The sequence below is a fragment of the Halichoerus grypus genome, chromosome 9, assembly GCF_964656455.1.
Source record: "Halichoerus grypus chromosome 9, mHalGry1.hap1.1, whole genome shotgun sequence".
NCBI classification, from domain to species: Eukaryota; Metazoa; Chordata; class Mammalia; order Carnivora; family Phocidae; genus Halichoerus; species Halichoerus grypus.
Genome location: NC_135720.1, coordinates 56661060 through 56733148, shown reverse-complemented (window position 1 = coordinate 56733148; position 72089 = coordinate 56661060). Strand labels below are relative to the sequence as shown.

Here is a 72089-nt window from a genome sequence, read left to right as displayed (position 1 = left end):
CATACACTAGAGATTTAGAGTATATTTTGATCTGTTAGAAGAAACTATCTCAAGATTTTAAAGAGAGAACAACTTATATATATATGGCAAAAATACGGGTAACTACTATGAAGGGATAGAATATGACTTTAAAAATGAAAAATAAAAATGTTTTTTTTTAAAAAAGGGATTGATAAGATGTTGGTTGAAAAAGGGAAAAAGAAAAATTCAAAAAAAAAAGAAAAAAGGAAAAAAGAAAAAAAGACAGTTAAAAAAAATAATTAACTTTGAAAGACTAAAGAATCATGGTAAAAAAGCCATGAATTCTATGTGCAGTATTCCCCTAGCGCTGGCGTTCTGCCGTTCTCATTGATCGGTAAACTTGGTCTTGGCTGGCTGTTCTCGCTGATCTTCTGGGGGAGGGGCCTGTTGCCGTGGTTCCCAAATGTCTTTGCCGGAGGCAGAATTGCCCTGCCCTTGCCGGTCCGGGCTAAGTAATCTGCTCGGGTTTGCTCTGCGGAGCTTTTGTTCCCTGCAAGCTTTCCGTTCAGCTTTGGAGGCGGAGAGTGAAAATGGCGGCCTCCCAGTCTCCGCCCCGGCGGAGCCGAGAACTCGGGGTCCCGCTCCTCAGCGAGCCCCCAGAGAAAAGCAGTCAGTCACTCCCGTCTCCCCGGTCTCCGGCCACACTCCGTGCTCACCCCGCCTGTGACCGCACGTTTCTATCTCTGGCACACGACCCCGGGTGGAGTCTCCAAACCCAGCAGATCCCTGCGGTGCACTCCTGCGCCGCTCCTCCCGGGGGAAGAAGGTGAGTCTCCCCGGATCTGCCGCTTGTTTGGTCCCTGCTGGAGGAGCAGGGGCTCGACTGTGCCGCCGATCACGGTTTATGGCAACCCCGAGCTGAGAACCCGCGCCTGGGCTCCGTCTCTGCAGCCGGCTTCCCGGCTCCAATACCTGGGAGCTCTGCCACACTCAGGCACCCCTGGTCTTTCTGTGACCCCGAGGGTCCTGAGACCACACTGTCCCACGAGGGTTCCACCCCCCACTTCGCCACCAGAGTGACGTCCCTCAGCGGAGCAGACTTCTAAAAGTTCCGATTTTGTGCTCCGCGGCTCTATCACTTGCCAGAAGCGGCCGACGGAGGCCCCTCCCCCGCCGTCTATCCTCCCGAATATCGCCTCGGATTCACTTCTCCGCACGTCCTACCTTCCAGAAAGTGGTCGCTTTTCTGTTCAGAGAGTTGTTGCTATTCTTTTCTTCGATCTCCTGTTGAGTTTGTAGGTGTTCAGAATGGTTTGATCCCTATCCAGCTGAATTCCTGAGAGGAGACGAAATCCAGGTCTCCTACTCCTCCGCCATCTTGCTCCGCCCCCCTGTACTTGACTTTTTCATCCAACAATTCTGTTTCACTGGTTTTGCATTTCAAAAATCATTTGATCTCTCTAGCCATTATTTATCTTTTTTAGCTTAATGGAGTCAACACATCTTGCTTGGACATTCTTAAGATTGGGTTTATTGTAGATGGTGAGTAGAGAAAATGATTTCTGCTCCTATGATGGTCTGTGGTGTGGGGAAAAAAGGGGGGGGGGGTTGGGCTCCTGTAAATGCTTCTCTTGTGCATCAAGAGAAAAGTCAACCAAAACTATTAATTCAAGCTTTTTAAAAATGTTGTAAATGGAAAAAGTCAAGATGAGTGTTCTACAGGAAACAAGTTGCTTGAAGTATTATTGGGATAGATTGGAGAAAGTCAAAGTTGAATGTTGTTCTGAGAATTGTTCAGTTTATTAAAGGTATGAGAAAATTAAGATCGTGTTAATTGTGGTAAGGATGCATAAACAGTAAGACTTGCTAAGAGTCAATTTGGACTTAGTACGATGGGAGGGAAGACAGAGTTGAGGCTAAGGTCTTCTGTGCATCAGTAAAAATGTTTCATTTCCTGAGCATATTTCACACTTGTTTTCCTGCACAATTGCAGCATTAAGACAGGGAAGACTCAGGTCAAACATTCAGCACTATTGTGCCTTTTGGACTTAAAGATTAGAGATCCCTTATTACCAGCTATTCCAAAGACTCCTGTTTTTGCTGCTGGATTCGATGGCTTTCTTCAGTGAATGTCTTAGGAATATTCTTAAGCATGGAAGGGAGTCCCTATCAGTTCTCTCTACAGAGATCTCAGTGGAATCTTTATTCATATTAATTTTCCCGGATTAAAATTGGCAAATGTTTTAAAGATGGGCATATGAGGAAGGAAGGCGCACATTCTGTTCACCTGTTTTTAGATTTCACAGTTCTTTTGTTTTTTGTTACTTACCTGATAAGAAGTTTGACGATTTCTTGTAAATGTTTCCTTTTTGTTACTACTTACAATTTAAAAGACCTGGAAATGCATTAGCAAGTTGGTATCTCATATGCCAAAATGTTTGACTACATAAGTAATTTAGAAATTAATAGTGATAACACATTAGCTATTTGGAACTGAGGGGAAAATGTGGTCATGTCATAAATCAGATATTTCATTAAACAATCCTATGAGTTTCTTTGCCTTGTGAAAAATATGTATATTCATTTTAATGAAGTGCATTAAGATGGCAATTTTCACCATGGTGTCGAATGTCCCAAAGATAACAGTTAAATTTAAGCCATGGAGCAAGGAAGAGTGAAGACAAAATAAAATAAAGCAAAATAAAAATAAAATCTTTTTACTTAATTGTACTAAATATGGTTAGTATTTAGTTTGTGACTTTTTATTTTGTCACATTAGTGTAAAGTTTTTAACGAAATGCAGACTTCTAACACGATGGATTTATTCTTTCTGTAAATGGATGTCCAAAAGCTTTTAAAATTTAAATGACTTTCTTTATGAGAACACATACACTAATTTACCTATACAAAAGAAAGAGATAAATATTTTCCAGACTATAAATGGCTACAATGAATCACTTTAAAGAGTCACAGAATATTACAAGGTTTTGTCCTTGACTTGACAATTCATTGTTAATTTTATATTGCCAATAAATATATTGTTATTATGGAATAATGCAAGATTAGAGTGAAGATTTAAGACTTAGAGTAATTTTTTTTAAATAACTGAGTGTCAGCCTATTGTTTTAGTTATTTAAGTTTACAGATTTTAGTAGAGTTAAGACCATACAATTAGTATTGTTTAACTAGTTCAGTGATAAAATATTTTATCATTCTATACTAAGCCTGACATATTTCTGAGGAATACAATTGACCCTTGATCAATACGGGTTTGAAGTGCATGGATCTGCTTATATGTGGATTTCTTTGGTGAATACAGTACATGCTGTAAATGTATTTTCTCTTCCTTATGATTTTTTTCACATTTTCTTTTCTCTAGCTTACTTTAAGAATACAGTATATAACACATTTAACATAAAAATATGTGTTAATCTACTATGCTATCTGTAAGGGTTGTAGTCAATAGTAGTCTATTAGTAGTTAAGTTTTGGGGAGTCAAGTTTTACATATATTATCAACTACATGGAAGCTCCACACTTGTGTCTTCATGTAACCTTAATTATCTTGTTTTAGGGTCGGTATCCAAATGCAGTCATATGAGGGTTAGGGCTTTAACATATATATTTTGAGGAACACAATTCAATCCATGTCACACCTTAAAATATATGCCAGAGAAATTAAAGGCAAGCTGACCATAGGATTTGCAACATGAGAATAATTTATACATGGTTTAGGATTTTTTTTTAAGTAAGTTCTAAATAGTTTCATGTGTAGCTATGGGCACAAATATTGAATAAAGTTAAAAATCAGTCATTACAATGCATTAAGATGTGCTGTATTACTATGTGGCAGACTCCTGTGCAATAAAGATTGCTACATAGATTTAAGAGAGAAAATTGACATGCATTTTTGTTACATTTTAAGATAATTCACTTTAATTAAAATGTAAAAATATGATTTGGAGATTTTGCTATTTAATACACGTAGGTTATCTCATTAATTCAGAATTGCCAGAGGGGCACCTGGGTGGCTCAGTTGGTTAAGCATCCAACTCTTGATTTCAGCTCAGGTCATGATCTCAGGGTCATGAGATCAAGCTCTGTGTTGAGCTCTGCACTGGGCATGGAGCCTGCTTAAGATTCTTTCTCCCTTTCCTTCTACCCTTCCTGCTCCCCACTTGTGTGCACTCTCTTTCTCGCTCTCTTAAAAAAAATTTCAGAATTGCCAGAGATATTTTTGTATAAAACCAAATAGCTTCTGGAGGTGGGTAGGGGGATGGGTGAAATGGGTAGAGGGGTGGGTGGGGGATGGGTGAAATAGGTGAAGGGGTGGGTGGGGGATGGGTGAAATAAGTGAAAGGGTGGGTGGGGAATGGATGAAACAGGTGAGGGGGATTAGGAGTACACTTACCATGATGAGCATTGAGTAATGATGTGTAGATTAAGGCACACACACCTGTGATGAGCACCAGGTGATGTATGCAAGTGTTGAATCACTGTATGGTACACCTGAAACTAATATAACATTGTAGGTTAATATACTGGAATTAAAATTAAAAACTTAATTAAAAAATTTTTAAAAAACAATAATTTCTGTCTTAGTCTCAGATTCTACTTCAGTTTTACCTACCAGTGCCCATTTTTCAACAATCTCACCTCCCAAATTTTAGATTTTGCTTATTTACTGCTATTTATTTATTCACTCAAAAAACATACTTAATAGATATAATTTAGAATTTTTAACAGCCCCTGCTATTAAAGAGTCAGAGCTCAAAGTCTTATAGAAAAATGAGAATAAGGGAATCTATGAATCACGGCCATTTGATAAATGCTATGAAAGAGAATAAAGAATGCATAGTAAAAGTCCTTTAATATATTCAAGGATGACACTAATGAGACAGTAAGCTTGGGCTGAATCTTTAAGACCTATGATTTAAAAAGCAGATGAGTATCTACACATTGGCATGAAGGCTTGTGAAGGATAGCATGATTTGGGAGTACTGGGAGCATTATGAAGGAAGGACTAAAGGGTACAATAAAAGGAGGCAGAAGGAAATAGGAGATAGCTTCAGTGTTCTGGATAACATATCTCACTTGATTTTTCTATGCTACTCAAAATGACATTTTTCCACCTCAATTTTTTGTGGCCAGAATTATGAACTTAATTAGTCTCTACTTGGCTGGAAAAATATCTGGATCCTAGATCCTCTAGGCTATTTGTTCTTTAGCATAACCTGTCTTTAATGTTGAACCATCCTGCCCTGCTGCTCACCATGATAGTAAAGGCAGATATAGTCAGAAGTTCAATTCCTGTGAAGGAGAGTAATATGCCTAAGAAGAGGGTTGGAACATCAGTAGCCTAGAGTCAAAATCTTGGGAAATTCATTAGTCAAGACATAAATTCCAAGAAAATTTGATTTAAATGAATCAAGAAAGATAAGAAATAAGTTCTTATCTCCAGAAATGTGATTGACAAGAATTAGAACTTAAAGATATAGATAATAGAATATTATTCAGCCATTAAAAAAAAAAAAAACTTGCCATCTGTGATAACATAGATGAACCTGAAGGACATTATGCTAAGTGAAATGAGCCAGATACAGAAAGATACATTTTGTATGATCTCGCTTATTTGTGGAATATAAAAACAAAAACAAAACAAAAAAAGAAAGAAAGAAAAAATTTAACTTATAGAAACAGAAAGTATAATAGTGGTTGCTAGGGAGTGAGGGAGAGTGGAAGAAAAAGGGAGATGTTGGTCAAAGGTACAAACTTTGACTTAAAAATAAATCAGTTTTTATCTAATGTACAGCATGGTGACTCTAGTCAATAGTACTATATAGTATACTTGAAATTTGCTAAGAGAGTAGGTCTTAAGCATTTAATCACATACACACACAAAAACGTAACACAAAAAAAATGTATGCATGGTGACAGTGATGGATGTGTTAATTAACTTGATTGTGGGAACCACTTCACCATGTATACATATATCAAATCATCATGTTGTACAATTTAAATATATGTAATTTTATCTGTTTAATCAGTTCTACCTCAATAAAACTGGGGTGGGGTGGAAAGGACATAAATATAACCTATTCAGGTAAAGACTGACACACTTGACTCTAATGTTTGTACATACATATTTATATTCATATTTATGTATCTAATACACATATACTATAAAGTACACATATATAACTCTATAAGAATAGAATTATCACTAATAACAATTTTTATCTTAGCGACTGACTAAAAAATTTTGCCACTATGTGACAAAGTATTAATTGCCCTAATATGTTTTCAAAACTTATAACAATAGTTAAGAAAAAAGACAACAAAGAGTAAAAGACACAAGGGCACTTTTGGAGGTATTTGTTACCTTAATTATGGTGATGGTATCACAGGTGCATACATATATCCAACTTCATCTAATTGTATGCATTAAACATGTACAGCTTTTTGTATATCAATAATATCTCAATAAAGCTGTGAAAAATACATTACACGAAGATAGTTTCTTAGTTTGTTTTCTCTTAAAAGCAAAGACCAAGAACTTTGGTACAGGCACTGTATTTGGGAGATAATCTCACTAAACAGGAGTGGGGGAACATAATAAGGGATACAGGAAAGGAAGAGAGGCGAATGTAGAGGTCTGTAATGAAGCTTGATGCTATGGACAAAGACTCACTACTGCTGGGACCTCTGAGAAGCAAACAAAATGTCTACCAAGTTTTTCTATCAAAAAGATAGGAAGCTGGAGGATCCTAGTCCTAGCAGTGGTTCCTAAATTCCACTGTATGAAGATTGGCCCTGAGGATTAACTCTAGCATTTCAGGGCAGTGCTTAAGAACAGTCAGAGGAAACTCTGTCAGGCCTTGAGAAAGCCCTGAGGTAGAATACATAAAGTCTATTATTGCAACCTTGAGACTAGCTGCTGGGTGTGTGAGTTTGCACAGAAATATCCACTAAACTTGCCAGTGCTGAAATCAGAGATGAGTCAAGGGGATGTGACCTAAACAAGAGGCATCTTCTATAAATACGAATGAACAATTTTCAGAAGTGTAATCTCAAATAACTAATAAGAATTTCAAAATAATCTCAATATTTTTATAATTGGTAAAATAAAAATTTTAAATAAAAAGAAATAATATTCCACTTCTTTAGATATTAGCTAAAAATAAGATTTGAAACATCAGTTAATGGAATTGTGTAGAAATAATAACTCTCATGTGCAGATGGCAGAAGTATAAATTGGTATAAGCACTTCTATAAGAATTGAAATGGGAATCTAAATAGAATAACTTCTGATCAAGCAATTATCCTTTGGGTATTCCTGAAAATTAATCCAAACTACTATCTCCAGAAAAATGTTGTATATTCATATGAGAGAAATAAAAAGTAGCAACTAAAATGAAACAACTTGATTTATATTTAAAATCATAGATTTCAAAATTACAATATGTATAAAAGGAAGTTTTGTAGCACAGAAAATATATCAATGATATGGACTGAAATCCGTGTTAAACAGTGATGTATAATGTAGAATAACGTTGTAGAAATATGGCCTGGAAGGACTCTGAAAGGGCCACAAATTCATGATAGCAGAAAGAAGATAATAGTGGAGAAGTTAGAAAAAAATAGTGGATTTCAAGGTAGTATGTAAAATTTTACATCTTTAATAAAATATCAACTGAATTTTAAAACGAGGTATCATTAAAGAAAAATCAAAACTAGAAAACAGAGGTTCTAATAAATTAAAAAATGCTTTTATTTTTAGCTTATTACCTTGTCATTATTGTCCTTATTTAATATCACTGACTTCAAAATGAAAAAGATGTTATATTAATTATGGTTCTCCAGAGAAATAGAACCAAAACGATATCTATCTATCTATCTATCTATTATTTATTTACTTATTTAATAGAATGGCCTGAGCAATTATGGAGGCTGAGAAATCCCAAGATTTGCAGACGCTGAGCTGCAATCAGGCATCTGATGGCATGGTTCCATTCTGGATCTGAAGGACTGAGAATCAGTAGAGTCAGTAGTGTAATTCCAGTCCTAAAATGGGCAGGCTCAAGACCCAGAAAGAGCTGATGTTTCAATTGGAACCTGAAGGCAAGAAAAGAGCTACCTCCAGGCTCCAACAACAGGAGCACCGTCTTAGCCTTTTTTTTTTTAATTCAATCTTCATTTGCTTGCATAAAGCCCACCTACATTAGAGAGAGCAATCTGCTTCACTCAGCCTACAGATTCAAATGCTACTCTCATCTAGAAATGCCCTCACAGACTTACCCAAGAATAATATTTGACCACATATCTGGGCATCTTGTGGCCCAATCAAATCGACATATAAAATCAACCATAAGAGATCTATTCTCAGTTTTTAAAGATTTTATTTATTTATTTATTTATTTATTTATTTATTTATTTATTTATGTGTATGTATTTATTTATTTATTTGAAAGAGAGAGCATGAGTGGGAGGGGCAAAGGGAGAAGGAGAGAGGGAATCTCAAGCAGACTCTGCACTGAGCACAGAGCTGGAGGTGTGACTCAGTCTCATGACCCTGAGATCATGACCTGAGCCAAAATCAAGAGTCAGGTGCTTAATTGAATGAGTCACCCAGGTGCCTCCTATTCTCAAGTTTTAAAATGATGGATGCTTATTATAAAATAAAAAAGACAGAATGAGAGAGAAAAATTGAAATCTCCCAATCAATAACAAAGATTATTAACCTTTTAATTAAAAAAGTTATTTTGAGGGACACCTGGGTGGCTCAGTTGGTTAAGCATCTAACTTTGGCTCAGGTCATGATCTCGGGGTCCTGGAATCAAACCGCCCATCAGGCTCTGTGCTCAGCAGGGTGTCTGCTTCTCCCTCTCCCTCTGCCCTTCCCACTGCTTATGCTCTCTCTCTCTCAAATAAATAAATAAAATCTTTTTAAAAAAGTTATTTTGATAAATATATATAAATACATGCAAATATGGTTTTATTATTTATCTTCCTTTTGTTGTTTTTTTCTAACTTGATAATTTATCATCACAGTATATCTGTTCTACTTAAAAGATATTACTTCTTAAATACTCCATAATATTTTATTTTTATTTATTTATTTTTTTCTTAACATATAATGTATTATTTGTTTCAGGGGTACAGGTCTGTGATTCATCAGTCTTACACAATTCACAGCGCTCACCATAGCACATACCCTCCCCAATATCCCTCACCCAGCCACCCTATCCCTCCCACCCCCCTCCACTCCAGCAACCCTCAGTTTGTCTCCTGAGATTGAGTCTCTTATCATTTGTCTCCTCCTCTGTTTTCGTCTTGTTAATCCAATCAAGAAATGGACAGAAGACATGAACAGACATCTCTGCAAAGAAGACATCCAAATGGCCAACAGACACATGAAAAAGTGCCAATATCACTCGGCATCAGGGAAATCCAAATCAAAACCTCAATGAGATATCACCTCACACCAGTCAGAATGGCTAAAATTAACAAGTCACGAAACGACAGATGTTGGCGAGGATGTGGAGAAAGGGGAACCCTCCTACACTGTTGGTGGGAATGCAAGCTGGTGCAGCCACTCTGGAAAACAGTATGGAGGTTCCTCAAAAAGTTGAAAATAGAGCTGCCCTATGACCCAGCAATTGCACTACTGGGTATTTACCCCAAAGGTACAAATGTAGTGATCCGAAGAGGCACCTACACCCCAATGATCATAATATTTTAATTTATAGGTAATGATGGTAGTAGCATCATTGAATTACCTGATTGACCATCAACAGACATTTTTTTTAAATTTATATCATTCATGTGCAGCTGTTTAAATAATATCATGATGTATTAGTCCAGATTTTAACTGCAAATAATAAGAAGTATGGTAATATGGTAAGTGGTTTAATCAGAACGATAGATCTAGAATCTCTAGCAGAGCGAAAAAGTCAGGATAGGAGACTGTGCAGCAGAAACGATGTAAAATGGTAGATGCAACTACCATGGGAAGGAACCCAGTGCTGTGACCATGGGCACAAACCCAGCAGCTGACCCTGCGAATGCTGATGCTCAACTTCAGTCACTCAGCTAACTCTGCTAACCCTGAAAGCCAGATGTCTTTGCCAAGAGAGTTTGACAGAAGATTGCCTCTACATGGCACAGCTTTTTTCCATTTTTGTTAAAGTCCACGTCTATCATGGGGTAATCAGTCTAGCAATGCTTATTTAACATAACTGTGCCCCAGTGGTATGTGAGGATGGGAAAGCAAGTTTGTGGCTTCTGTCTGGCCAGACAGGATTCAGTGTGGAGAATTTCCTCCTAAATAGAAATGACATTAAAGAGTTGCTCATGTCCACACACATCACAAATAAGCATATGATCCAACCTGCTCACTGACCCATATCAACCCCCACATTCTTTAACTTCCAAACAACACAAAATGCCCCTGGCTTACATGATGTCACTGTTCCAGAAATCTTCAATTCTACTCTCCACTTCTCTCCATCCTGCTCTTTGATCCAAGTGGCTGACCTGCAGGGACCGCAACAGCTCCCTTGTCTGATTTCAGCTTTGGGTTAAGTGGGAGTCCTGTCAGGAGGCCAGAGGGAAGGACAGTGAGGTAGTGGGTGTGTTTTCTCCTGGCTCTCTCCCTGTCGGGTGGCCCCAGGCTGGCTCCATCTCTCATGTGAAAGTTGACTCTTTGCATTTTGAAACTCTAATTGAACTCAATCATTTCCTTCTGGGTTCCAGTAATTGCTGACTTTTTTTCTTCCTTTTGGGTCTAGTGGTGGCATAGTCCCAAAGTACTTACTGTACCATCCATCGTGGTTTCCCTACATTTTGTCACTTCTTTGACAAGTAATCCCTTTTTTGAAGCACTCCTGGAACAGAATGTGGATGCTGTTTCCTGCTAGCAGACCAATACAGTAATTATATGTTATTCCACAAAGATGCTTCCCTCTGACCAAAGGAAAATAACATAAAGTCTAATACGTTATTGTATCTAGCTTTGATACAGGATTTTTATTTTACTGTTTCTTCCTATTTTATTAAAGTCTCATGTCATTACATGATAATCTATCGAATAAATTATTAATTTACCAATATTAATAAACTCTCTGGAATGTAAAGAAATAAGAATTGTTTTTTAAAAAAGCTAGTTAAAATGTATAATTGAATGTGACCCCACAATCTAGACATATAGGTAGATATCATAGCTCTAGTTTCTGTAACCATTCATAAAGCCATAATTGACAGATAATGCTTCATCTTTCACTAACCATTCCACTTTCCCTTGGTCCTCAGTCAGCTCTGCCGTTTGGAGTTTCTCACCTGATGGATGTACTGAACTGTCTTTCCTGAGATAGATGACATCTATGTAGTTTTCCAAACATAAATTTTATGCAGTTTATTTGTTCACTTGATAGAGCATCTTAAGATGACCTATTCAGTCTAGAGAATATGTTGTGGATTGGAAAGGATGGGCAAGAATGAAACAGGGGTCTCAATTAGAACACTTATTACAATAGTCGAAAGAAAGAAAGAAAGAAAGGAAGAAAGAAAGAAAGATGAATTTGGAGGGAGGGAGGATGGCAGTGGAGGTGGAGAAAAGTGTACAGTATTGGAAAATATTTTGGAAAGGGGCAAAGCAGGAATTATTAATGAATTGGTTATAGAAAGAAGACAGAGAAAGTCAAAGATAACTCTTAGATATTTAGCTTGTGCATTTGGGTGAATGTTCAGAACATTTAAAGAGAGAGAAAAAGTAATGAAAAAAATATTTGAGTGATGCTATCAAGATGTCACCCTGGGACAAAATACGTTTGAGATGACTATTAGGGACACCAGGTAAGTACATAGATGTATCAATCTGGAATTTAGAGAAAGGTTCAAGACTGAATATAAAAATTCAGCTGTCATCCTCATGTAAATTTTATTTATGCCATGTGACTGGCCTGGGTCAGTAAGGGAGAAAATATAAGGGAGAAGGAAGAATGGTAAGGAATAAATCCCTGGGAACCCATACTTGGAGTTTAGATAGAGAAGTTCTCTAAAATGTCAGACAAAGACTAGTCATTGAGGTTGGAATAAAAAAATCACCCTAAAAGTGTGAGACCACAAAAGTGAGGTTAAAACAGTATTTAAATCAGGGAACAGAGATGAACTGTATTGCAAGAGTTTGAAGGGTAGAGCAGAGGCCAAAGATATTACCGATGTTTTTGGTAAGAGTCAATGGCTAGTCAGCTGGATGAAAGCTGTTCATTTCCGTGGGCTGATATAAAGAGAATTTGGGCGAGGAGTGAAGACAGCTAACAGCAGATTTCTTACTAATAAAGCCTAAATTTTAGGGCACCTCTCATGTATGGACCACACTTATAGTAGCTCTCTTTAGGTGTCTCCAAAGAAAAAAATCCATTTATTTTATCTTTTGCATGACTTTTAATACTAATCAAATCACTAACATTACAGAAACAGGTAAAATGCTAAAAGTTATGTTTTCTTCCTTAATACTTTCCCCAGTGAAGCTTTGAACATAAGGTTTTATGGAGATTGATGTTTGTTTAAATACATCTACTTGAGTAATGTAGCATTACCCTTATTTCTAACACCATGAGATGCACTACCACTGTATATTTTATGCCTTTTTTTCAATGATAATAACAGTTGGCCGTGAAAGCCTGTTTAATGACCTATAACTCCTTCAGAGAAAAATTGCGAATGTTGCACTCAAAACTGCTAAGCTGTTTTTCATTTCACATTTGACATTTTAAAATGTTACTGTGTTTTAGAAATAAACCTATTTAAGTAAATTAACCTCCAAATCCTATGTAAAATGTATCTGATGTGTAAAATATATTTAATTATAGTGCAGAAAACAAATTTAGCACAAGTTTGTCAGCTCATACATCTTTTTAAAAAGTGTCCTTGTGAAATAAAGTCAGTGTGTCACCTCTGCCCAGAACAACCTCAAACTATTGCAGTTGTGTTAGCAACAGCTCCAAATACTGTAAAACTAGTGATAGGTTATAGTATACATTGTTGTCACATATAAAATTTAATAAAATCGATCGAGGTTTTGAGCAAGTTCTGAGTTCTTGCAGAAACGAGTATGTAGGAAAAAGTAGGAGAAAATAAGAATACAGGTATGAAAAATTCATGTTTTGTTCAATGTAATCCAATCACTATTTAACCAGTATGACTGGATGCATAGTGTCACACAAGACGCGTTAGTTTAGTGTACTAAAACTCTCTGCCTAAAGGAAAGTCATAGTAGGGATGCGTGGGTGGCTCAGTTCGTTAAGTGGCTGCCTTCGGCTCACATCATGATCCCAGGTCCCTGGGATTGAATCCCCTCATTGGGCTCCTTGCTCGGCAGGGATCGTGCTTCTCCCTCTGCCTTCTGCTCCCCTGGCTTGTGATCACACACACTCTCTCTCCCTGAGAAGTAAATAAAATCTTTAAAAGAAAAAAAAGAAAGCAATAGTAGCAAGAGCTTATCTTTTCCCAATATCCTATAAAACTAAGTAGAACACAATTTTTTTGGTACCTCTATCTATGGACCTGTTCCACTTTTCAGGCCAGTGATGTAACTAAATGCAAAGAAAAATCTAAGGTTATAGAGTTATTTGGATAAATCACATTAATATGAATAAATATACACATACATATATAAATGCATAGATTCTTAGTTTAATATTTTCTTGTTCTTAAAAAAAGGGTATGTAAGGAAGACCAAATTTCAGGGAAGAAAACATGTTATTTCTAAAGCTAAGACAAGTTTATTGTACATACGAGATCCATTGTACATGGAGTTGGCAAATGCTTTTTAACTAAAGGTACATTATCTTGATAGTTCTTTTATCGTAAAACAAGTTTCTCAGATGTAAAGTAACATAATAGTAAAATTTCTGGATACTTGCAATATCCTTGTTGCTTAAAACAATGCTAAGAATCTTATTAAGACCTAGCTTTAAAAATCTAAAACAATTTCAAAACAGAAAGCCTAAGAGAATTGAAACAAAGTAGTGTATATTTTATATTTGGACATTGCACATTAATGCCCACATGATATCACCTATGCTTACCCATATGATGTTAAAGTAATATACACAGTCTAATCCATGATTAGACTAATATGCATGATTCTAATCATTGGCTTCTGACCATGTTTGTGGTTCAAGGAAGAGCCAATACCTTTAATGTTATATTGTAGAGATAATATGATATTGCACAGAAGGAAAAGCCGTATATACATTTAAAAGTCTGACAGTGTCTGTTTGAAGTATCTGACTGGCTAACTTACTTCCTTGAACTCAAGAGTGATATTCTCTTTTGGAAGAATTTTGCAATGCCTGGTACTTTTTTTGATAACCTCTATGCCTTCAATATTAGAGTCAGAGAATTCACACTTTTTTTTCCTAGTAACAGTTTTTACCTTGTGAACCAAAGCTCTCTTGGATCTACTTTTCTGTCTAGTTCCAAATGGCTATGGACTTCTAAGCATCCTCATTAACATTTATTTCATACTCATCCATTCTGAATAAGGCCGCCCCTAGAACGCATTAAAGAGTTTTCACACTCAGGCCATGCAAGAGTACCACTGAAAGCAATGCTCCACAAACTTAGGAACCATGCCAAATTCAATCAACTCTGGCTTCCATGTAATGTGATAGTTATGCTTTCTCTCCACTGCCATAGTATTCTATTTCCCACTTTCACCAGCTTTGTGGCAGCCCCAGCACCTTTGGCCTATCCAAAGAATTGATGGGAATCCAAATTTGAAGTTCTTTTTGTTTTACCTCTTGGTAAAGAATCTAAGTCTTACACAAACAATGAATCATGGAACACTACATCAAAAACTAATGATGTAATGTATGGTGATTAACATAACATAAAAAAAAAAAGAATCTAAGTCTTAAAAACACCAGATGCAAAGACATGATGTTTGATGCATCAACATGAACTACTTCTCAGTGTAGTTGAAGATGATTCTTTCTTTGGAACATCAATTAAGATACTCTAGTTGTTTTAATAAACCTTGCTGAATGCTTTCTTTACCTATATCCTATAACTGGTGAATGCTTGGTATACTGTTTCTTGTGTTCTTCCAGAACACAAGCTGTGATGTTTTACATTGTCACTGGCATATGGGTGCAGTTTGCAATTCCATATCTTCAGCATGTATGTAGCTAGACTCAAGGCAGTAATATCATAGATAGCCCAGAGGGACTGCAAGGCGTTTAGTTATTCTGTTCCAAAATGATTTTACTTTCTTCATTTGGTCTCAGCAGCATTTGTTTTTTCAAATTGTGTGTTATCGTGGGAAAATTTTAAAAAAATCACTTTCTTCTAAGGGAGATTTTTCTGTAACTATCTTGATGCATTGTCATATATATTACTTTTAAAAATCAAAACATCCTACCTAAAATCTCTATCCCCACTTTATTTTCTTATTTATTTTCTTATTTCTTATTTTCATCCACTTATCTAATCTGGTTGTTAATACCAATCAGTTCCTCAACTTCCTTTTGCTTGTATATTACCATCAATTCTCATAAACTGTTACTCAGGAATTGGAACACATTCTTAACTCACACCAACGCTTATTTGTTGAATACTTATGTATGTTCTTGTGGGGAGGAGGTGGTTTTGATTGAGATGACAAATTTACTGTTTCTGCTACTGATTTAGGCTCTTATGCCTTTTTATTTATATTTTTAGTCCGCTTCAGGTATCATAACAACAAAAACAAGGTAAATGTTTTCACCCCATCAGAAACATGTATATGGCACACAAATTTCTAAATCTGTACGGAAGTCACTACATTTAGGACACAGCTGGTTTCCAACTTTCCCAGAATTCTTGCAACCTAATTATTTTATGGTCTCCTTCACTTACTAATTTCTCATTTCCATCTCCATAATCATCTTTTCCTGGTCATTTTTTAAAAAGATTTTATTTACTCATTAGAGTGAGAGAATATGAGAGAGAGAGAGCGAGCACATGAGGGGGGGAGGGTCAGAGGGAGAAGCAGACTCCCTGCTGAACAGGGAGCCCGATGCGGGACTCGATCCTGGGACTCCAGGATCATGACCTGAGCCAAAGGCAGTCACTTAACCAACTTAGCCACCCAGGTGCCCCTTCTTAATCATTTTTTAAAGACAAGGTATAATGGTTTTTCTAAAGGGTTCTAAAGGATCTCTTTTAAAATCTAAGGTTTAAAGTCCCCAAGCCCTACTAAAACTGCTATGTAGTAGTACAACCAAAAGAATTCCTGTGCATGGAGGTGAACCAGGATATGATGAGATCCCATCATGCCACAGGTACCACCCATAGTAGAAACTACCAGGAAGTCTAGGGCAGGGTCTGGCCCCCACTAATATCCAGCTGCCTTGGAGAGGCTCATCTAAGGCCCATCACAGGCTGTAATAGAATGATTCTAAGTCTTCCCACTAGTCCCGGTTCAAAGTACTATTGTCACTTTTGTGGCTGTTCTTCACTGACCTGCCACCACCAGGTCAGCAGAAGAGATACTCTATCTGTCCTCCTTTCCATCCTAACATTTTACATGACTCACTTAGAGGATATTGGGTAGACTTAACATTAACTAGGGTAAGAGATTTAGTGTATTGAAGCCTTGTGGTCACAGTTTCCTGTCCTGGCATGCATATTGAGTATATGGGGAAGCCATATAATTATTTCTACAGAAACTATTCTCTTTACTAAAGTTGCTAATTTAGTAATTGTGTTTCTAAATCAATACCAGTATTTTACATATATATGTAAATATTTGACTATAACAAGTCTTTTAGTAGCAGAAATGCTAGGCAGAAATACTTGACGTATTTCTACCTCTACCTCTAAACACTGGCTCATTTTATTAATTCCATTAAATTAAAGCAACTTTTGGATCATCTTCCAAAGCAAATTAATAAAAGCTTGATCCTTTTCAGATTTAGGATATGTCTCATGCATATGTACTATCTAATTTCCTGCTGTGCATTGGACCAATATCAGCATGACACTGGCTGAAAACTTTAAAATAATCTGCTCACTTTCTCATAGCATGGATGCGTATTCATAACCTTCCTGGTTCCCCTATAAATCTTTATCACTTGAGGCTTCAAATTAAGCTTGAAGTTAGCCCCTCAGGCTCTGCTTTAAATCAAATAAATGCTACATTTTCCCCTCCCTTATTGAAATTGATTCTCCCTGAGGCTGTGGGAGGAGAAAGTCCTTTTTGTCTTTGCTTCCTAAGTATGTCTTTAGTGTCATTAAAAAGGAAACAGAAGAGTATAAAGAAAGTCATGTCTATTTTGCACTGTCTGTTGACCCTAAAGCAGCCAATGTGGGATAGCACACTATAACTTCCAGATCCTTCTCATTCATAACTATTCATCTTGCAGTTTAAGTCTTTTCTCCAATAGTCAATCACCTTTGTTATTCACTTAATTAGAAAAAAAATAAGTAGCTTTGCTTTTTCTTATGGTGTAGAAAGCCACATGAGAACCTTGTTCCCAATCAAACAACAGGTAAGAGCCTGATGATCTAAAAAAAAATCAAACTGTCTCTTGAGCCCATTACAACACTCAGGTTATGAAGCAACCATAATTTCTCAAAAATGACAAGCTCCTTCAAGGAGAGACAGGAAACACAAACTTTTACTTTGGGTATGGCATGAGAGGAAATGACAGCCACCATATAAACATGTAAGACTAAATAAGCTAAATTTTTAATGAATTCTTAAGGACGGACTATGGATAATTATGTCAGTTTTGAATAACTAGGGCCCCCCACACAAGAAGAATGTGCACTCAATTTCAAGCTTTTTCCAGTAGGTCTCCATCAGGTACTTTTTTTTTTTTTTTTTAAGTAAGTTCCACGCCCAGAGTGGAGCCCCACGTGGGACTTGAACGTATGCCCCGAGATCAAGACCTGAGCTGAGATCAAGAATTGGCTGCTTAACGGACCGACCACCCAGTCACCCCTCCATCAGGTACTTTTAAGAGAAAGATTAGGGTCAGGGTAGGAAAATTTTTTAAAAATCCTATTTGAATCAAAGAGTGAAGTATGAAACTCTCCTCTCCTCAGGATCCAGACAAAGATACACTGCAACTGGAGAAAGGAGTAGAAGCAATGGCCATTAGCCACTTTTGGAGACACATGAAATATTCTTGAGCCCGGTTTCTGCCCCAAAAGAAAGTCTGGCTCTGCTACCACTGGGGAGGGACAGAAAAATCTTTCAATACAGCGAGAAGATATAACCATTATAAACATTTATGTACCTAATGGCAAATGATCAAAATATATGAAGCAAAAACTGAGAGAATTGCAGGGAGAAATAGAAAGTTTTAAAATAATAGTTGGAGATTTCAGTATCCTTCTCAAAAATGGACAGAATAACCAGAGAGAAGATGAGGGAGTAGAGAACTTAAATAACACAGTAAATTATCTAGCAGACATATATAGAACACTTTACCCCCAAACAATAGCATACACATTCTTCTCAAATGCACATGGAATATTTTCCAGGAAAGGTCATATGTTAAGGCTGCAAATTAGTCTCAATAGATTAAAAAGGTAAATATCATACAAAGTATATTTTCTGACCACAACAGGATAAAGTTAGAAATCAGTGACAGAAGTAAAACTGAAAAATCCACAAATGCTGTAAATTAAACAACACACTCTTAAACATCCAGTGGATCAAAGAAATCACCTGGGAAATTAGAAAATATTGAGTAATAAATGAAAACAAGAAACTAGAACATACCAAAAATTTATGCAGTGCAACAAAAGTGGTGTTAAGGGGAACATTTATAGTCACAGATGCTGGGAGGGAATGGGAGTTACTGTAAATGGTTATAAAGTTTCAGTGTTATAAGATTAAAAAATTTATGGAGTTGGGTGGTGATGATGGTTGCACAACATTGTGAATGTATTTAATACCACTGAACTGTACATTTAAAATAGTCAATATGGTAAATTTCATATTACATGTATTTACCACAATTTTAAAAAATGGGAGAGAGAAAAAAAAAGCTATAGGACATTATCAAAGTGTCATACATGTATTAGAGTCCCAAAAGGAGAAGAATGAAAGAACAAAGCAGTGCTTTGGAGGAAATTTAAAGCATTCGAATCTTATATATTAGAAAATAAAATATATTTCAAATCAATTAAGATTCTACCTTTGAGACTAGAACAATCTAACTGGCACATCCTAAATGCATCCAGATTGTAGGGGCTGGTTCAGAATGTCTATTTCCTCTTACCAGTTATATTTTTAGCTTCTATGCACTTAGTCTCAGGAGGCATCCAGGAAATTACTGTTTCCTTTATCTCCCTGATCCCTTTCTTTTCCAGTATTCTAGGTGCTCTAACCAGGAATTTTCATTTATAGAGCCTTCCTGAGAAAGCAGTGGAGAGCTTTAAGGGTAGAGATAGCTCCTTACATTTATCATTGAATCAGAGTAGATATCCTGATTCTTCAGAGTGTAGTATCCATAGAAAACTATTTTTATTTGCTTCTGTTATTTTCATATTCTTATTTTTATGGGCTAATTTGAAATGTATTGATTTTTATTTGGTATAAAATGCACTCATATTATTAATGGACATGTTTATATTTTTTCTAGCAACTGTAAGTTATTCAGCATCTCAATCTTCTTCCCCAACAATAAAAAAGGGGTTTACCATATTATACCCAATAAATATCTGCTCCATTCTCCCAAAATACTTTGCATATTTTTTAGAAGTTTAATTTCAGAATATTTCTAAAGAAAATAATTTTTATTATCAACTTTGAATTGCACATACCTGTAGAGTTTGCCCCATCATTATGTGTCCTGATTTTTCCCTGCTCCTGCTAGGTTCACTTCTTTTTTTTTTTTTAATCCTGAATTTTATATTTTGGTAGTAGTTTCAGCAAACAATTAATAATATATTAGTGTATATTTCTGAAAAATGTATTTAATTTACCCTCACTACTGACTTATAGTGCAGGTAGGTATAGAAACCTAAGGTGACTATTATTTCTACATGATTTGTGGCTATTACCCCATTGTATCCTCAGGTCTATTATGTTGCTCAGAGTTACTATCAGCCAAATTTATTTCTTCATAGTAAACCATCAGTTTTTTCAACCTTGTAGCTTTTTTATTTTTCATCCAATGTTCTTCTTCAGTTGAGTTTTGGGTGAATTCCCAATTGTCTTTGGCCATGTCAAGTCTGCAGTTTATGCTTCTCAGAGCATTTTTATCCCAATGATTATAAATGTTTTATTATTTGTAGGGCTTCAAATAAGCTCTTTTTCAGTTCCCTTCTTATTCTATATCTGCTTGTTATTGTTTCATAATTTTCATTCATTTCAGAGTTCACATCCTCTACTTCTTTGAAAATTTCAAGTTAACTCTGTTATTATTGTTTTTCTGAATTCATTCCTGATATATATATATATATATATATATATATATATATATATACACACACACACACACACACACACACCATGTTTGCATCAGCTCTCCTCAGAGACTTTCAGGTATTGGCTAGTTGATTCATTTTCACTGTTTCCTGTTTTTTCTTCTCCACTCACCTCACCATCACTACTTATTTTACAGTAACATCCATCTGAACAGCCCAAGTTCCAAAAGCAGAATCAAGTCTTCCATTGGTGGGTTAGGAATGTACCATATTATGTGATTGGACACATTACAGTCACTCAGTCCAGGTCCTTCCTGCAACCCTGTGTTTGGGTCTATTTTTTTCCTCAGGTAGGAAGCTTCAAATAAGTTATATTTCCTCTAGTCTGAGTTGTTTGTTTCATGGATAAACAAACCCTAATAAATTATCTGGCTTTGGCTAGCAGGACTGACACATGCCTTCCATCTAAATAAAGACATTTGGTCTTCATTTCCCCACAGAATAAATATTCTAGTTGCCCTGCTTGCCTCTAATTTTTTTGTTAAGAATTTCATTAAGACACAGATACAGCATCAAAAATATTAGCTACCAAAAACTACCAGAATGTGACTAGGCAATTGTTTCATTATTGAACATTTCTACATAAATCAAAGCTGTTTCCTCCTTATCCTTCTCTACCAATTATCACTGTTACTATCTGCTTATAAAAAATTAACAACTACCAAAGACCATTCTCTACTAAGCAATATTTGAAATGTCTCTAAGTATTTGCAGATTGTGCTCCTGTTCAATATTGGTCCCTTTGCCCATTTGCTTAGTTTTCTGTATTTTGTATACATTTCTCTCTTTTCCTGGATTTATTATACACAACTATAATTGGAGATTTCCGTAAAATCATAGATATTGTATATAATGCTACTTATTATTATTAGGGTTTTAAAATATGTTCCCTTATGTTATTTATTTCCAACAGGGGAATTCTTCCAGAATAAGGTATCACTTAATTTTCTATTTTTACATAGCCTTCCGACTAATTACATAGTGCGTCCTTTTCTTTTAGTTTGCAATTTTCTCTTCAAAATGACTTCAATTTTTCAGAGCCACAGCAAGGACCTTCAGTTAAGACTGTCTTTACTGGTATGTTCTGTAGAATATTACTATCTCTTTATCTCTGCTCCTAAACCAGTCTTGCCTTTTGAACCACTTCTTACTTAGGTCTTACTTTTTCTATCACATAACCTGATCTTGAGCTCTCTGTTCTGTATTCCTGGAAGGGATTCCCATCCAAACTGATATTGTTGGTTTATATGAGTCTGCACAAACAGATAGTTCGGTTTATGTATAAATAAATAAACATTAAAAGTGCAGTGAAGATACATAAAATGAGCTCACATATTCCCTGCCACAAAACGTCTGAAGAGCATTAACAATAGGATATATTTTGTAGAAGAGACAATGTTTTCACCAAACCACTCCTTTTTCCATGTGCATAAAAGAACATTACATTTCCTAGCCCCCTTGTATTTAAGTGTGATCATGATATCCATCCTCTGAAGACCTAACCTTAGATTCTGCTCATTCTTCCACACTTGTGGTTGGAAGCCAAAGATTCCTACATGCTGGAGTAACATGATGGGAAGAACCAGAGCCCTGAAACCCCTATTAGAAGAGAATCATCTAGGAGTGCTTCTTGGACTGCAAGAGTCTGTGATGTGAACAAGAATTTTGTTTGTTTGTTTCTGAGACTTCCTTGTTACATCAGCTACCATTAATTTCCACAAATATTATATTGTTCAGTATTCATATATTATCAGACAAAAGACAGTGATGTGTCATTAACTAGACTATTATTGTTATTATCAATTTTTAATGGTAACAGTTATTATCCAACACTATAATTTAAGGGTGCCCAATTTATTTAAGAAAGTTTTTTTGGTGACTTAAAGAACATAAAAAGAAGCAAAAGTTCAATAATTGAAATCTGTTCCTGGCTTTCAATCAGAAAAATCACAAAGAACAAAAAATCTAAATTTGAGTACTGATTTACTAGTCCTCTGACTTAGCATGTAATATGAAAGACGTTTGAATTAGACTTTCTATTAATCTCTACTGTCTTTGTGTACTGAAAATCTTCTTAAGCATTCCATTTGGTGGTGTGATGGCATTCTTTTAAAATGCTGTTTTTTAAGATTATTATCAATATAATAATATTAATATTTTGAAAGGTACAACTTATATAAATTGTAAAGTTTCTAAAATACACTAGAAAAAAAAGACGCAATTCATCAGTTTTAATATATATTTGTTTAGGAATTTAGTCTCAATGTCATGTCTCAGTTGTCAAATATCTCCAAATATACTTTTGTTCTTATCAATATATATATTTCTCTAAAATACATACAAATTTATAGTTGATTAATCACTGTATATTAATGACCTAGTGTATTGTTCTATATGTTGTCTTTGCTTACCTGAATCATTCCTTTGTAAGAGAGAATTAGTTTAAAAAGTCACTTTGCCTGAAGAAATACAATTTGTAGGGCAGTGGGAGTTCAAGATTGACACTACTAAAAGAGCAGCAAGCAAAACATTGAAGAATACTTCTTGTCAAATGATCCTTGAAAATAAACTCTATAGGATACATGAGAATGTAGTTAAACAAAGAGATGCTAAGGGTAATTTAGCAGATTCTTTGAAGGAATGAGAAGTAGGCACCACACTTGCTTTGTCAATTGTGTGGAAGAACATTTAACTTGAGCCCCTGCTGAAAATAAAACTATTTAATTACATTTGAGATGAAGAGAGAAAAAGTTCTTCCACTGAAGTTTCAGATTTACTATTTTATTTGGAAGACTAAAATTGAGGACTGCAGCAAGATAAATAGGCAAAACATTTCTAAAACATAAACAATTGAAATATATATATATATATAATTAGATAATTTGTAAAAAAAATCAATAAATAGTATGAAAACAGGAAAAAGGAAAATACACTATGGAAAAATATTTCTGAATTAAAAATAATAATATATGGCCGATTCTAACTCATACTCGATATCTGCTAAATTTTGAAAGCATTGTAAACTTTTTAAAACATCCTTCTATGTTCCAACCTTATGATAACAATTGATTATAACATAAAATTCACATTTCTTATCTTGGCCTTTAGGATTCTGACAGGTCCAAATTGTAGCAGCTATATTACTTTATATTCATCATTATATTACAGGACTTCTGTGCTATAGCTATGTTAGTTACTAAGTTACTAAGGCCAAATAAGGCTTGCATTTTACCGCCTATATACATTTTGGCTCAAGCTTTTAGCTTTCCATGAATATCTATGCACTTAATACTTATACATACTTGGCATGAAGCACACTTACTCCTCAACTACTTTAATTTGTTCCCGAAAACCTTAATGCCAAATGAAAGGTTGTTAATGAAAAAATGGCTTTATATTTTTTCACTAATTTTAATGAAAAAATTATTCTCCAACTCATAACAAAACAATATAGGCAAGCAATTTTTACATATAGAAAATTATGTCTATTGAATAATGTAAAGAACAATTTGAAAGTAAATATATCCAGTTTTTTTCAGAAAACTTAACATAGGAAAACCTTGTTGTACTTGCCAAAATTGGAAGAGGAGACTTGGTAGTGGTTGGAGATTGAGATGGGCTACAAGTGACTTATTCATTGCAATATACATTCTTCTTTAAGCATTATATTCTTCACTAATTTTATAATTTGTGGGGACTCATGGCTTTCTTGTACTCAAATTGGAATAAAAAATAGAAAAGCCCAAGGTCTGCTCTGCGAGGCACTCTAATATTATGAGGAAAATGAGAGAATATCAATCCAAAGAGTTATGAATAAATCACAAGTAAGATAGGAATAAAACCAGGAGAGCAGAACAGATGCATAAGTTTATATCTAAAGAAGCCCTTTAGGAAATCCCAGGTGCTGGATTTTCCGGGTGAGGTTGGTTTTGTTTCCACATGACTTATTTTACAGAGATTGAAAGAAAAAGAAGAGGGATAAGAGAAATTTTAAATATTTCTTTAGAAAAATGTTTGATGGAAAAATCTTGTCTCCTTAAAAATGTAATGTCAAATTAATACTTTTTATGGTGTATATTTTAGTGTGTGTTTGATCATTTAAAAATGAATTGTTAATTTTCCAGTTTTGAGTTATTGATTTCTAGTTTCATTCCAGTATAGTTGGAAAGATACTCGGTATGGTTTTAGTTTTCTTAAATATGTTAAAACTTGTTTTGTGACATAACATGTGATCTATCCTGGATGATGTTCTGTGTATGCTTGAGAAAAATGTGTAGTCTGCTGATGTGGGTGGAGCATCTTATGTGTGACTGAATATCCTCATGCAAAAGAATGAAGTTGGACTCTTACTTTACACCATACACAAAAGTTAAGTTAAAATGGATTAAAGATTAAAACATAAGATCTGGGGGCACCTAGGTGGCTCAGTCGGTTAAGTGTCTGCCTTTGGCTCAGGTCATGATCCTAGGATCCTGGGATTGAGTCCCACATTGGGCTCCTCCCCACTGCTCATACTCTCTCATTCACTTGCTCCTTCTCTCTGTCAAATAAGTAAATAAAATCTTAAAAAAAAAAAAATAAATAAGATCTGAAACTGTAAAACTCCTTAGAAGACAATCTAAGGGAAAAGCTTCATAACATTGGTCTAGAAAGTGATTTCTTTGCTATAATATCAAAAGCACAAACAACAGAAGCAAAAGTAAGTAAGTGGAACTACTTCAAACTAAAAAGGTTCTTCACAGCAAAGGATACAGAGTGAAAAGCAATCTACTGAATGGGTGAAAATAAGGGTTTAATATCCAAAATATATAAGGAACTAAAACATAATAGCAAAAAAGGAATAGCCCAATTAAAAAGTGGGCAAAGGACTTGGGTAGACATTTTTCCAGAGAAGATCTATAGATGTTCCACAAGTATATAAAAAGATGTTCAATATCACTAATCATCAAAAAAATGGATATCAAAACTACAGTGAGATATCATCTCACATCTGCTAGGATAGCTATCATCAAAAAAAAATAGATGTTGGCAAGGGTGTGGAAAAATGGGCATACTTCTACATTGGTGGTGGGAATGCAAAATGGTACAATTGCTATGAAAAATAGTATGGAGGATTCTTAACAATTAAAAATAAAATTACCTTATGAACCAGCAATCCCATTTCTGGGGATATATCCAAAAGAATTGAAATCTGGATCTCAAAGAGAGATGTACATGCTCATGTTCATTTCAACATTATTTACAATAGCCAAGTTATGGAAACAACCTCAGTGCCCATCAGCAGTTCAAGGGATAAGGAAAATGTGGTATATACAGACAATGAAATTTTACTCAGTCTTAAAAAAGAAGAAAATTCTGCTATCTGCAACAACATGGATGAACTTGAGGACAATATACTCAGTGAATTAAACCAGTTACAGAGGTACAAATATTGCATTGCATATAAAAAGAGAGTAGAATAGTGGTTTCTAGGGGCTGGGAGAAGGGGAAATGGGAAGTTGCTAATCAATGGTTATAAGTTTCAGTTATGACAGATGAGTAAGTCCTAGAGATCTGCTGTACAACATAATCCCTATAGTTACTACTATATAAAGCACTTGAAAAATTGTTGACAACATAGATCTCATGTTGAGATCTGCACTTGATCTTAGCCAAAAGGCCGAGAAGCGATTCATGTTGAGATCTGACCACATTTTTTAAAAACGAGTTTTTTTTTCAAAAGTGAAATAACTTTGGTTCCAGCTATGCAATGCTACATAAAAACCATTATAAAAATTATTGGCATTAAACAAAACAAAACAAACAACATTTTACAATGCCTCCATGTGTTGTAGATCAGAAGTTCAGAAAGAAACAGAAGAATGACTCTAAAATTGGGAACCTGAGAAAATGTTAATGACTGAGAGTGACTCAAACAACTTGAAGCTTGAACTGTCTAGATGTCTGTCACATATCTGGTGTCTGGACAGGGAAGAAGCAAGCACTTGACTCCCATTTTCCATGTGACTTGGGCTTCCTCACAGCACGGCAGTCTCAGGTTAGTCAGACTTCTTCCATTAAGGCTCAGAACTCTATAGTGTTGCAGGAAGCAAGGAGGATGCGGCATGTTTGTTTTTTTTGTTTGTTTGTTTTTTTTAATGACCTAGCCTCAGGAGTTAAACAGCATTATTTCTACTTTCTTATGCAGCCACAAGCCTGCGCAGATTCAAAGGGGTAGTGTATAAACCTCACCTCTCTATGGGGTCATTAAAATGAAAAGTCTTCAACTGACTAGTTCTTATGTAACACATCTCTGAATTGGTTTAGAAAGTACCATCATCTGGAAAATAAAGTAGGGTGTATGTGCATGCGTGCATATTAAGATAACATCTAATATACAACGTTTTAAGGTAATAAATATATTTACATTACAACACTCATTCACTTAGGTATCTTTTGAACATTTATTTACTGAGCCTAGACCAGGCTCTGCATTAAGTGCTAACAACACATGTAAACATGACAAGTTCATTCTCTGCCCTGATTGACCTTACAGATAAAATGAGAACAAACGGATAGGAAATAACAATAAAAGATAGAGTAGTTAAGTCCCAAAATTCAAGAATGGAGCCAAGAATTGAGTCCCAGAGTTCCTACGAAAATCACTGAAGAAATATAGCATAGTATCGAGGCTACACATTTGATGGATGGGCTAAAAAATGACACCTAAGATAGTGTGATACATACTCAGAGATCGGAAGCTCGTCATGTCCCTGGGATGAGGCCCATGAGCCTGAACCCGCGGCTTTGCTGTCCAAGTTGGTGTGGGAACTTCTGAGCAGAGACGCACTTTTCTGTTACTGAAACCTCTGAAAGAAGAGAGGGTTCCGCCCGGGTTGCTGCAATCATTCCTGCTGCCACCTCAGAAGGAGCCAGCAGCTGCCAACATCTCTGGACTGCCTCAAACTCTTCTGAGTTTTGAAGTATCTCTGAAGGGCAGAAATTAATATCACAATCATGAGCAAGGAATCTAGACATGTGCGCAGACCGCCATCCCTCGCCATGCAGATTGGGGGAAGATAAGCAGGGAGCTGAAAGACAACAGCAAATTACCAGTATGAAATAAATTCTCCGTTATAGGGATTGAAACTCCAAAGTCCTGAAGCAGTAAAGATTTTAGAGCAAAAAGATAGACAGGCAAAGCCTTTAATCACTTTAACCAGTGAAGGAACACTTACATTAATTTTTGTTATCCTCCCCCCTTTTTATCATGCCTATGTAAAAGCAGCCACAGGAAAAACAAATCCATTACCCTGGCCTGGAATTTCCTAAAGAGACTCTTTGGATCCTCTGTTTGCTTCTGCTTTTCTTGTCTTGGTTTTACTCTAATATTTCTGGCTACTTCTTCACACCCTCTTTGGCTGGGACTCCTCAACATTTGGCTTTGAAATGTGACCCAGTGCTTCAAAGTTCTGACTTTGGACTTACTGTCTTCTGTCTACACTCAGCCTGGGTTATCTCATCGCGTTTCGTGGCTTTAATTACCACGCTTATATTTTCACACAGAAATTCTGACCCAGACTCCAGACCTATTTTCCCAACTTCCCGTCTGAAAGCTACACTGGAACTATTGTAGGCATCTCAACTGAACATGTCTGAAACTGAACCCCTGATTCTCTTCTCCCAAACCTTATGCTATGCTCTTTCTCTTGTAAGTTATTGGAAACCCCATTCATCCTGTGTGTTCATAATCGTGGTGTAGAGCTTGACTTTATTCCTACCTCATACATTAAAGCCAGTCCTCAAAAAAAAAAAAAAAAAAAGTGGGTTGTTTATTCCAGAATTTGACCCTTTTACATAATTTCCATGGCCAAAACTCTGGTCCAAGTTCCCGTCTTTTCTCATATAATTGCCCTCACTTTCCAGCCCAGCTCTGTTCTTGCCCTGTCTCCTACAGTTTATTATCAGCATAGCAGACAGAGGGATCCTGTAAGTAAGTAAGAGCAGGCCTTCTCCTTTCTTCAAAATTTCTCAATGGGCTCCCATGTTATTTGAAGTAAAATAAAAATTATTAATAGTAATTTATCTGGTCCTATCTAATCTGTTCCCCATGACTCCTCTGGCATCATCCATACTACTCACCCCTGGGGGCGCCTGGGTGGCTCAGTCGGTTAAGCGTCTGCCTTCGGCTCGGGTCATGGTCCCAGGGTCCTGGGATCGAGCCCCGCATCGGGCTCCCCACTCAGTGGGAAGCCTGCTTCTCTCTCTCCCTCTTCCACTCCCCTTGCTTGTGTTCCTACTCTCGCTGTCTCTCTGTCAAATAAATAAATAAAATCTTTAAAAAAAAATTATTAATAGTAATTTATCTGGTCCTATCTTATCTGTTCCCCATGACTCCTCTGGCATCATCCATACTACGCACCCCTGATTATCTTTTCCCCAGCAATATTTGAGTCAGCTAATACTTGAAAATGCTACACATGTTCTCACCTCATGTTCTTTTACTGCTGGTGTACCATCTACCTAGAATGCTAATCTTTTAGATACCCACATGGTCATTCCCCTCACTTTATTCATATTTTTATCTAAAAGTTCACATTTTCATTGGGTTTCTCTGACAATCTAAAGTCTCCACCCTCCCTTTTTACATTTTCCTTTCTTGGTTTATGTTATTTCCTGTCCACTTATTATCCTTTAACATGCTAAATGTTTTAATTATTTATCATTTTCTTTCTCTGTCTTCCCCACTAGATATCATTTCCATGATTGTAGGCATTTGTTGTGTTTCCTACTGTACCCCCATCTCCTAAAACAGTTCCTTCACATTTGTTGAATAAATAAATTAGTTTTGAAACATGACAAAGCAGGAACAGGGGTGAAACAGGCTTGAAACTTCAGAAAACTAAGATACTTTAGCCTTTCGGAAAGGTTTATGGCAACACAGGTGAAAACAAGACTGGGGTCCTTGCTATTTCCAGCTGTATCTTTGCATTATTTTGGGGGACCAGCAGACTTTCCTTTTTCTGACTAAATTGAGGTGAATTTCCAGATGCTTATGATACCAAGTCATCTGGGTATTTTAGAGTCACCTAGCAGGACTGCCCAGGAGTTAGATGTGAGCCAATTCAGAGCCTTCTAATGGCATCCAGTAGCACACATTCTCCTGTCATTTATACTCTCTTATACCGTCTTATTCCCACACTTGCACAGATACGCATCCCATTATTATATATAACCCAGGATCCTGGACTCTGTAACTTGGAGTTCTGGGAATGTTTCATATGGAGGACCTAGCACATCTGATTGCAGAAGATTTAAGAGTTTGGCAAAATGGAGAAATTGTTAAACATGATAAATACCTAGAAGATCAAATCTATAAGATTTGGTGGTTTAATTGCATTTTAGGGGAGGAAGAAAGTATAATACTGGTTTCTCATGTCTCTATGATGAAAAATGAAGGTGCTATTCAAGAAACAAACAGGATTGGTTAGATTAGGGGAGATGTTGAGTTTAGCCTTGATAGTATCTAGTGGATTGTTTTATTAGCCATTCATATTAGAAAATATGAACAAAGGATATTATATCTATCCACATTGTCCTTCAAGTAACAATGTTAAAATAACTTTTTGAGTGTTCATGAATACCAGACACATATGTTCTTTCTGAGAAATCTACTACAGCAAGCTTCAGCAAACTTTTTCTGTGACATGTGAGGGTCAGATAATAAATATTTTAGGCTTTGTGGGCCATATAATGTTTCTTGTTCCTCTGCCTGGTCTTTCCCCTCCTCTTCCTCCTCCACCTCTTCCTCTTCCATTTCTCTTCTTACTCTTAGTGCTCCTCTTCCTCTTACTTTTTCTTCTTCTGTTTATTTATTTTTACAATCCTTTAGAAATGTAAAAAACATGCTTAGCTTGTGGGTTAAGCTAACAGTAACAACAAAGAGGTGTGTAGTTCACTAAGCCCTCTACTGGAGGTTGGGCTTCATACAACAAAGAGATGACTGGGAAATTTTGGGGAAAAAGTCAGATGGCGAAAATTTCATTTATTTAACTGCAAAATTAAGACTAAAACAGAGGTGGAGTTATAGGAAGAGAAATAATTTTGTAAACATTTCCTATTATGACAAATTAGAAATCTACAATTAAATTTATGGGAAAAGGGATAAAAATTGGAAAGTAAAATGAAATCACTGGTATTATGTAGTATAAATAATAGATGGAATTCAAAGTACATTATTTAAAATATGCAGACCAAGTAGTAAAAGATTGTTTAAAAAGGAAGAAGAGAAATAAATAAAAATAGATACAGAAGTATTGATAAGGTAAACCCTAGAATAATAGTAACAACTAAACTAATACTAAAATTTAATATTTATTTTTTAAAACATTTTATTTATTTGAGAGAGAGAGAGAGAACATGAACGGGGGAGGGGGAGGGTCAGAGGGAGACTGAAAAGCAGACTCCCCGCTGAGAAGGGACCCTGCTCCAAGGGGCTCCATCCCAGAACCCTGGGATCATGACCTGAGCAGAAGGCAGAGTAGCCACCCAGCACCCCTAAAATTTAATATTTCTATTAAAAAAAACAGAAATCACATAATATAAACAGATGTGGAATATTTAATAGGTAATGTTATCTTGAAAATAATTAAGATTTAAAATTAGTAACACTTCACAATGATTTTGTATTTGTTAGTTGAATGACCTAATCACTTATTTGATAAAAAGACAAAACACACAAACTCTTTTTTTCTTATGCTGTTATCTTTAAACATTTCTTCTTATACTCTTAGAGTTATTCCCATAGTTCTCTTAATATAAATAACTTGAATTAGAGTGTTTAAATATATTTTGGGCAGAATAAGTAAGGAATCGGGGTATACTCGAAATTTTTGTACAAAGTAGAATATGATTGAACTTTAACTAAAATGCAACATTTTAAAAATGTAACTTCGAAACAGACATGAATATTGGTTCATCTCTATCCAAGCATTGAAGATCACACAGCATCTCAGTAAGATCTCCATTTTATAGATATGCAAAGATGAATAGATGAGAATAAAGAGAAAATTAACTTATTCCTGGGGATATTTAATGAATATGAAAGATACTTTTGGCTGTTAGCAGCTATTAAAGTTTATTAAAACCTCCTCAAAGATATTTCTACTCCTCATTAATTTACGTATGTTCCCCAAAGGACCCTTGCATTTTAGTAATAAAATGTTTTTCAAAAGGCTCACCCAAACAGTCATATACTTAGAAGAAATCCATCATCACCTCTACAAACTAATGAGTAACAATGTAGCTTCCACATCTATATAAATTTTACAAGTTTTCATGTCCATTGAATAAAATTCTATTTGATAATATATAAAATATTAGCAGTTGCTGAAAATGTGGACCAGTGTATCATGATACTGGAGGACGTCATCAGGAGGACATGATCCCTGGTTGACCCCAGAGCTAGACCCCAGCAATGGGAGGCTCCTCATCCCCTCCCTGTCCTTGGAATGTAGGCTCTGCCCAACCTTCACACAGATGGAGCCCTTTTCAAAGACACAGCCTTTAGAGATTAATGTGTCGTTGAGACCATCTGGATGATAGTGGCAGTATCCAGTTAAGGCCATTATATAAAATTTTAAAGATTCTGGTAGGTGGGTACAGAGATCTACTCATCTTGTGGCCACCAAGACAAGCCTTCTGTGTACGTTCCCTTGTTATTAAACCTGCTACCTATCAATCAGGAACGGCCCGCCTCTTTCTTCAGTCTCTCCTTGCCCTCTGTATGGGGCCCAGTTTCAGATTTCACCAGGGGAGGCTCCCAAGGTTGCAAGCCAACAGGTAGCTGTAAATAAGTTGCCTAAGCAAATGTATTCTTTTAGAATACAGACTGTTCAACATAGATACATCAGAATGTTAGAATAAGAACTTAAAAATAAATTAAGCCAAACATTATTGTATAGATTCATTTGAAGAAAAAGTTCAATCCATGCATGTAAGTCCAGATGGTTTACATATGACTGAGAGGGGTGCTAAGCATGGTAGGCATTTACTCTTTTGGCTGTCTTTGTAATGAATGGCAATATTTTAAGATATGGCATTGGACAGATTCTTAGGGATTAAAGATTATTTAGTCTAAGCCTCCTTTTTTTTTTTTTTTTTCCAGTAAAAAATCAGGCACTGGTGAAATAAAACCTGTTCAGTGTATAACTAGTTTGAGCCAGGGTCACATGCATTAATAACATGTTATTTCTGTCTAGCAATGTGTTGTTTACAGGACACCTCCATGTTATTAAACTCGAGACTCCCAACAATTTTGCTCCATGTCTAGGGATAATCATTGCTGAGAAACTTGTTACAGTCAAAGATTCTATGCCTTACAGAGGTCTAATAACTTGGAATAAATCCCCTCACACATATAAACGTGTCAGGACTTGGATCCAGGTTTTCAAGTGCTAAGCTACACTCTTTAAGAAGCATTCTGGTGTCTTGAAACAGAAACCACATTGAGTGTGCTATTAGACATAGAGGTTCATTTCCAAAAAGGACCATGAGAGAAAGAAGGACTCTATCAGTCAGGACGTGGGAGTTATAAGGTATAATCTCTTCCTCAGATTGACACAAATAACTCCATGAATTACTATAGTAATTAAAGTAAACAATAGCAAGCATTTCAAATAAATAGTCCTATTTTAACTTCCTTTTTCCAATATACAGATTGTCTCTCTATGGTCTCCTACCATGCAAACAGTGGTCTTTTTTCATACCAGGTTTTTGCCTAGAGAGTGGTAAGTAGGATTTGAGAATTAATGACTTAATAAGAAAATGTAATTAAGCATATTTCAAAACACCATAGCTTTTCAGAGGTGTCTTGGACTTTTATCATGGAAGAATAGATTTCTTGTAGAGTAAGGGAGACTTTAAACAGTTCTTAGTAAGGCTGATGCTTCATCCCATGGATGCTGGCAAAGAAGACTACAAATTTTATGTGATTAAGAGCTCCAAGGTTTAAAGAATCATGCATTCTCTTTGTTTAAATCCTGATGCATGAAGAAGCTAATGCCTTTGTGTGCTAATCACAGAAGATTCCAGCTCCTGACTACAATGGAAGGAACACCACCTGTTCTATAAAAGAGAACCTCCCCAAATTCCTAATTGTTCACATGAAGGAGAGATGCTGATATGAAATAAGAAAGATTTTAAATGATAGTAAATAGCATGTCTGAGTACTTGATATTTAATACATGAAAATATTAAATGTTGTATGGCTATGAAATAACATTAATATAATCAAGATGCAAATGAAACACACATAAATAATATGATATAGTATATACTAATCTTCTTAATGTATAATGAATTCTTATACATTTTAGAAACATTTCCCGATAAGAAAAAGTCTCAAAATAGTGCAAATAGCCAAAAAAGTATATTTTATTTCCATGATAGAATACTATATCATCATTAATAAACAATACATATGTACATATATACATATGCATAAATGTACACAATTACTGGGAAGAAACACACAAAAATGTTCATAAAATCATTTCTGGATGTTGATTTATGGATGTTTTACATTTTTCTTGTAATTTGAATTTGGGGTTGAAAGAAGAGTTAAAATGTAAAAGCTTGTGTAATTTTGAAACATTTATAATAAGCACATATTACTCTTCAGTCAGAAAAATACAAGTTATTTAAATACATAAAAAACAAAACATATGACACAGCTAAAATATAAACTGTTTTCCTGTACTAAATGCTAAATATTACCTTTGTTTTGTTCAATATAATTTTAAAAAAGGGAAGAAATAATTATCTGTGACACTATCTTGTGGCATTATGCAGAATACTTTGATTTTGCAGAAGATAGACTGTTACGTATTTTAAAACATGGCTAGCCTTGAGGGCTAGTAATTATAAATTATAAGCTAGTAATTAGGAAGATTTCTTAAACATTGTTATTTTAGCTAAGTCCACTAGATAACAATTGATGGTTATAAAAAGAAACTTTAAAAAACCTAATGTAATCAGATAATCTCAAAATCATAGTTTAAGAATTTTAAGAGTAAGGAGGCACCAAGACCTATAGAAATCAAAGGCAAAGCAAGTAAACTAACTTAACTAAAATGCTCCAATCCTCACAGTTACTTTTTTCTTTCTTAGAAGTCTCTTAATTATCAAAAGATGATGCCCTGAAAGGGGGGACAGATTCCTGGAGATGGCACTGACCATCCAGGTTAGAGTGAGTCAGAGTGGAGTTGAGCAAATGACATGATTGGATTTTTGGACTATGAATTGTAACTATGTTGCTGCCATGATGTTTACAGGAATGGAATGTAAACCCAAGACAATCCATATGCAAATCCATATATTAAAAATGAATTATCCTGCATTATGCATTTTATTTCAAAATAGATTTAGTGCTATGTATTATAACGTGATACACACATCAAAAAATAACCCTTTCACTTCTGCTCTTTATAATCCTGAAGTTTAGTTTGTCTATCTATCTATCTATCTATCATCTATCATCTACCTGCTATCTATCTATCTATCATCTATCATCTATCTATCTATCATGTACTTTGAAAACAAAAGGCCTAACTGACCTATTTGTGAAATGATACACTGGTTTTTTTTCAATCAAAGTAAAATAGAAGCTTAAAGTCATTATTTTGCTTTTGTGTGTAGCATACTTGAAGGTTTAGTGCCATGTACATCAGGCTGAAAATACACAAGTAGTTTTTTACTTTATAATCTGCCTTTATTTCTACCACTACTATTACTAATACCCTATATTTTATATCTAAATAAAAATAAACAAGGATCAGAAAGTTTAGGTCACAGTCCCAAGACACAGAAGCAATAAATATGGACTCAGGTTTTGTTTATTTTTTTAACTACAGGTTTGGTTTGTGCATATGCATGCTTGTGCGCGTGCACACACACACACAGAGTCATTATTGCTAGTTGTCGACTACCAGCCTGTCCATAGACCAGTTATTTATTTCCTCCAGTTCTGTTCCCTCCTCTGTATAATGAAGGAATTGAAATAGATGATCAGTGATTTCTTTCAGTCAATTCGAAACTGGATTTTAAATTTCAATGAGGAAAGAACCATAAGTGGATGAGCAATTGTTGCTATTTAAGCATAAAATATATCTTTAGTTTAGATTCTCTTCTTTTACAGAATGAACAATTCCTCAACCAGTAACAACAGCATGACAAATATTTGTATTTTATTAGTGCATGGTTATGGTGCACATACCTTAAAGAACAGCTTAGGTATCTGATATTTATAATAATGGAATTTTTAATAGATACAAATCTTCTATATTTGTTCATGAGAGCCTAAAGATTTCCTCAAGGGAACATTATAATGGTGGTTTCAAAAAAAGAATATAGATTATTTATAAGTTTCTAATATTTAATAAAGACTTTTGGATATAATTTAGCCTCCAAATACAGTTTGACTTACACTAGAAATAAGTATTTTTTAAAAAAAGAGTAACTATTAGTTAATCCCATCAAATCTAGCCAAACGATGATCAAAATGGCAACTAGTTCTGTTCCTAATTACAACTCACCAATTAATATTTTCCCTCACTAGGTTGCTGATTGCTTCCGCTGTTTATTCCATTGCGTGGTGAAGAGAACTGCCAATCTAGAATTCACCCTTTGACAGGAAACTAGAATTGAGTTCAGAATTGCTGACTAGTCTTGTCATAGTTTTCCTAAAGTTCTATATATACACCTATTGTACTGCCATTTAACCTCTTTTACCCTCAGATTATTCAAAACTAAATATGAAGTACATGATTTGGGATTCTGTTAAAAATACTTCAGTAAGCATTTCCAAAATTAGCATAATTATTCTCAAGAAATAACATCAGTAGCTAACTTTCTTCACAGTATTTAGCATTCATACTTCCATCATATCTAAAAAGAAGTATAAGTTTAAAGAGCAAAGGAAAGATCAAGAGAAAAAAAAATTAGTAAGAATCCCATAGTTTGTCTTTTTTAGTTTTTTAAATGTGATATACTTAGGTATGGATGATATGTAGCTAGATATCGGTTTGTTTGTTTATTTTTTGGCATTTGCGCTGTTTTTTTTTAATTTTATTTTATTATGTTATGTTAGTCACCATACAATATATCATTAGTTTTTGATGTGGTGATCCACGATTCATTGTTTTTGTATAACACCCAGGGCTCCATGCAGTATGTGCCCTCCTTAATACCCATCACCGGCCTAACCCATCCCCCCACCCCCTTCCCCTCTAAAACCCTCAGTTTGTTTCTCAGAGTCCATAGTCTCTCATGGTTCATCTCTCCCTCCAATTCCCCCCCTTCATTTTTCCCTTCCTTCTCCTAATGTCCTCATGCTGTTCCTTATGTTCCACAAATGAGTGAAACCATATGATAATTGACTTTCTCTGCTTGACTTATTTCACTTAGCATAATCTCCTCCAGTCCCATCCATGTTGATGTAAAAGTTGGGTATTCATCCTTTCTGATGGCTGAGTAACATTCCATTGTATATATGGACCACATCTTCTTTATCCATTCATCTGTTGAAGGGCATCTCGGCTCTTTCCACAGTTTAGCTATTGTGGACATTGCTGCTATGAACATTGGGGTGCATATGGCCCTTCTTTTCACTACATCTGTGTCTTTGGAGTAAATACCCAGGAGTGCAATTGCTGGGTCATAGGGTAGCTCTATTTTTAATTTTTTGAGGCACCTCCACACTGTTTTCCAAAGTGGCTGTACCAACTTGCATTCCCACCAACAGTGTAAGAGGGTTCCCCTTTCTCCACAACCTCTCCAACATTTATTGTTTCTTGCCCTGTCAATTTTTGCCATTCTAACTGGTGTAAGGTGGTATCTCAATGTGTTTTTTTATCTTTTTTTTATTTTATTATGTTATGTTAATCACCATACATTACATCATTAGTGTTTGATGTAGTGTTCCATGATTCATTGTTTGTGTATAACACCCAGTGCTCCATTCAATACGTGCCCTCTTCAATACTCATCACCAGACTAACCCATCCTCCCATCCCCCTCCCCTCTAGAACCCTCAGTTTGTTTCTTAGAGTCCATAGATCCTCATGGTTCCTCTCAATGTGGTTTTAATTTGAATCACCCTGATGGCTAATGATGATGAACATTTTTTCATGTGTCTGTTAGTCATTTGTATGTCTTCTTCAGAGAAGTGTCTGCTCATGTCTTTTGCCCATTTTTTGACTTGATTATTTGCTTTTTGGGTGTTGAGTTTGAGAAGTTCTTTATAGGTCTTGGATACCAGCCCTTTATCTGTAGTGTCATTTGCAAATATCTTCTCCCATTCTGTGGGTTGCCTCCTTGTTTTGTTGACTGTTTCCTCTGCTGTGCAGAAGCTTTTTATCTTGATGAAGTCCCAAAAGTTCATTTTTGCTTTTGTTTCACTAGCTTTTGGAGATGTATATTGAAAGAAGTTGCTGTGGCCGATGTCAAAGAGGTTATTGCCTATGTTCTCCTCTAGGATTTTGATGGATTCCTGTCTCACATTGAGGTCTTTTATCCATTTTGAGTTTATCATTGTGTGTTGTGTTAGAGAATGGTCGAGTTTCATTCTTCTGCATGTGGCTGTCCAATTTTCCCAGCACCATTTATTGAAGAGACTGTCTTTTTTCCATTGCATATTTTTTCCTGCTTTGTCGAAGATTATTTGACCATAGAGTTGAGGGTCCATATCTGGGCTCTCTATTCTGTTCCATTGGTCTATATGTCTGTTTTTGTGCCAGTACCATATTGTCTTGGTGATTACTGCTTTGTAATATAGCTTGAAATTGGGCAACGTGATGCCCCCAGCTTTGTTTTCCATTTTCAACATTTCCTTGGCGATTCAGGGTCTTTTCTGATTCCATACAAATTTTAGGATTGTTTGTTCCAGCACTTTGAAAAATGTCATTGGAATTTTGATTGGAATGTGATTGAAGGTATAGATTGCTCTGGGTAGCATAGACATTTTAATAATGTTTATTCTTCTGATCCATGAGCATGGAATGTTTTTTCCATCTTTTTGTGTTTTCTTCAATTTCTTTCATGAGTGTTCTGTAGTTCCTAAAGTATAGGACTTTTACCTCTTTGGTTAGGTTTATTCCGAGGTAATCTTATGGTTTTTGGTGCTATTGTAAATGGAATCGTTTCTCTAATTTCTCTTTCTACAGTTGCATTGTTAGTGTATAAGAAAGCAACTGATTTCTGTGCATTGATTTTGTATCCTGCCACATTACTGAATTGCTGTATGACATCTAGTAATTTGGGGGTGCAGTCTTTTGGGTTTTCCACTTAAAGTATCATGTCATCTGTGAAAAGAGAGAGTTTGACTTCTTTGCCAATTTGAATACGTTTTATTTCTTTTTTTTGTCTGATTGCTGTTGCTAGGACTTCTAGTACTATGTTGAACAATAGTGGCGAGAGTGGGCATCCTTGACGTGTTCCTGATCTTAAGGGAAAGGCTCTCAGCTTTTCCCCATTGAAGATATTATTCGCTGTGGGTTTTTCATAGATGGATTTTATGAACTTGAGGAATGCTCCCTCTATCCCTATACTCTGAAGAGTTTTAATCAGGAAAGGATGCTCTATTTTGTCAATTGCTTTTTCTGCATCAATCGAGAGGACCATATGGTTTGTCTCTCTCTCCTCTTATTAATGTGTTCTATCACATTGATTGATTTGCAAATGTTGAACCACACTTGCATGGTCGTGGTGGATGATCCTTTTAATGTATTGTTGGATCCTATTAGCTAGGATTTTGTTGAGGATTTTGGAAAACATATTCATCAGGGATATCAGTCTGAAATTCTCCTTTTTGATGGGGTCTTTGCCTCGTTTGGGGATTATGGTAATGCTGGCTTCATAGCATGAGTCTGGAAGCTTTCCTTCTGTTTCTATTTTTTGAAACAGTTTCAGGAGAATAGGTATTTCTTCTTTGAATGTTTGGTAGAATTCCCCAGGGAATCCAGCAGGCTCTGGACTCTTGTTTTTTGGGAGGGTTTTGATCACTGCTTCAATCTCATTCCTGGTTATTGGCCTATTCAGGTTGTCCATTTCTTCCTGTTTCAGTCTTGGCAGCTTATAGGTTTCCAGGAGGGCATCCATTTCATCCAGATTGCTCAGTTTATTGGCATATAGTTGTTGATAATAACTTCTAATAATTGTTTCTATTTCCTTGGTGTTAGTCATGATCTCTCCCCTTTCATTCATAATTTTATTAATTTGGGTCCTTTCTCTTCTCTTTTGGATAAGTCTGGCCAGTGGTTTATCGATCTTATTAATTCTTTCAAAGAACTAGCTTCTAATTTCGTTGATCTGATCTACTGTGTTTCTGGTTTCTAATTCATTGATCTCTGCTCTAATCTTAATTATTTCTCTTCTAATGCATGGCTTAGGCATTGTTTATTGCTTTTTCTCTAGTTCTTTAAGGTGTAGAGTTAGTTGGTGAATTCGGGATTTTTCTATTTTTTTGAATGAGGCTTGGATGGCTATGTATTTCCCCCTTAGGACCACCTTTGCAGTATCTCATAGGTTTTGGACCGATGTGTTTTCGTTCTTATTGGTTTCCATGAATTGTTTAAGTTCTTCTTTGATTTCCTTGTTGACACAAACATTCTTGAACAGAGTGGTCTTTAGCTTCCAAGTGTTTGAATTTCTGCCAAATTTTTTCTTGTGATTGAGTTCCAGTTTTAAATCATTGTGGTCTGAGAATATGCAGGGAATAATCTCAGTCTTTTGGTATCGGTTGAGACCTGATTTGTGATCCAGTATGTAGTTTATTCTGGAGAATGTTCGATGTGGACTCGAGAAGAATGAGTATTCTGTTGTTTTAGGGTGGAATGTTCTGTATATATCCTATGAGGTCCATCTGGTCCAGTGTGGCATTCAAAGCTCTTGTTTCTTTGGTGATTTTCTGCTTAGATGATCTGTCCATTGCTGAGAGTGGAGTATTGAGGTCTCCTACAATTAACGTATTGTTATCAATATGACTCTTTATTTTGGTTAACAGTTGGCTTATGTAGATGGCTGCTCCCACGTTGGGGGCATAGATATTTACAATTGTTAGATCTTCTTGTTGGATAGACCCTTTAAGAATGATATAGTGTCCTTCTGTGTCTCTAACTACAGTCTTTAGTTTAAAATCTAATTTGTCTGATATAAGAATTGCTACCCCAGCTTTCTTTTGAGGTCTGCTGGCATGGAAGATTGATCTCCATCCCTTCACTTTCAGTCTAGATGTATCTTTAGGTTCAAAATGAGTTTCTTGTAGACAGCATATGGATGGGTCCTGTCTTTTTATCCAATCTGCAACCCCGTGTTATTTTATGGGAGCATTTAGGCCATTCACGTTGAGAGTGATGATTGAAAGATATGAATTTATTGTCATCATGTTGCCTGTGAAGACCTTGTTTGTATAGATTGCCCTTGTAAATTTCTGTTGTATATCACTCTTGGGGTCTTTCTCCTTTTATAGAACCCCCCTTAATATTTCTTGCAGGGCCAGCTTAGTGGTCACATATTCTTTCAGTTTCTGCCAGTCTTGGAAGTTCCGCATCTCTCCATCCATTCTAAATGACAGCCTTGCCAGATAAAGTATTCTTGGCCGCATGTTCTTCTCGTTTAGTACCCTGAATATGTCTTGCCAGGCCATTCTGGCTTGCCAGGTCTCTGTGGATAGGTCTGACATTATTATGATGTTCCTCCCTCTGTACGTAAGGAATCTCTTCCCCCTAACTGCCCTTAAGATGGTTTCCTTGGTTCTAAGATTTGCGAGTTTTACTATTACATGCTGGGGTGTTGGCCTGTTTTCTTTGATCTTGGGAGGGGTCCTCTCTGCCTCTGGGACACGAATGTTTGTTTCATTCCCCAGATTAGGGAAGTTCACAGCTACGATTTGCTCAAATATATCTTCTAGTCCTCTCTCTCCACCTCCTCCAGGATTCCAGTAATTCTGACATTGGAACACTTAATGGTGTCACTTATTTCTCTGATTCTAGTTTCATGGATTCTGAGTTGTTTTTCCCTGGTCTCCTCTTTTTCCTTTTTATCTATTAAATTGTCTTCCAGGTCACTAATTTGTTCTTCTGCCTCACTTACCCTAGCTGTTAGATTATCTAGATTAGATTGGATCTCATTGATAGCATTTTTAAGTTCTGCCAGTTCAGCTTTCATTTCTCCCCTTAGAGACTCTATGTTGCCGTTAATTGATTTCTCCATTCTAGCTATTGTCTTCACAATCGCTAGCCTGAATTCCATCTCCGACATCTTGGTTATATCTGCATCCGTTTGTAAATCTGTGGCATAAATCATAATCTCTGAGTCTTTCCTATTTTGGGGGTTCCTCCTCCTAGTCATTCTGTTGATGGATGGTTGAGGGAATGTATAGAGTCCAAATTATTGACCACAACCCAAGCAAGATGCACCTGTTTTCTGGGGACCTTAGGGTTGCTGGCCTCTTGTTTTCCCAGCCTGTCTTCCGGGGGAGGGGCCTGCTGTGCTGTTACTCAGGCAGCCCTGTTTGGGCAGAGTTGCCCTGCCCCCTGTGGCAGGGGGTGGGCTCAGTGAAAACCGGTTTTTTTGGGGCTTTTGTTCTCTGGCAGCTTTCCCTGGTGGCTTTCTGTGTCTCTTCCAAGAGAGCAGAAGAGACCATTTCCAGCCCTCTGCCTCAGAGCAGAGAGATCGCAGTCTGTCCTTCAGTGAGCTCTCCAGGCCACACTGTCTCCGTTTTTGTCTGTGCTGCTATAAACCGCAGCTTCCGGGGTGGTGCGCCCCTCAGCAGCACTCCCAGTCCTTGCCTCCAGGTCGGGGCATGTCTCTGCCCTTTGTGCTTCTAAGACTGCCTGCTGCCCCCAGTTTCCATGCCGGGACCTGCCGCTCCGGTTTCTGTCCGAGGGGCTACCCTAAAGTCCTGTCCCTGCTGCTACCGGTCTGCGAGTTTATGCCCCATCCCCAGTGCAGGAGGCTATTGTTCACTGGGGGTGTAGGATCCCCACAGCCAGGCTCCCTCCCGCTGCTGTTTATCCTCTGATATCTGCCCACAGAATCACCGCTCCCTGCTTCGTACCTCGAAACCAACCACCTGCAATATTCTGTTTGTAGAGATCCAGATCTATCTTCTTACATCTCTGGCTGATTTCGTGGGTGTTCAGAGTGGTCTGTAGATATCCAGCTCAATTCCAGGGACTGGTTGGAATAGGGACCCCTCCTCCTCCACCATCTTTTCCTCTTCTCCAGCATTTGCGCTGTTTGATATTCTCTGAACTTCCTGGGTCTGCTGTCTGTCATGAATTTGGAGACATTTTCAGTCGTTGCTTCTACAGATATTTCTTAAACTCCCCCCTCTCTTTTTTCTCCTTCTGAGATTCAAACTACAGTTAAGTGAGGTAGTTTGTTTGGTATCATCCCACTGCTTTAGGATGGTCTGTTTCATTTACTTATGGTTTCATCTCTGTTTTTCAGTATGGGTAATTTGTATTGACTATCATTTCATATTCACTGATTATTTCTCTATGAAAGAGAGAGAGAGAGAAAGCTGTGTCATTCTACTGATGAGTCCTTGAAGGCATTTGTTTTCCTTCTGTTACTGAGTTTTTCTTTCCTATCATTTCCTTTGGACTCTTTATTATACTTTCTGTAACTCTCTTGAAATCACCTAATTGATTTTGCATGTAGTCCACCTTTCCTATTAGAGGTTCTAACATATAAATAATAGCTGTTTTAAATTTCCTATCTGATAATTCCTGTATCTGTTTCATGTCTGAGTTAGTTTTGATGATTTAGTTGTCTCAAGAATGTGTCCTTTTACTGGTCCTTTATCCATGTATGCCTTTTTTTTTTTTTTTTAATTGAAAGTCAAGCACTAATGATGTACTATATGCTGGCTAATTGAACATAATAATAATAAAAAAAAGCAAGTCAAGCATCTTGTGTAGGACAGTAGAGATCATGGTAAATATATTTTATGCCTTGAAACACGCATGTCTTTCTTTTAGGGAGGATTTAACCACAGGAGTTGAGTTAACCTAATTAATAGTTGGATTGGGTTTGAGATATGATATTGCTATAGTTATCTTCAGCATATTTTAGACTGAAATTCTTGCAGTGATTCCTTGTGTTTAAGGTAGAGGCTGATTTAACAGTTTTTTTTTTTCTTTTTTCCCATTGTCTACCCTATCCTCAGTTTTAGATCTTCCCTTTGTGCTAAGACATGAAGGGATCTAACTCTAGTACTTCATATTACTTGGAGACTTTTAGTACCATGGGAAGGGTGGACACTCTCTTATTCTAATTAAATCTGAGTTTTAATCATGTACCATGTTCTTGGATCTTGACTGTGGCCTTCTTAATTTTCCTATCCTTCTCTTGGCTGAAATTCTGAGTCTTTGACTTTTTGGCTTATTCCCCATGACTAGAGGGTTTTGTTTTATTTTTCTGTTCCTTTCCCTAGCTGTAATGGGTTTTCAGCACCATCCTAATAAGAGGCCAACAGTGTCTGTTGTCATTCTGCCCACAGAAAGACATTCTGCCCTCCTCCAAAGGGGAGAAGATTCCAGTGAAGTTTTTTACCCATCCTACAGGAACTGTTCTTTCATTCCTCCTGGCCTTCACCATGACAGAGACGTCCACAAAACTCACTGAACTTATCTGTGAGTGGCCAGTGAGGTTTGAGAAAGAAAAGCTGCATGAAGGTGGAGATGTCCCCTATATTGGAAAACCCAGAGGCTTTATCTTCTCTTCCAATGAATACTTGATCTCTACAGATTCACCACCCACTGTAGCTAAATCCAGTTGTGTCTTGACCAGGAAGCTGTAAAAGCAAAACAAATTTAAAACAAGAGCTTAATTCTCCTGTTGCAAAGAAGGAAAATGATCCCATTCCTTTTTCTTAGGAACTTATAAATTCTTTATCTCTTTGAAAGCATGCAAATCTTTTTAAAAGCTAAATAAGCCTCTTGCCACCTTTAAGACCCAGAAATGTCTTTATCAAGGACTTGAGAACAATCTTTTGGTAATGTTATCATCAAGGAAGACTGCACTCCTATCTCCCAGTTTCTGTAGGAGTGTTGGATCCTAACCTCAGAGGGTGCCTCATCTAAGGTTCAAAACTACTTTCTGTCATAAAGATAGTTTATTTTTCTTTTGGATAGGACAGATGGTCACCCCAATTTCCAGATAAATTTAAGATGAACTATGTATGACAAATAGTGCTTCGTGTCTTCTTATTTGAGGACAGATCAGTTATTGTTTATCTTGAAGATATCTATATAATGGGTCGTGCATGTCTCTTAGCTTTATAAAACAGAGAGATTTCTCTCTGTTTTTGCAATATCTTAGTGGATTTCTTGTTATGCACATCACCTTCTGTTTTAAAGTATATGCAATGATAAAATTGTTTTCTTTCTTCTACCTTTGTGGAGAAGTTTTCTGGGTTTGGAGAAGAATTTACTTTTAATTATATTTCCCCAACAAACCCAGGGCTCATGTCTAGTCATTCCTTACAGGCAATTGCTTTTCATAGGCTTTTGGCCAGTTGTCCTATGACCTCAATATCCAGATGGGAATAAGAAACATCATGAAATTACTGTTTGTCTGACTTTTCTTGTAATATTGGGAACATTTTTCTTTATAATCCATACCCCAGGCCCACCCCCAGTAGAAATAGGAAGTACTCCGTTGGCTTTTTGATTCAATTAGTTGAGGAAAAAAAGAAGGAAAGCTGCTTGTTTTTTAGTTTTTAAAAAAGCAGAACCTCATTCATCTGGCTCTAGTAAAGGATTTTATAATAAAGACCTAGAAATAAAGTGAATAGAGATCTCAGGCATCTCAGGCCAGAATTCAGAATATAAAATCAGATCTCACAGAATGAAAGCATCTTATAGATATTGGTCACAGGAGATTGTGAGTGATTTCAAGTGACTTTAGGGAAAGGTTTTTCTTTTTGGAATCCTAGCAGCAAGAATTTATTGATCATGCAACATTACCTGATTCCACTTCCAACTGTCTCTGTTTTTACCTCTCCTATAACTACCTGCCCCCAAACTCATATTCTATTGTCTAAATCTTCTTGTTTTTGTTTAGTCCATTTCCTTGTTTATTGGAAAAGAAAAGAATATATAAATTTGGCCTACCCCTCTCCTTGAATATACATTGTTCTGCTACTACTGTGAACAAAGCAACCATCTTTATAACATATCATTAGTTCAGATTTTCAGGGGAGAAAGAATATGATTGGCACAGCTAAACACATTAGCCTGTTTAGACAATGTTTTCCTCCATATGATATAAAAATTTACTCCACCGTTATAGATTAACTGTTCTTAGTAAATTGCACCCAAGAGAAATCTTAAGGAATCAGTTAGGGCTTGTCCTTCAACAAGTACAAATGCAGCAATAGCTCATAGAACTGATCTGAGTACAGAAAACACTGCCAGTATCTTCTAATACATGCATCAAAAAAAAAAAAAAAAGTGTATTTAAGAATGAAATTTTTTTAAAAAAGAACGTAATTTAGTCACACAACTACTACAGTCTAATCAAGAATCAGCTCATGTCCTCTGCCTTCTCTGTACTTGCACTCAGGTTGCAAACATTATTAGAGAAAATAACATTATCTCATATCTTGACATTCATGTCTCAAAGCAGCCATTCTTCCGTTTTCCTACATCAGCTCTCTATCTTACACAATGACTATTTCAAACTTCCCCAGTCATCTCAATCCTATTCATACAAATTTCCCTTTGGTTTGAAAAGATTGCATTTCTTCCTTACACATAGTGCATAGACATAATCAGATGCATTATTCAGTGCCTTGATACTAAATCTAAAAATGTTGAATCTGAATTCATTCTTTCCTCGTCCTTTCTTGTTACAGTAAGACACCATGATTAATTGATCATCACATTTCACTTATTTTTAAACTCTGTCTATTCACTGGTTCTGATCATTTTTACAAATTTAAATCTCTCCCACTAACAAAGAAATTTTCACTTGACCACCTGGCTTCTGCTAGCAGTACATTGTCTCCATTACTTCTTTCCTACATGTATAGATAACTTTCTGAAAGATTTAACTTTCAATCCTTGATGTCCATAATTCTTGTCCATGTCCTTACCTTAACCCTCTGTCATTTGGACACTTTCCAGAGGAATATATCTAATCAAGATTGCCACTGTCTTCCTTTTGACTAAATCAAGTGGGTACTTCTATGCTATTTAAACTCTCAGGTCTATTTGATACCATTGGACACATTTTTATTTTTGAGTATAGCCTGTCTCTCGATTTTTGGATACCACTTCTACTCTCTTTTGAGAATTTCCTTTCTATACACGTTCCTTGTAATTATGTATTTTCCAAGAATCTGCCCTAGAATTTAATCATTAATCTAAATAGACTTCATGGGCAATCTCATCCATAACCTTATCTTTAATAACATATTATAGTCTGATTTTCAAGATAATATTCATTTTGGATTTTTTCTGGAGTTTACAGCTCATAGAACTCCATATTGCATAGCTCTTTTAGGATGTCTTATTGGCTGTTGCTACTGACTATGTCCATACCCAAACTTTGAATATTTCCCTTCGATCTCATTCTTCTCTTTCCAAATGTAATAAATGATACTATTTTTATAGTATGGTTTGACATACAAACATGTAAATACAGCTATGTATATATTCTATTTGCTGCATAGATTTTATTGCAAAAACACATAATTCCTTTTGTTAAACATTCATATAACAGACTATGAATTTAAGATCTTTCCAGATATGGAACTAAGATGGCAGAGTAGTACTAAGACCCTAGGCTTGCCTTGTCCCTGGAACACAGCTAGATAAATATCAAATCATTCTGAATACCCAAGAAATGAATCTGAGCACTGACGGAACTAACTGCGCAATTAGGGAGAGAAGAGGCCACATCATGGAAGGTAGGAGGTGTGGAGACATAGTTTGTGGGAGAAACGGATTGCAGGTGCTGCAGAGAGGAGTGAGCCCTGGTCATGGAGAGATGAGAGAGAGAGAGAAACGGGGGGCGGTGGGGGGGAGAGAGAGAGAGAGAGAGAAAAGAACACAAGTAAAACACTTCCCTAAAACCACTGATTTGGAAAAGTAAAGGGGCTGATTTTTGTGAGTCTTTATACCAGTGGGACTCAAAGACCAGAGTTTTAGAGGTCCACAATGTGGTTGCTGTGGAGCCCTGAGGGTGCTGCAGTACTTCTGTGGGGAAGGTAGGCATTTACCCCAGGGCGCAGCAAATGGCACGATCTGAGGATCCCCTGGGATGCATTGAGAGGCACGGTTTCCCCTTCTTGGAGCACTTCTGAGGGAGGTGGCATTGCCTCTCTGGGGGAAAAACAGCCAACAAGCACCATTTCCTTCCCCTGCCCCTCAGCAAAGGTGCAGAGACACCTGCTGAGGGTGGCTAACCTGGTACTGGTTCTTTAATATGCTTTACTCCAAACCCCAAGCTCCTGTGCTTTGGTGTGATGGTCCTTCTGGATCAAACTTGCATCAGTCTCAGCACAGCATTACCTCCCCAGAGGACTAGCATGGGTCCCCGCCATGACAGCTCCCTAAATTTTGGGATTTTAAAACTCAGCAGACCTGGCTGGGAGAGAGCCTAAGGTGCACTGTGCTGCTCCAGGTGGGCAGCTGCCTGGGCATAGACAGTGTGAAGGCAGATCTGAGGGATGCCTGGAATGCAGGAGGGGAGGTTGTTTGCTGCTCTGGGAGGGCTTCTCAGACAGCCATGTGTGCAAACTCCTCTCTCTGGGGACTAGGGAGCTGGCTAGTGCCATTTCCGTCCCCTGCCTCTCAGCCCAAACAAACTTCAGTAAACAGCACAGCGCCAACAGTGGTGGCCTAAACTGCTTACACCAAGTTTCTCCCCACTGTGCTCTGCTGGTACTGCTTTTCTGAGACAAGTGTGCCATAGGACAAACACAAGGGACACTTCCCCCAAGAAGACCAGCACAAACCCCCTGCACGCACCACATCTACTGACCATAGACTTCAGCAAAGCTTCAGCTCTAATGGAAATAGCATCAAGGCTCTTCTAACAAACAGACCAGAGTACACCTGGTTAAAACTCACCACACTCTGACCAAGGCCCAAACACTTCTCACTTCAGGTAAAGAGAAACTCTGCAGAAGACTGACCTGAGGGATAGAACAGCCAAAACATAGCAGCAGAGTGCACACAGCATACACCAGAGAACTTCTTGAAGTGCCAGGCCCTGGGTGATATATGACCTCTTTTTCATAAACCCATTACTCTCAGGAATAGGAAACATAACAGGCTTTCTAACATAGAGAAGACAGAGACCTAGAAAAAATGTTAAGACAGAGGAATTCATCCCAAAAGAAAGAACAAGAAAAGGTCATGGCCAGAGATCTAATTGAAATAGATATAAGTAATATGCTTGATTCAGAATTTAAGGCAACAATCACAAGGGTACTAACTGGGTTGAGAAAAGCATAGAAGACATTGCGGAGACCCTTACCATAGAGATAAAAGAGCTAAAAACCAACCAGGCCAAAATGAAAAATGCAATACCAAGATTCAAAACCAACTGGATGTAATGAGCATGAGGATGAAAGAAGCAGAGAAATGGTTGTGAGATGGAACCTTCCATCATGTTCTGCACTGGGTGTGGAGCCTGCTTAAGATTCTTTCTCTTCCTCTCTCCCAGGCCCTAACACCCCATCCCCCCGCTCACTTTCTCTCTCTCTCAAAAAAAAAAAAAAAAAGGAATTATGGAAAATAATGAAGCTGCACAAAAGAGGGAAAGAAAAATCATGGATCACGAAAATAGACTTTGGGAACTCAGTGACTCCCTAAAGCATAATAATATTCATATCATAGGAGTCCCAGAAGAAGGGAGGAAAAAAAAAAAAAAAGAGCAGAAGGTTTATTTGAGAAAATTATAGCTGAAAACTTCCCTAATCTGGAGAAAGAAACAGACACCCAAATCCAGGAGGCACAGAGAACTCCCATCAAAATCAACAAAAGCAGGCCAACACCAAGACATATCAAGGTTAAATTTTCAAAATACAGAGATAAAGAAAAAAACCTTAAAAGCAGTAAGACAAAAGAAGGTGCTAATTTACAAGGGAATACAAATAAAGTTAAAAGCAGATCTCTTCACAGAAACTTGACAGTCCAGAAGACAGTGGTATGGTATATTCAACATGCTGAATGAGAAAAATATGCAGCCAAGAATAGCCTATCCAGCAAAGCTATCATTCAGAATAAGGGAGATAAAAATTTTCCCAGACAAAAAAAAACTAAAGGAGCTTATGACCACTAAACCAGCCCTTTAAGAAATATTAAAGAAAGACCAAAAGTGACAAAGACTAGAAAGAAACAGAGAAAATCTCCAGAAACAATGACAAAACAAGCAATAAAATGACACTAAATTAATATCTATCAATAATTACTCTGAATGTAATTGGACTAAATGCTCCAATCAAAAGACATAGGATGTCAGAATGGATAAAAAAAATAAGACCCATGTATATGCTGCCTACAAGAGACTCGTTTTAGACCTAAAGACACCTGTAGATTGAAAGTGATGTGATGGAGAAAAATATGCCATGCAAATGGATGTCAAAAGAAAGCCAGAGGGCGCCTGGGTGGCTCAGTTGGTTAAGCAACTGCCTTCGGCTCAGGTCATGATCCTGGAGTCCTGGGATTGAGTCCCGCATCAGGCTCCCTGCTCGGCAGGGAGTCTGCTTCTCTCTCTGACCCTCCTCCCTCTCATGCTCTCTGTCTCTCATTCTCTCTCTCTCAAATAAATAAATAAAATCTTTAAAAAAAAAAAAAAAAAGCCAGAATAGCAATACTTATATCAGACAAACTAGATTTTTAACCAAAGACTAACACAAGATGAAGGGAGCTATATCATAATAAAGGGGTCTATCCAATAAGAAGAACTAACAATTGTAAATATTTAGGCTCCCAACTGGGGAGCACCCACATATATAGAGGAATTAATAACAAACATAAAGGAACTCATTGTTAATAATATAATAATAGTATGGGACTTTAACACCCCACTTACATCAATGCACAGATCATCTAAGCCAAAAATCAACAAGGAAACAATGGCTTTGAATGACACACTGGGCCAGATAGATTTGACAGATATATTCAGAATGTATCATCTTAAAGCAGCATAATACACATTCTTTTCAAGTGCACATGGGACATTCTCCAGAATAGATCACATACTAGGTCATAAATCAGGCCTCAACACGTATAAAAAAATAGAGATCATACCATGCATATACATTTTCACAACACTATGAAACTTGAAATCAACCACAAGAATTAATTTGGAAAGACCACAAATACATGGAGACTAAAGAACATCCTACTAAAGAATGAATGGGTCAACCCGGAAATTAAAGAAGAAGTTAAAAAAAATACATGGAAACAAATGAAAATGAAAACATGATTATCCAAAACCTTTGGGATGCAGCAAAAGCTGTCATAAGAGGGAAGTAAATAGCAATACCGGCCTACCTCAAGAAGCAAGAAAAATCTCAAATACACACCTAGCCTTACACATAAAGGAGCTAGAAGAAGAAACAAATGCAGCATAAAGCTAACATAAGAAGGGAAATAATAAGGATTAGAGCAGAAATAAATGATACAGAAACAACAACAACAAAACCCAGTAGAACAGATCAATGAAACAAGGATCTGGTTCTTTGAAAAAATTAATAAAATCGATAAACCCCTAGCCAGACTTATCAAAAAGAAAAGAGAAAGGACCGAAATAAATAAAATCCCTAATGAAAGAGGATAAATCACAACCAATACCCTAGAAATACAAATAATTATGAGAATATTATGAAAAATTATATCGGAAATCTGGAAGAAATGGATAAATTTCTGGAAACATATAAACTCCCAAAACTGAAACAGGAAGAAATAGAAAAACTTGAACAGACCCATAACCAGCAAAGAAATTGAATTAGTAATCAAAATCTCCCAACAAACAAAAGTCCAGGGCCAGATGGCTTCACAGGGGAATTCTACCAAACATTTAAAGAAGAGTTATACCTATTCTTCTCAAACTGTTCTAAAAAATAGAAATGGAAGGAAAACTTCCAAATTCGTTCCATGAGACCAGCATTACTCTGATTCCAAAACCAAAGACTCCACTTAAAAAGAGAACTACAGGCTAATATCCCCAATGAGCATAGATATAAAAATTCTCAGCAAAATACTAGCAAATCGAATCCAACTGTACATTAAAAGAATCATTCACCACGATCTAGTGGGATTTATTCGTGGGTTGCAAGGGTGGTTCAATATTCTCAAATCAATCAACATGATACACCACGTTAATAAAAGAAAGGGTAAGAATTATATGATCCTCTCAATAGATGCAGAAAAAGCATTTGACCAAGTATAGCATCCATTCTTGATAAAAAAAACCTCAACAAAGCAAGGATAGGGGGAACATACCTCAACATCATAAAGGCCATCTACAAAAGACCCACAGTTAATATCATCCTCAATGGGGAAAAAATAAGTGCTTTTCCTCTAGCATCAGGAACAAGACAGGGATTGTTATTCCTTGAAATCTTGCCATTTGCAATGACGTGGATGGAGCTAGAGAGTACTATGCTAAGCTAAGTAAGTCAGTCAGAGGAACACAAATACCATATGATTTTACTCATGTGTGGAATTTAAGAAAAACAAAGGAGCACAGGGGGAAAAAAGAGAGAGGAAAACCAGAAAATGGACTCTTAACTATAGAGAACAAACTGAGGGTTGCTGGAGGGAAGGTGGACAGTGGATGGGTTAAATAGGTGATGGGGATTAAGGCACACACTTGTGATGAGCACCAGGTGATGTATGGAAGTATTGCATCACTATATTGTACACCTGAAACTAATATAACACTGTATGTTAACTAAACTAACTGGAATTTAAATAAAAACTTGAAATTATAAAGATCCTTTCCAAAGCCTCTCAAAAGAAGCAAGTATCAAAACAAATTTTTAGAGAGATTTTTATTTAAAATATTTCAGTATTTCTAAAACTATATAAAATGTACCTACTTCTCATACTGCATTTTGTTTCAATATAGTAACATCTTTTTAAAAAATTTCTGGACTGGGCGCCTGGGTGGCTCAGTTGGTTGAGCGACTGCCTTCGGCTCAGGTCGTGATCCTGGAGTTCTGGGATCGAGTCCCACATCAGGCTCCCTGCTCAGCGGGGGGTCTGCTTCTCCCTCTGACCCTCTTCCCTCTCGTGCTCTCTCTCTCTCATTCTTTCTCTCTCAAATAAATAAATAAAATCTTTAAAAAAAATTTCTGGACTTATAATAAATAAATATGTTAGATAATATAGGTGCTATGAGAAAACAGAAGAATTGCATGCTAACTCTGTGGTCAAATGTGTACAAATTAAGTGGTAAACACGTGATGAAAATATACAAAAACAATCTGAGTTTGAGAACATATTTTCTGTTCAGCTCTCCCATAATGGTTTAAAATACTTACAAGAAAGAATAACTGCACATGTGCAAGTAGAAAATATTATTAGCATGCTCTTTTACTCTACAAAATAGGCAGATTTCCTTTACACATTCTCCTTTCAAGAAATCTTTGATTCAAAGAAGTTGTAGATAGCAGTTTATTCCTGAGAATTTTAAAGGAGAGCCTGAAGAGGAAAAAATTTTTTAAAAGATAGATTTTTTCTTGAAATTAGATTTATTTTTACATGTAAGTTGTTGGGTCTTTTTGTAGAAATCCTCATTTATAATAACTTCATATATTTAACTTCATATATAATTGCATATACTTATTTTATACATTTTGTCTTTAAGATTGATATGCTCTGAATTACAAGTATCTGCCAATAGGAAAGACTAAGAAATCCAGCTTCTCTGTCATTGTAAAATTTGGTTTGTTACAGGTTGGCCTAAAACAGAAGAATTCTTTCACATGAGTCTGCAATTTTATTTATTTATTTATTTATTTATTTATTTATTTATCATTTATTTATTTATATTAAAGTGGATTTATAATTTTTTCCAGCTTAATCATATAAAATAAAAATTGCATATATTTAAGATGTACAATGTGTTGTTTTGATATAAGTAATACATTGTAAAATGATTACCAAAATCAAACCGATTAACATATCTGTTACCTTACATAGACATTTAAGATCAACTGTCTTATCAAATTTGAAGTATACAATAGAGTATTATTAATTATAGTCACCTTGCTCTATAGTAGACTTCCAGAACTTATTCATCCTGCATTCCTGAGTATTTGTACTCTTTGAGTAACATTTCTTCCACCCGCCAGACTGGTATTTCTTACTCATCTACTTAGATTATAAATAGTAATCCTCAAGAAAATGATGTTCATAGGGAAAAAAAAAACTGTTAGGAACTGAATGTTCATGCCCCTCAAATTTTATATATCCAAACTCTAACTCCCAATGTAATGGTATTAGGAGATGAGGGCTTTGGGACATATGTAAGTGTAGAAGAGGTCATAAAGGTGGAGCCCTCTTGACCATCAAATTAGTGACCTCAGAAGACGAGTAAGAGACCAGAGCTCACTGTCTCTCTGCCATGTGAGGAGACAGCAAGAGAGGACCTTTCTGCAAATGAGGAAGTGGGCTGTCACCTGAAACCAAATCTGCAGGCATCTTGGTCTCTCACTTTCCAGCCTCCAGAAGTTTGAGCAATAAATGTTTATTGTTTAAGTCACCCAGTTCAGGGTATTTTGTTATAGCAGCCCTAGCTATGACAACCTCTTTAAAATGAAATTATTTTGATATTATGTTATAGGTACATTTAAAAAATTATAGATTATATATTTCAGATTATAAGGCCTCAACACATATCAGATTTGCTTAGAAGTATCTGATTTTTATATAATTTTGAGAAGTTTATTATTATTATTTAGTTATTATTTAAGTTTATTATTATTATTTTGTTATTTTTTATATATTATGTTAATCACCATACATTACATAATTAGTTTTTTTATTATTATGTTATGTTAATAACCATACATTACATTATTAGTTTTTGATGTAGTGTTCCATGATTCATTGTTTGCATCTAACACCCAGTGCTCCATGCAGTACGTGCCCTCTTTAATACCCATCACCAGGCCAACCCATCCCCCCACCCCCCTCCCCTCTAGAACCCTCAGTTTGTTTCTCAGAGTCCATAGTCTCTCATGGTTCATCTCCCCCTCTGATTTCCCCCCCTTCATTCTTCCCTTCTTGCTATCTTCTTCTTTTTTTTTTTTTTTTTTTAACAAATAATGCATGATTTGTTTCAGAGGTATAGGTCTGTGATTCAACTGAGGGTTGCTGGAGTGGTGGGGGGTGGGAGGGATGGGGTGGCTGTGTGATAGACATTGGGGAGGGTATGTGCTATGGTGAGTGCTGTGAATTGTGTAAGACTGTTAAGTTTATTATTATTATTTAAGAATAATGGAGTCATATTTTTATCTAATGTTAGTTATTTAATTCAGTTTTCTCTAAGAGATATTTTCATTGAAAAAATCTTTAACTCTTTTGTCATGATTGCATGTGTAACAACCCATTTTGTCTACAATACTGTATCATTAAAGCAACCTCAAATTTTTAGTGTCTGCAAATCTTTAACAAATTCAAATGGGAAGAACAGGTTAATTCAAACTGTTTTTCAGAGCCAGTATGACATGATAGATGATTTAGAAACATATTCATTGTATATTATAGATAGTATATTTGACAGAAGTAAAACTTGACTGAACAGAAATTTAAAGGTAAATTATTCACTTTTAATCTGAATAAATTTTGCACTATTAATTCCCTAATAGCACCAGGTACCACAATTTCCTTGACAATGTTGCTCTTGAGAGGGGTTGCTGTTCAATGGATATAAAGTTTCAGTTATGCAAAATGAGTAAATTTTAAAGACCTGCTATACAATATACCTGTTAACTATACTGCATTGTGACTTAAAAATTCATTAAAAATTTCATGTTAAGGGCGCCTGGGTGGCTCAGTTGTTAAGCGTCTGCCTTCGGCTCAGGTCATGATCCCAGGGTCCTGGGATCGAGCCCCGCATCAGGCTCTCTGCTCAGCGGAAAGCCTGCTTCTCCCTCTCCCACTCCCCATGCTTGTGTTCCCTCTCTCGCTGTATCTCTCTCTGTCAAATAAATAAATAAAATATTTTTTTAAAAAAATTTCATGTTAAGTGTTTTTACCATAACAAACAAAAAAACAATAAATAAATAAAATGGAAAAATTCATAAAGAGCACTGGATTATTTTAGAGAAATTATGCAAGAGAGCAAAACTCTAAAGAAAGGGCTATTAAAGGGGCACCAGGGTGGCTCAGTTGGTTAAGCATCTGCCTTGGGCTCAGGTCATGATCCCAGGGGATCATGCTGGGATCTGGGATCTGAGCCCCATAACAAGCCCAGCATTGAGCCAGGGCTCCCTGCTCAGTGGGGGGGTCTGCTTGGCCCTCTCTGTCATCTCTCTCTCTCTCTCAAATGAATAGATTTTTAAAAAAATCTTTAAAAAAAGGGGGCTATGAAAAAATGAAAGACAGAAAGAAAAAGAAAAGAAGGGATGTTATCGGTGTTTCCTTGTTTTATCACTTATTTAACTTCCTCCTTGCTATCATTAAAACCTCTGTGCCTCCAAAGAGTGTTGTTTAGACAGTAATGCTCTACAGCTACCTGGCATTTGCAAAGCATTTCTCTTTCACATTTATGTAGAAGAAATACACATTGGACTGACTCTTTTGGATTCTTATATTAAAATAATAGCTAAATAATAATTAAAATTAAAATAATAATTGAGTTATTTAGCTTTGCTAATTGTTTAACTTCATAACTTTGGAAAACACAGAAATAAACATAAATTCCATTGTATGTTGCAAAGAATGCATTTTGCATGTAATTAAAACAGACAACTGTAAAAAGATACCAAATTAGGTTAAGATAATTTTACTCTTCTGGGAGAAATCATTAACAACAATAAAAACAGAGAGAAGGAATGTTTTTCAAAAATTACAAAAGTATCTGAAATATCAACTTGAATCTAACACCATCACTTCATGTTGTATCTTGAGTAAAACATCTGTCTCTCCAGCTACCATTCTTCCTCTTTTTGAAACATACTTCACACATTTTTTTTTTCTAAGCTCTTTAACCATGTCCTCTTCTCAGTATGCACTGCTTGGTCCAGTTCTTATATCTATTTTGTGGATCGGGAATTAGTGTGTGTGTGTGTGTGTGTGTGTGTGTATTTATATTTATATTTACATGTATGTGTATATCTGTGTATATATGTGTACATATGTGTATGTGTGTATATATATATATAGTAGTTGTAGTAGTTGTATGTTTTACTTGCTTAATAAGGGACCTTTTTAATATGCAAAAAACCTAAATATTCTAAATATGAATTAATAAAACACTACTTCTTTAGGGCAGAGACAATGCATTATATATTTTAATGGTTATAACACAAATGCTATCAATGTAAGTGGTTATAAATATATGTGTATGTAATAGTAACATCAAATATACTGCTTTTCTAATATTCTAACACACAATAAATACTTGATAAGTAATTGTTCGATTAGATGCAATAATATTTTCTAGTATTGTATATCTCTGATGTGAAACTCAGCTAATAAATTGAGTTTCCATTTAATAAGATAAAAAAGCATTTTTATTTTCATACTGTAACCCATGGCATAGCTGGATTAAATTATTTCCTAGGAGCAACTACCCATCTTAATTTTTCTGGAAGAAGCATCACTTTCTTCTGGAGAAATAAGAACTGGATGAATTTCTCCAGAGATTTTCATATTGTAATATCTTTTATAGTATAAGAATATAATACAGACTCACCTGAAGAAAAGGATTTAGATATAGTCAATTTATTTAATTCCATAAGAATTCAGGGAGCGCTTACTGCTACAAACTACTATTCCTACTTCGAGGAACAAAAGTGGACTAAGATACTTCTGAAGAGTATACTCAAATCCTCAAAATACTAGTTATGTCAAAATAACAATTTATTTTCCAGTATAAATATGTTTCCCTCTTTCTGGATAGGCAACAAATCCCCAATACACAGAAATAGAAAACAAATAAATAGAACTTCAAATTCCTTATTATTGAATGCAAATTAAAATGTCAAAAAGCAAGTCATAATAACCAAACTATAGTTAGGTCTTCAGATATTCATTGGAACAGATCAAGACACTAAAGGTAATAATGTTATAGTCATTTCCAGGAATGAAAAGAGGAAAGGACTGCTTAAATAGGTTTCTCTGGAAAGATATATACTAGCTTAATTATTAATTATTCTGCACTCTCTACTTTTTTTTTTTAAGATTTTATTTATTTATTTGACAGAGAGGGACACAGCGAGAGAGAGAACACAAGCAGGGGGAGTGGGAAAAGGAGAAGCAGGCTTCCCGCGGAGCAGGGAGCCCGATGTGGGGCTTGATCCCAGGACCCTGGGATCATGACCTGAGCCGAGGGCAGACACTTAACGACTGAGCCACCCAGGCACCCCTGTGCTCTATACTTTTTATATGTTATTCCAAATTTAGATTTCTTAAGACTTGATTAGTGTAACATAAGGGCACTTTAGGACTTCCATTAAGCTTTAGAGACACAGTAAATACTTAAAATAACAAAACCAAATCAAGACTATGAATTTATTACTTAGAATTCTTCAAAATTCTTAGAATTCTTCAAATTTATTACTTAGAATTTCAACAAATTGCTCACAAATTTGACATCAAAAGCATAGTTATCTCATAGTAATTTGAATTATTGAAGCTCACTTCAATTTTTGGTGTATTTTTAAAGACTTTTTGTTATAAAAGATTCGGTCATTTAAAAATCACATATGTAAAAATTAAAAACAAAACCCAAATTTAAAATTTGTGTAAATATCTTCAAAGTATCTAATCTGTAGATCCTAAATAGTCAAAAATTTGTTTCTTCTGTATCTCTTTCAGTAGTAATATTATGTCTTTAAAAATTCAGAAATATGTACTTTCTATTTTAAAAAAGAAAGAAATGTAATACTTAAAGTGAAATTGACTGTACTGATTTTCTTTATAACAAGTAAGAATATCTATCATAATTTAAATAATAGAAATAATAGAAAAATACTGATAAAGTTGACTACATTAAATATTAAAAGCTTTCTTTATCCCAAAACACCATCAAGATATTGAAAAGTAAGCCATTGAATACGAGAGATATATGCAAAACATACAATGGTTGTGTCCTAAAAATATAAAGGACCCTCCAAAAGCATTAAAAAATTCATACTAATAGAAAATGATCCAAGGACTTGAACTGGCATATCACAGCAAAAATATTGAAATGCTCAATAAGCATTGAGAAAGATACTCAAGCCTCATTATTCATCAGAGAAGTACCAATTGAAAGCATAGTGACATACCACTACATACTTCTTATAATGCTCAAAGGTGGAAAGACTGACAGTACCAAGTATTGGCAAAGATGCGGAGCACCTAGATGCTCATGTTCTTCTGAGGCAGTTGGTACAATTACTGTGGGAAACTTTTTTTAACAGTAAGCACTTAATACTGTATATTGTGTATATTCTGCATGTAATAATTTCACTATTATGCATATAGCCAACAGATATGTCCTTATATAAACATTAAAAACATGCACTAAGATATTTATGGCAACTATAATCATAATAGCTCCAAAGTGGAGAAAACTTTATCTCCAGCAATAGTAACGTTGGTTAATAAACTTTGGTATATTTTAATATTAGAGTAATATATAGTAATCAAAATGATCAGACTCCTGAAGAACATGAGTTTAACAAACATAACACTATATAAAAGTAGCCAGTCACAAAAGAACATATACTGTACGTTACATTTATATCAAATTAAAAAACACACAAAAAGCAAATCTATGTCATAGGAGGTAAAACAGTAGTTTTATTTAGGAGAAAGAGGCTGGTAGTAACTGGGAAGGGGACATGCATAGGGCTTCAGGATTGTTGGAAAGGATTTAACTTGAGGTTATTGTTGGTAAAATAGTGATGTTCACTTTGTGCTAATCCATAAACCATTAAACTCATGATCTGCATATAAATATATATGTGTGAGTGCATAGATATACAAATTCAATAAAATATTTATTAACATAATTATAAATAAAATCAATTAGATTACCTTGTTATCTATAGAAAATAGATATTAACTCCTAGTTATAAAATACTGAATAATTATTTCTCCCAATTTAATTCAGTATTATAGATTTAGTAGAAATAGATATATAAGTTAAAATTAATGAAGTCTTTAAAAAATTAAAGAAATGTGTAAGCAATATTATCAAAATATTCACAATAAGGGACATTTCTATATATTTTACATCCCTCAATTTGTCTCTAAAGTATTCACCCCCTTGGGGCACCTGGGTGGCTCAGTCGGTTAAGTGTCTGCCTTTGGCTCAGATCATGATACCAGGGTCCTGAGATCGAGCCCCACATGGGGCTCCCTGCTCCACAGAGAGCCTGCTTCTCCCTCTCCCTCTGTCTGCTGCTCCCCCTGCTTGTACGCTCTCTCTCACTCTGTCTCAAATAAATAAATAAATAAAATCTTTAAAGTTGAACCAGTTATAAAAGATTTTTTGGGGAAAAATCTAAGTGGAGTACCTTACAGTTATATCCTTAATATAATGGTTTATGGTAGAATTTTATTGCATTTCTCAATTGTGATTCTAAAAATGATATCCAGACCAAATACTCTTTCAATAAAAAATAGAATCCATATCTTATTAACTAGCAACACATTGCTCTGCTTTCTAAGCGGTCTCTAGCATCCAACATACATTATTCTTTCAAATTAATGCAATATCGTGACAAGATTACTTCAAAATTACTTGTGGGATCATCAGAGTTAAACTTCAGTTTGTCACATGAAGCAGTATATTTTTCTGTGGCATACTGAATTTTTTCTAAAACTAAACAACCCCTGACATATCTTCATCAAGTGAAGGTCAAATCTCCCTCTTCTTCCTCTTTTTTCTTCTTCTCTTTCTTCCTCTTTCTCTTCTCCTTCCTCTTCCTCTCCTTCCCCTTCTTCTTTTTAAAATATAAACACCTGTCTTAGATGCATCATTTATCAATAATTAAAATACTTCAGGTTGAAACAAAACATATTTTACATTTTTAAAAACACTTTATTGGGGTATAATTGACATATAAAAAGCTGTAGATATTTAATGTATAGAACCAAATGAGTTTGGAGATAAGTGTACACCCATGAAACCATCACTACAATCTATGCCATAAACAAATTCATCCCCTCCAAAAGTTTCCTTCCACTTTTTAAATTATTACATTTGTGTGTCTTAAGAACACTTAATATATGATCTTCCCTTTTAGCAAAATTTTAAGTATACAACACAATATTGTTTAACTACAGGTACTATGCTGTACAGTAGACCTCTAGGACTTAGTCATCTTGTATCACCATAACTTTGTACACATTGACTAATAGTTCTCCATTTCTCACTAACCTGCTCCCCCAAACCACCATTCTATTCTCTGCCTCTATGACTTTGACTATCTTAGATTCCTCAGATAAATGATATCATGTAGTATTTGTCATTCTGCATCTGACTTATTTCACTTAGTATAATGTCCTTCAGGTTCATCCATGTTGTTGCAAATGGCAGAATTTCCTTCTTGTTAAAGATTGAATATTCAATTGTATGTATAATACCACATTTTCTTAAATATGATGATAAAATTAGAAAGAAAAACATGGTATTTTGATAGGTGCTTCAATTGGGTATCTCTTTCTGGATGGGTATTTATTTACAAATTGTAAAGAAAATCATGTGACCTCTCTAATAATAATTTCTTAATTGGTTCTAGGAGATGAATTCTATTCTTCTCCATAAAAAAATAAAAATTTTACTTTATAAAGTATTTTGATAGGGGTTATTTCAAAATATTCATGATGCGTGAGCATATCGATTCCCTTTGCCATGACTCAGATTCTACCTGAATGGCAATGGAATAAATGAAGGTCTTTTGGAAGTCCCCACCCCATTGAGACCTTGGTGTCTACTTGGTGTCTTACTTAAAGGAAAAAAATGAGGTTTTGACTTATATTATTTAATTGTTCTTCTTTTTACATGTTGAGACAGTGGCAAATTACAAAATGCATACACATACATATTCAATGTATTCATAAAACAAAATTTTGGAAGCACAATTTTCATCTGTACATCTTTAGAAATAATCACAAATGCTTTTGTATAATCCATGAATATACATATGCAGTAATGTTGGAATACTAATCAACAGAAAGCATATAACAATTACTAAACAATTACATTATTACATGTTTGATAGAAAAACTTTTTGTCATATTCTGTTTTACAGAGGAAAAAGGATTGCTCTGCAAATCAGGCAAATTTTGAAGAACTACTAAGGAAGATTCCTTTTTCTGAAGAGTTTAGTTACCTGGGAATACAATAAATTCAGATAGCTTTGTAGACATAGAATCCATCTTTAAGTGCAATGAAGGGAATAACATTTAATGAGAAAGGGTCTAAAGATCACATATAGAAATATTCCATTTCTATCAATCAGGAAATATTTATTGAGTGACTGGTATGTTCCAGGCACATTATGCATACTAGAGATGCATTGGTGTTCAAACTCTAGTGAGGGAAACAGGAGTATCCTAGTCATAGTGCCCTAATTGTATAATGAAGAAATACAATGGAGCTACAATACTTAAGGTATTGGCAGCAGGACAGTAAAATTAAGAATTATTTTATAAACCAACTTGAAAAGTAAATAAAGAAGTGAGGGGGATGATGAATGATTTTTTTAAATGATCAAAGCTGTTGAGATTAAACAATTAAGGTTATGATGAGTAAGTGCTTTAAAAGGATATGAAATTGTGGTCACATAGGGAGACATAAGTAATTTTCTATTTGACAATGGAAGAGATTGACTAAAGTAAAGTGAAAGCACACATCCATTAAAATGAGAAGAAAAATGATATTCCAAAGTGGTTAATGGGTAGTCTGTATGCAAATTAACAAAATACAGGATAAATGCAGGAACTGGGCAAAAATAGTAAAAAGAAATAAAACCTGAGACAGACGCCAAAGTCTTCAATAAAATTACTCAATACTTTTGAGAATGGAAATAATAATTATTTGAAGTTAACTGATATAAACAACAGTTTTTCCTAGGCAAAATAAGGCTTAGGTTCACTTTATAATATGCAAATAGATAAAATATTTGGAAATGCCTGGGATGAAGAATGTAGGGTGTCGGTACAAACTAATAGCATGAACCACAAAGGAGCAAGGTTATTAGCAAGAGGAAAAAGATGTAATGAGCTGGGTCTCTTTCCTTTGGGAATGGAGGACATTATTCCTGTCTAGGTAGCTAGCTTAGGTTAGAATTAGCCCTTATAGTGCTTGAGGAGGAATTCAGGTTTCCCTCAACAACTGAAGGTATGAGAAATACTCAGTGAAAGGAAAGATGATAGAGTGGAGTTTTCCAGAATAGTTGGGTTTCCCAGACCATAGAGTTTTCAGAGCTAAACTGGGCAAGTCCTGGGCAAACAGGATTAGTTGGTCATCCTAAGTGGAAGTCAAGTGCTGCAGGTATAGGATATATCGGTATAGGGATTAATGGAGTTTGCATATGATGGATTAGACACTGGAAGGTTGGAGAAAAGAAGGGAGGGTTTGCTCCTACACTGTTGGTGGGAATGCAAGCTGGTGCAGCCACTATGGAAAACAGTATGGAGGGTCCTCAAAAAGTTGTAAATAGAGCTACCATATGACCCAGCAATTGCACTACTGGGTATTTACCCCAAAGATACAAATGTAGTGATCCAAAGGGGTACATGCACCCCGATGTTTATAGCAGCAATGTCCACAATAGCCAAACTATAGAAAGAGCCAAGATGTCCGTCAACAGATGAATGGATAAAGAAGATGTGGTATATATATATACAATGGAATATTATGCAGCCATCAAAAGGAATGAAATCTTGCCATTTGCAACAATGTGGATAGAACTGGAGGGTATTATGCTGAGCGAAATAAGTCAATCAGAGAAAGACATGTATCATATGATCTCACTGATATGAGGAATTCTTAATCTCAGGAAACAAACTGAGTGTTGCTGGAGTGGTGGGGGGTGGGAGGGATGGGGTGGCTGGGTGATAGACATTGGGAGGGTATATGCTATGGTGAGTACCATGAATTGTGTAAGACTGTTGAATCACAGACCTGTACCTCTGAAACAAATCATACATTATATGTTTAAAAAAAAAAAAGAAGAAGGTAGTAGGAAGGGTAAAATGAAGGGGGGGAATCGGAGGGGGAGATGAACCATGAGATACTATGGACTCTGAGAAACAAACTGAGGGTTCTAGAGGGGAGGGGGGTAGGGGGATGGGTTAGCCTGGTGATGGGTATTAAAGAGGGCACATATTGAATGGAGCACTGGGTGTTACATGCACACAATGAATCATGGAACACTACATCAAAAACTAATGATGTAATGCATGGTGATTAACATAACATAATTAAATAAATAAATAAATAAATAGTACCAGAAAGGGAAAAAAAAAGAAAAGAAGGGAGGGTTTGTTAGGGAAAAACTAAAGATAAGCAGAGGCCAAGTCTTAAAAGTGACTTTATATCATGCTATTCAGTAAAAATGGAGGCACTCTTATTTTTGTTAGGAGATAAAAAAACAAAAAAAACACCATTCCAAAATCTTTTTTGCAAAACTAAGTCTCTAATGGCATTAGGGAACCTCGTTTTTAATGAATTATTCATTATTAACATAAGGAAGCCAACAGAGATCTTAATAACCAAATAATGAAATAAAATAATAAAATGTTAATGTGAATTTTATATCACAGTGTAGGATACAGTTTATATACAGCCATACTGACAAAACTATTCTTACCTCTTGCGACCTCTTTTGGCCACGATAAGAGCAATGGAATTTATGATGTATACTTTAAAATCCAAAGCTCTCCTGGTGATCCCTAGGGCCAAAAACACACTTGCTGGGAAATTCTGTCTTGAACTCTCCTGAAGCAAGATTCCTCACATAGGTCTTCGTGGTTCAATTTGGAAATAAGTGAGGCCATGTGTGAATAAGGACCTGGGGAGCTTGTACCCGGATATCTCTCGGACACCGACTATTTGCTTGCACTCCGTTTCTCTTGCTTCACTATGTCTTTGCCTTTAAGTAAAAGCCTTACGTGAATATGCCCCGTGGAATCTTGTGAGTATGCCGAGATATTTGAAGTGGTGAAGTCTTTCTACTCACTATATGAAAAATAAATTACATTTTCATGATATGCTTTATATTAATATGTAATTCCTAGACATTTTCTGTAGTGTTTCATTCATAAAGCTCCTATTTCCCAGACATGAAGGAGAAAACACTGAGGGGAAGAAGTGGTAGAATTATTTTTTATTTGTGATATTTCACGATTTATTTCCTCATTCTAAATAGAATGAAAGACCTACATGAAAATTATGAAATAGGGATAGTTGATAAATGTTCTAAAAAATTCTCCATAATCTCTACTCTTCCTAAAAATATCTTGAGTTAATGATCATGTTCTTATGATATCATAAGTCAGCAATGCTAGTAACATGGAGTGATCCCAAAATATGTATTATGCTGAGAACAGAGTTAATAGAGGGAGTGTTTTAGAGACAAGACTTCTGTGTTTTGTTTTATGAAAAAAGATACTTTGCTGACAAATGAAATAGCTTATGTAATATGCAATTTTATTATTAGATATTAAAATTTTATTCATTAAATGTTAATAATTCAATAGGTTTTTATTTTAAACCTCTTACAAATAGTTTAAATAATTAAGTTTTATATTAATATTAAGGTATTACATGAGTATTGCCTTTGAGAATTATTATTATTATTATTTTAAACATAAAACATTGTTATAAGAGCAATGGGATACCATTAAAGTAAATTAAGGTGTAGAAAGACACAATGAACCTTGTGTTTTGGAAATATTTCTCTAGCTGAAATAAGGAGAATGAATAGAAGAGGCATAGACCAGAAGTCAGGGACAGTGAATTGGAGTTAATGGAGTAAGAAATCAGGGTGAGACTTAATATGACCTAAAGTGGATGAGTTTACAGAAAAAGGGGAAAATGATTTTGAGGGAGAAATCTGAAAATATGACTGAAGGAAACAAGGGCTACACATAAGTAAACTTTATCTTCTTTATAATTTTGTGAAAGTCTGAATCTGCTAATTAAAGTCTAGAGCAGGGTTTGGCAAACTAAAGCCTGCAAGTTGGCCACCTGTTCTTGTAAATAAAGTTTTATTGGAAAGCAACCACACCCATTGGTTTATGTGTTGTCTAAGGTTGCTTTTTATACAAGGGCAGAATTGAGTGGTTGAGACAAAGACCAAGAGACGTGTAAAACATAAAATACTATATGGCCCTTTACAGAGAATGTTTACTAAGGACAAAATACTTGAATTTCTGGAAATATTTTGGTGAGGTTTCAAAATGTTTCCAATTTATGTTAGAATCTTCAAACTCATATACATATAAAGCTAATCTGGATTAAGGATTTTTTTTAATTGAACAAACCAAGAAGAAATATTTCTGGTCTGAATTATACAGCACTTTAAGTAACTTCTCTCACAACACTTACATTAATGCATAATAAAAAGTAATAAAAGTCATAATTTCTTTTTCAAACTAATTTTACACAGCATTCCCAGTTAAGTCTAAACTTCACCTCATTTACATATGATTAGCTGAAAGTTTAAATGGATATAACTTTGAAGAAAATTTATCAAAGAACACATCAAATAATAGTTTTAGTAGTTAACAATGATTTTATAACTATGACACTAATTGAGCTTTATAAAGTTCTTCAGACATTTATAAAATTACAGGAAATGCATTAAAATACATAAATACTAAAAGAATTTGGACTCAATGGAATAAGAGTTGAACTTTCCAATTAATCGTCTGCCAGACACTTTTATCTCCCAATCAAATGAAAGGGTAAAACTAAACCATATCAAGGAATGTGAAAGAAAAGGAAAAGCCATTTTGATTATGTTATTTATAAACCTAAATGGGCAATCTACAGTCTTAATTCTCGCCCACTGTTTTTCTATTTATTCTGAAAGCTACAGACTCTCCGACTTCCCACTCTGGCTTATCCACTAGGTTGTCAAATTAATAAAACCTTAGATGTGCTTGATTACAGAAATCTTAGCTAAAAACAGTTTTTAAACCATTTTTATTGAGAAATATAACAAATGCTTAAAAGCTGCATATAATGGACATACACAGTTTAAAGAGAAATGAAACAAAGCCTTGTATGCATGCTTTCTAACTTAAGAGAAAACACTAACAATGTTATCAGCACCCAAGTGTTAACTCACCCACTCCTTCTTCATTGTGTGAAATATTCCTTTCATTCTTTGAATAGATTTGCCATATGTATATATATGTAGGCATAAGTACCAATATTTTTCCATGTTTTAAATATCTTTAAAGGACAATTTTTACATTTCTGCGCTATGTTTTGTCCACTATTTGCTTTGAACCTCATCCATTTGATGAGTCTAGTTGTAGTTCATTAATTTTCAATGCAAATAAAACTCAATTGTATTATTACAATTAATTTCTATTTATCCACTCTACAGTTGTAGAACATTTACACTTTTTTTTCATATTTAAAAAAGATTTATGAGCAAACCTGTGACTAGCCGTACAAAGCACCAGAATCTCTCTAGGTTAAGTTCACAGAAGTGTAATTTCTGTCTTGTAGAGTATATGCGTGTTCGCTTTTCAAATATGCTGTATCAACTGACTGCACGACAGTAGTGTATGTGAGTTCCTCTCACTTCACATTCTCACTTACACATATGTTGATGTTTCTTAAAATTTTTGGCTTAATTTGTAATAGTTGAATATCTACTTATATTCTATATTTGTTCTTTTTGTTATTTAGCTCTTCTTTCTCTAGCTTTCTAAGGGAGGGGCTTAGGTTATTGAGTTGAGATCTTTTCCTTTCTCATACAATCAATTTCTCTTGAGACCTCTTCCTTGAATGATGGGTTATTTAATAATGTGTTGTTGAATGTCCACATATAGGACTTTCTCAGTTACCTTCAGTTTATTGGTTTCTAGTTTAATCCTGCTGCATTTGGGGATCATAGTTTGTATGATTTCTGGAACTGTAAATTCAAATAATGTCTGTTTTATGGTTGAGGATATGATTTATCATTGCAAATGTTTGATGTGCCCTTCTCAACTGGAATGTTGCCAGTGTTAGATGGAGTATTCTATATACATATCAATCAGAAAAGTTGATTGATTGTGATGTTCAGTTCAACTACATTCTTATTGATTGTCTACCAATTTGATCTATCAATTATGGACAGAGGGATTATCCAACTGTAATAGTGGATTTGCTTATTTCTCTTCAGTTCTGTCAGTTTTTGCCTCATGTATTTTGTCACTAGTCACATCCTGTTAGATGCAAATTTAAAATTGTTATGGCTTGTGCTCACTTCGGCAGCACATATACTAAAATTGTTATGGCTTTTGGAAAATTAACTTTTGTTTAATTAGGTAATATCCCTCTTTATCACTGATAATTTTCCTTATCTGAAGTTCCACTTTGCCTGAAATTAATATAGACACTCGAGCTTCCTTTTTATTAATGACATATCTTTCTCCAGTCCTCTACCTTTAACTTATTTGAGTCCTATACTTGAAGTTGGTGTTGTGTAGACATCATATAATTAGAGTTCTTTTAAATTTATTTATTTATTTATTTTTATTTTATTATGTTATGTTAATCACCATACATTACATCATTAGTTTTTGATGTAGTGTTCCATGATTCATTGTTTGCGTATAACGCCCAGTGCTCCATTCAGTACGTGCCTTCTTTAATACGCATCACCAGGCTAACCCATCCCCCCACCTCCCTCCCCTCTAGAACCCTCAGTCTGTTTCTTAGAGTCCATAGTCTCTCATGGTTCGTCTCCTCCTCCGATTTCCCCCCCTTCATTTAAATTTAATCTGACATTCTATGTCTTGCAAGTAGTTGGTTTAGATCATTCACATTAAAGTGCTCATTGACATATTGGGTTAAAATCTCTTTGTAACTGCTTTCTATTGTGCATTTATTCTTTGATTCTATCCCTGTGCCCCTCCCCCATCTTTATGACTTCTCTGCTTTTATTTATTTTTAGAGAGAGAGAGAATGTGAGAGCTGGGCTGGTGGGGAGGGGCAGAGAGAGAGAGGGAGAGAGAGAATCTTAAGCAGGCTCCACACCAGCATGGAGCCCGAGGCAGGGTTCAATCTCACAACCCTGAGATCATGACCTGAGCAGAAATCCAAGAGTCAGACGCTTAACCGACTGAGCCACCCAGGAGCCCCTCTTCTCTGCTTTTAATTTAACTTTTTATGATGTCATTTTCTTTTTTTGTAGGTGCTCTAGGGTTTACAATATACATTTTAAGATAATCTCAGTCCACTTTAGCAACATAGCACTTAATGTGTAGAACAGGAACAAGATAGCAGAGTATTCCCATTTCCTTTCTCTAGCTCCTTGTGACATTACTGACAATCATTTTAGCTGAACATAACTAAAGTCACCCATACATTGTTACCATTGTTGCTTTAAATAAACATGCATCTTTTAGATCAATTAAGAACAACAACAACATAAAGATTTTATTTTGGTTTCATTTATTCTTTCTCTGACACTCTTTCTTCCTTTATGCAGATGCAAATTTTTGACTATATCACTTTCCTTTTACCTGAAGAACTTCTTTTGACACTTTTTGTGAAATATATCTGCTAGCAATGAATTCCCTGAGCTTTTTGTTTTCTGCGAAATTCTTTATTTTTTCCTGCTTTTTTGAGCTGTCCTGTAGCTTTTGGACACATTGTATCAGATAATTAATATTAAACCAAACAAGACTTTACTAAAAGATATGTATTAATCTGGCTAGGAGCTGGACTATATTTAATGATTGTTGTAGTTGCAGGTGCCAGAGAATTCAGATTCTTTTAGTGTCCTTCCTTTTGTCTCTTTACTTGGCTTTGGGGCTCCCTTTTGTAGTCTTAGAGTCTGTATCTTGTAACTCTTACAGCTTTTAGTCCACTTTTATTTTATAGTGCTATTGCTGCAGTGTTGACATGTTGTATGGGAGGTGCATCATTCTAAAACTGATAATTCTCAATCCACTAGTGAGACATTCGGTGTGTGGTCTTCACAATCCCTTATGTTCCTTTTCCAGGAGTTCTCTCCTTTATTCTGCCCTCTACTTCTTTCCCTGACAATCGCATTTTCAATTTATTTTCTCCAAGCCTCGTCTCTTGTTAACTGTGTATTTTGCCTCCTTAGGTTGAGACTGGAAGGCAGGTGTGTGCAGAAATGGGAAGGAATGATCTTCCCTAACTGGGATAATGTCTCAAAATTACTTTCTGTTTGTGTTTTTTTTCCCTAGATACTGAGTCTTTGTTAGCAACAAGAGTTTGGGTGGGTTTCATGATGGCTACCCCTGCCAAGGCTATGAGCAAATCTTTCTCAGAGCCTCACCATAATAATTTATTTGGTTACTGGATGAAAAATAGACAAAAGTGACAGAAGTCCCCTCATAGTGCAGCTGCCAGCAATGATTTACTATCATACTAGTCTAAATTCAGCCTCTAGCCGTTCATGAAAATTGCCATTTAATTGTACCTATCAATTTATGGGGTCTAGTAGTTTCTGTTCTGGGTAAGTAGATCTTGTCTGAGACTCTGGATTTACTTGTCTCTCCAGATTTGGAGGTGGTAGTTTGTCCCATGACCATTCTATGATGGGTCCAGAGAAAAGGTCTTTGATTTTTAGTTTACCCATCTTCTTCTTGCTGTAAGGACAAGAGTGGCAACTTTCCAGACCTTTACACATCTGAGCTTAAATAGGAAGTCTCCATCTTTTACTTTGAAACTTTGTGAATATCTTTAAGTTTTTATCTTGCTTGAAGCCTAGGTTTGGCTTCTGTTTTGTTAACCACTTTAAGCACTGCATATCATATGATTAAAGTTAATTTACCTTTATTGACATGAACAGTAATTTGGACTTAGTGCAGATATTGTTTGGTATTTTATTCAAATATACAGAATTTATATACAATTTGTTCCCTTTCTTAATCTCTTTGTACAGGGTGGGTGGGTGTGTGTGTGTGTGTGTGTGTGTGTGTGTGAGTCTAGCTTTAGTATTTGCTATTAATTCCCTACTGTAAACAATCATGTTAGTAACCTTTTCTTGTTCTTCCCTTAGCTCCCATCAGCATCTAATTGAAGTAATACTTTTTCAACTTTCAGAAAATATTTGTGCAAAAAATCTGGGATCTTATTCTGCTTCATTTGCTTTTCCCTTTTTCTTGAGCTTTTTAAATTATTTTTTCATAATTACACTGGCAGAGTCTGTAAGCATTACATAATTTATAATCCCCTTCATCTACCATTTACAGTTAGTCCTACAGGTAAATATAGATACGTATTCACTGTGCACCAGTAAAATGTTCAGACTTTTCTAGGATTTTGTCTATCTGAAGCCCATACTTTAGTTGTTTTCTCAGGAAGGGCTCAAGGGAACGATATTCTCTGCATTCTTACAGACGAAAGACCTTTTCCACAGAATTAAATTTGAGAGTTAGTTTGGGTTGATATAAAATTCTGGCCTCACATTGTCTTTTGTTTGGTATTTAAAATACAGTTCTACATTGTTTTCTATATATGGCTTTGCTGAACATCTTATGTCAATCGGATTATATTTTTTAAAATAAATTATTTATATTTTTCCTGTGTATCATAGAAATGTTTACTTTTCATAAACCCCAATAATTTTACTAGATTATGCCTTCATACTGCCAATCTGTTAAATTTTTCAAAAATCGAGTGTGCCATTCAGCATGCAATTTCAAGTTTTCTTTTATATTCAGAAATTTTTCATTTAATAAGTTTGCATATTCATCTGTTCTGTTGTTTGGATTTTATTTTTTAGAGACCCCGTTCCAATTATGTTCAATTTTCTATCTTTCTAGTCCAGTTTATCTTTCTTTTTTGTGTATTTTTTTCCAAATTTCCCCCTATCCACATTGTTTTGTATTAAGGCATTTTCCATGATTTTAATTAGCTGGTATTTTTCTTCTAGTTTTGTCTTGAGTTTTATTTTTTTTTTCTGTTATTGCTAATTCAGTTCTCTCAGCATTTCATTCATATCTTCTGTTCATTTTATAATCTTGATTTCTGAGTTTCTAATTCTGATTTCTTCAATTTGCGTCTGCCTGGGTCTAGTAGGAGATAGAAACACACTAGTTATTTCAACAAAACAATTTAATACAAACATATTAACTAGATATTCAAGAACTAATATTTTTAAAGAAAGTGTGGAATTATAATAGAGATAGAAATTACAGAAAGAAGTTATAACCCTAGCTCTCAGGTAACAAAAGGGAGAGATTGGAATTTCTGACTATT

At 35.6% G+C, this 72089-nt stretch overlaps 1 pseudogene; it reads right to left on the bottom strand.

The window, feature by feature from the left end:
* Positions 1–25964: 25964 nt before the first annotated feature.
* LOC118518636 (U2 spliceosomal RNA) lies at positions 25965–26121 on the bottom strand (annotated as a pseudogene).
* Between the last annotated feature and the right edge of the window lie 45968 nt (positions 26122–72089).